General features: G+C 37.2%; 2 protein-coding genes across 2 annotated transcripts; one reads left to right on the forward strand and one right to left on the reverse strand.

The window, feature by feature from the left end:
- Positions 1 to 31,007: 31,007 nt before the first annotated feature.
- Positions 31,008 to 38,985, reverse strand: LOC140142670 (protein Star-like). The gene is made up of 3 exons (XM_072164669.1): positions 38,518 to 38,985; positions 35,798 to 35,992; positions 31,008 to 31,579 (listed from the first exon to the last, which is right to left on the reverse strand). The coding sequence occupies exons 1-3, from the start codon at positions 38,836 to 38,838 to the stop codon at positions 31,181 to 31,183; spliced, it is 915 nt and encodes a 304-aa protein (XP_072020770.1). The 5' UTR covers positions 38,839 to 38,985; the 3' UTR covers positions 31,008 to 31,180.
- A 5,032-nt stretch (positions 38,986 to 44,017) lies between these two features.
- Positions 44,018 to 55,470, forward strand: LOC140142671 (galactosylgalactosylxylosylprotein 3-beta-glucuronosyltransferase 1-like). The gene is given in 6 exon segments (XM_072164670.1): positions 44,018 to 44,107; positions 44,208 to 44,284; positions 52,744 to 53,088; positions 53,091 to 53,206; positions 54,200 to 54,493; positions 55,153 to 55,470. Coding segments are annotated over 5 exon segments (873 nt in total). The 5' UTR covers positions 44,018 to 44,107; positions 44,208 to 44,244; the 3' UTR covers positions 55,231 to 55,470.
- The last annotated feature ends 16,619 nt before the right edge of the window (positions 55,471 to 72,089 follow it).

The following is a 72,089-nucleotide window of genomic DNA, read 5'->3' on the forward strand; positions in this document are numbered from 1 at the left end:
GTGCGCAATTTTATTGACGCAGACTTTTTGTAAATGTAGGACCCCCTTCCGAACAAAATGATAGCCCTCTAAGAGGATTCAAAAGATAACCTCTGCCCCAATAATCCCTCTGGCTATATTTTGTTTGAAACTGTTCCACGGAAGATGTATCATACTAGCAGAGAGTTGATATTCTTGAGAGGGCACTCTATTCACGTGGTTTCTTTTCCAACGCTAAAAGATTACGAATTTTGGTGGTTTGCAAATGAAAAGTGTCCGCACTATCGATTGATTACGTAACTGTTATGAATAATTTATTAGGTTTTCAATGCAATCGCCTCAACCCATTAATACGTATTATCTGTATTATCAAAGTACTTGGAATAGCGATCCGGTGAGTTCACTGAACTACGCACTAATACTGATGGAGTTTTAATGGCGTTTAATGGCGTTAATCCTCTCCATACACAGATGAACAAATACAATAGATGATGGTCAACACGTATGACCTCCTATGTGACATGTTATATGCGATGTACAAAAACCTGAATATCATAAAGATCAGTATTCGTTTGTGCATATGAACTGCACATTTACGTTGCTAAATATTACTCATCATATATAATGACAAATATTGGTATTATGACAATACGGTATATACATTGTATATAAAACGACTAATAGATCCTACTATCATGGCGTCAGGTCAATGTTCATCATATCCCGTATGTTTCTTAAAATTCATTCATATTTGAGACAAATTGCTGTGCCCATTTGATAGGTGCACAGGTAGATCCGCGTTTTTTTAATTTTCATTTCCTTTTAATGAAATAATTCAGGTTTTCCACTGCACGGGGGCCACAAGGGTGATACTAATTTTAATGCTATATTTTCAAAACGAATACGTGTTCCCGATTGGCTTTATAGCGATTTCACAAAAAGGTATTTCTAGTACAATGCAGCGTCGGACTCTAGCTGAGGGCGTAGCCTAAGTCATTATAGACTCCAAAAAGGGCTCTCCATACACAAATGAACAAACACAAAGGAGGGTAGTCTCCTCCGTGACCAGCTTGATTTCGATGGAGCGAAACCAAATTGGCTGCGGAGGAGACGGGTCATTTTGCCATGCAAATTTTTCAGTGTCAGGGCTCTGATAATAGGCTCAGTCATAGATGAACTCCTGGATGGGGCAGCTTTAATTAGCATGAGGCCGCATTGATATGTAAATAGCGTATTGTTATTTAAATTTGCGCCCAGACGTATTGAGGGCGACAGTCATGTTATCCAGACGGAGAATGGCTGCATATGCCGGGCATGTCAATTTGCTGAGTGAAGGCTGATAATCACCTTTCTGTATAGGTAATAAGCTAGTATATTTCGTGTACCAGTTGGTTATAACAAAAAATTAGTATCATATTAAATATATTAAATGTATAAACTTTGAAATTTACATGAATTTGAAGAGCAGAGCTTCGAAATGTAGCTAAGTCAGGTGATGTGAAATCCTGCTGCGTGACCCCCTCTGCGTGGTAGAATTATATTCATAAAACATTGAATTTAACAGATATCATGGGTAGCCAACCACGATTTATCAGCATTTAAAATATATGTTAATTAACAAAGATAAATAATAAAGAGTACAAATGGCAATTAACTAGTAAACAAGCCTGAAATCTTAAAGTGTTGCCACGTGATTTCCCGAGCACATGATATGTTAACATGTGACCACTATTCAGATTTACCGTAAATATTTGGAGTATGCTTGCACATTATGCACATACACTGTGCATTTCTTTACTTCCGTATAAAATCAATAATTCATGCTGGGAGCAAAGTAACATTGTCTGCTCAGAGCAGAGTGGTATTTTATTTTACTTGAGAGCATAATAGAAATACATAAAGACGAATAAGGCGCCATGATGGAAGGTCAAGTCGGGTATCAAAGGTTATTATAACTTAAATACTACTTGTATTTCCCACCTTGCCTCTGTCACATATTTCCTTCATATTATTGACAGCAAGTCCTAATTTTGACTTTGCTATTGCAAAATGTCATGTCATATCAAGATAGTAGACTTTCTTTGAAAAACATATCACTGGTGCCTGATGGGAATACCCGTCCGCCCGCATTTCATTAAACTGGATCGTTTTCGCCTGTTTTGTGCCCAGATGTATTGGGGGCGCGCTATACTCTCATTGAACAGGCAAAGTTCGCAAAACTAACAACGTTGTTATTTGCCAAACTCAATTAACATGATCCAAGGGGTCGAACATGAATTATTTATAACGAGCTATAACGGATCGATAACTGGCCTCACTTTCTAGCTAGTAAACCAGCTGAATTTTTCATAGATTTTGCGTTGCTAATAGAACAACCGTGAATTTAGTGTCACCCCCTTGGCTCAGTCTTCAAATGATATAAATAAAATTTGAATGAGTGAACGAACAAAATCATACAACGACCAATAGAGGTTGTGCATATGACGCACACCGACACCGCCTGGCTAATAATTATTTGGTGCAGCAGAGACACTAAAATGAATACACGGGATCGATACACGTGAATTGCTATGCACGATTTTGATATCAGACGAAAATCTTCGGATAGCGGGTTAGAAAATGATGAATATCTCCCGTAAATGATTTTTTCTCAAGAAACCAGATGTGGTCTCATACACTTTAAAATACATGTTGAACAGATATGATAGTCGCTAGAATGTGCTTTGAAAATTGGCCGTGCGCTTTGAACTCAAAATCTAACCAAAACTCTAATTTTATATTGCGTTGGTCCAGTATGGCTACAGCGTGTAGTACAGCTGCACTCACTACTAGGCAGTATAAAAGTCGATAACCATTGACCTCAATGGGGTATACAAGCTTATTCGCGCACAACCAAGATCAATTACCCGGCTATTGTGAGTAGCCTTAGTCATGTCCCTCGACCAATTATTCGTCTTAAAGAGCTTCAAAGGTCTGAACCAAATGGCCAATCGTGGCTGTGGATTCAACCTACCATGGCGATTTCTGCCATGAAGATATAGGGTCGATGACACTGTGTGACGTATCATCCCGTAAATATGGCGGACTACTCAAATGCATTCAACAAAAGCATGATTGCATCTACCGCGACAGTTCGTCTCACACACATAACAAAATGCACTACGATCAAATAGGTTGATGACAACATTTGATTGAATGGACTGCACTGCGCCATGATTACCGGGAAGAAACCGGTTCAAATCCTTTGTTTCGAGCCAATCGATAAACGCATGCAAGGCCTCTATAGATAAATGACTGACTATCATTGAATACTGGCTTGGATTCCACAACACAATGAGAACATGTTATAAGGCGCTTTGAGCTGCTTTGGAAGGCACACAATACCTCAATGGCTTTCCATAATTATGTGTACTCAACAACTATTCACTTCAGTATCGAAGTTACGTAATGTTACTATGTCAACGGGATCACGCGTAAGTAATGAACCACGTTCGAAACAATCAGTACACAAAAAAGGCATACCAAAATAGCGTGATCGTAATGATTGCCATACAAACAGTGCTTGGTTCCGATACCACGGAGTTACGTAACTACTTCGTGGTCTGATAGTTATATGATCAATGGTCTGATCTACTTGGGTTCGATCCTTTTAAGAAAAGAAAAAAATAGCTGATCATTTATAATGCATAAATGAATAAAGTAATGTAGTTACACAATTTGAAACATTGAGGCCGGTCCATTTTTCAAAGGTCATTTAACTGTTAAATGTAGTGGAATACAGATGGAGCAAATTTTGTCCGCGGGTTTTGTTGCCGTTCTTCGCAGTGCACACCATCATCATCCCTATATGTTCGTGTTAAAAATTGCCGTGGTAGTACGATAAATCCTCACGTTTTTCAACAACTACGCATGGTGACTTTGTTTGAGATAGGCCGTGCGACTCAGGCTATGCATACAATTTGAGATTTTGAGAGCCGGCCACACTGTTTCTATTCTATGTTTTACGATTTTCGCATGATCAGTATATGGCTGGCCGTAACCGCCACAACGTGGAGCTGCTACGCGTAGCTTACTTTTCGCTTCGCGGAGCTAAATTGACCAATCATGTTAGATCTTTTCATTACGCGGAGCCAGTTGATGCATCATCGTTCCAGAGAGAAAACTCTTGCCAAAATTAATGTTTACTATGTGGATTTTAAATGAATCGAATGTAAATAAACCACCAACAAATTCTTAATGACTAAATTCGCTTCACGTAATGAGTAAGTCGTACTTGATTGGTCAGTTTTACCTCCGAGTAATGAAAAACTCTAACATGATTGGTCAATTTGGCTCAACGGAACAAAAAGTCAGCTACGCGTAGCAGCTCCACGTTGTGGCGGTTGCGGCCTACCATATCAGTATCCCATATGATATTTCTATTGTAAGAAAATTTTATTTGTTGTCACGTAAATCACAGGTTTCGTTTAAATGTACTAACTGGAAATTAAATGTACTAATTAGTGAGGACCGGTATTTTGCTGTGGATATGTTTAACTGCAATTTTGATGTAAAACATTTGAAATCCTGGGTAAAAATTTTGATAATATTTAACTCTTTGAGAAAATTATTTTATAAAGGAATGCTGGTAAAACCAGGTGCAATACAATGTACATTATTGACACACTATCACGCTCTTTATCTTCGTCAATAATAGAATAATCGATTTCAATCGAATTGAATGCATGAGTTTGTAGTTGACTACTGAGCGACCTAAGCGATCGATTGCTAGCCAATCAGATAGAACTCCTTTTCTTGCGTTCAGTGAAATACCACTCGCCTGTCGCTCACTACCACTCGCCCGTCGCTCACCAACGGAGTATTAAATTTATATTTATCGTATAGGACGTCGACGGTGTGCAGTGCCTATCTAAAAAAAATAAGAAAATTAAAATTAAATTTAAAAAAATCACAATATTCGTTCGTAAAATAGGGACAAAATCCAAAAACATTTCTTGACCCTTCTTCACATAAAAGTGGGGGCATTAATCAAGATTCGAACCAGTACCCTTCATCATTCAAGGCGCATCCTCTGCCGACTGAGCTAACAGGTCAGACAGCAGAAGGGTGTAATTTTGAACTGAAGAATAATAATAAAAATATGAAGAGATTACAATGTTATAGAAAGATTTACCAAAATGAGTTAGGTATAACGTATGAATCGATTTACAAATTAAGTCCAATGTCACCTTGAGAAAGAATACCTGAAAAAACTCAAAACATTTGCTGCTCTAGCAATTAACCTAGTGACCTAAAGTATTGGGTCATGTCACGATTTTTTTTCTGAGGCATTATGTCCAGGTTGCTCAATTTAACATACACGTCTCCTTAATGCTGTTGAGATTTTACAAGGAGGGCGCTCTCACATTTCTAAGAATCCAATAGCGCCATTAGGCGAACGTTTACGGTATATGACAACAAAATGAACATATAAAGTAATCACACAATCACAATAATGTTTTAAGTTATTGGTACTTAGCCAGCATTCTTCTTCTTGAAGATAACAGAGTTCTTGCAATGTTCTGGACGGCTGATGTATATATCCTTAATCACTTGTCCTGCGAAAATCATCGAAGTCCGTTGTACACTTGCCCATAGTAAAAAGAAAAGTTTCCCGGTGACCACCCGATGACCATTCGGTGGTCATCAGAAACCTTTCGGGTACCTTTTCCAGAGTTATCCGAAAGTGCCCGCTAGTGGATACCTTGCGGATACCTAATGAAGTTATCCAAAAGTTTTCGGGTAGACATCCGGAAGTTTCCCAAAAACTCAAATATTTCAAATGAGTTACCCAGAAGGTTCCCAGAAACTTATATTCTTTGCAGGAGTTACCCGGTCGTTATCCGCTTTTAATTTGACCTTGAAAATAGCATTAAGCATCTTAAGAATGCGTGGGTGGGTATGTGGTCAAAGGTCACTGAATGAATTCAAATAATGGAGTAGCTAGCTGTTGGCAGTTGGAATATATTTGTGCAGAATATTCAAGTTATTTGTGGTCCAAAATGTATGGATTTACATGTAGGACATTACAAGATGTTTACTAATTAATATGGAACATGCTGTAGGAATTATAAAGCATTGAATGCTTGATTTCATATAACAATGCTGGTAGGAAAATTTGTATGAAATGATTTGTATTGATGCAGTCTTTATACACTGTACCTAACATATGACACATTTGAATGTTTTAGTTTATATCTTTTCTAGTAAATCATACATGATTTTGACAGTAAATTAATGTCAATTAAATTACTAATCATCAGCTAATGTGTCAATTAACTGATCAGCTTTATGTTAATTAGCTATTTGTTGTAAATAAATTACAATATTTGATATGAAAATTATTATGCTGTGTCAGTGATGTGATCACATTTAGGTACTGTAATACATGTATAATGCTGATATCATAACAATTTGATTGTAATTAATTGAAAGGTATGCACCTTATAAAGGTGTGAACCAATTAAATTAAATCAGGAATATTTAAAATTACATTGTACACTTTCAAGATAGCACAAGCTCAACTGACTGCAGAGTTATATTTCTCCAAAATCTACAATTCAAATAATAAGCTAATATTTCCTAATAAATTTGTGCATACTCATGAATTTGTATTTCTGCATTCCCAAAAGGTCAACAGGAAGTCTCCAAAGAGGTCACCAGGTATATCACCACAAAAGTTATCCGCTAGGTCCCCGAAAAGTTATCGGGTAGTTATCCGCTAGTTCCCAAAAAAAGTCATCGGGTGGTTACCCGCTAGTTTCCCAAAACAGTCATCGGGTAGTCATCCGGTACCTATTACCTGAAAGGTATCCACTATTGTTTCCCAAAAATTATCGGGTAGTCACCCGCTACCTATCTAATTTGCATGTGAAATTTGCCGGTGTCTACCCGGTGACTATCAGGAAGTTATCCGAAAAGGTCTCATTTTTTGATATGGGTGCATTTATAAATCCTTGCATATAAAATCCACACACGAAAATGGTGCTGCTTTCTCCCAAATACTAATTCCTTGCGTCGTTCTCCAAACACGTTTATAACTCCTTGCGCAGTTCTCCAAATACTAAACTCCTTGCGCAGTTCTCCAAATCTCTTTAATCCTTGCGCCGTTCTCCAATACTAAACTTGGTGCTATTTCCCCCTTTCACACAATATCTTCAGGAAGCAGGACTGCGATGCAGTTGTCCCCACTTATTTTGACAGTTGTGTTGCTCCTTTAACCAGACTTCAGCAAATCGGCAGAAGAATATATATTCCTTTCTTGGAAGAAGTACGTTCTTTGACGTATTATAGATCTTCTCCGACAACACTGGCAGGTAGTAGTGCATTGACTACTTAATTTAATTCTGGTTCGCAATTTCCTTTCTTTGAAGGAATTGGACTGTAAGCATATTAGCTAGCTAGCTCAGATCAACACTATAAACTGTGACAATAATAAAGGCTATTGCAGCCTGTCAGATCTGTATCCAGATGATAATAATTGTAACCTTTTCCATAAAGTCCGACACAATCCGCAGTAGACCCTATGTCTTACTTTGGTCCATTTTCGTAGCTCCGAAATAATAACCATAATTTCAGTCAAGGCTGAACTTGTAGCACTGTAGGAATCCTCCATGGCCACACTTTGTAATACTCTCTGAGTACCCAGCTTAATTATTATTGCTCTCATTTTTGAGAGATAACTACACCAACCACATATTACAATCACATCGATACAGGTCTGCCTAGAATTATTACTAACATTGTGTTTTATCCCCATCTGGGATTTCCAAATGTTCTATTAATAGACATTAACATTTCACCTTACATCACTTCCTGTGGGTTGTTCCCACTATTATGTATTTATGTACATTTCACAATCTGTCTCAGGGGATTTTTCCCCTTGACATAAATAGTCTTCATAAATGATGTTATTGCATTCATCTGGGTTTTTCCCTTAGATGTCATAATAAACAAACCATTGCATGGTTAGAAAGGTAACTTCCCCTATTTCATGACATAGGATTATACAGGGTACATCACAAACGTCCCATGCAAATCAAAGTTCCCTAGCCATCTCTCAACAACGACAGGGCAGATTCAAACTTCCAGCACCTTTTATTGCCAGTTAATTAGGACAAAGGATTAGGACATATCTTCATTTTTTTGGTAAAACAGGATAAGATCGATCTAGTCGACCTAGCGAAAATGTTCAAGGTAAGCGAAAAATAATATAGCGTAGAATTTAAACTCTTTAATCATTTTATCTACCACTACACACGAATATCCACTCGTACGTAGGGTAAGGTTTCTTTAATCAAAAACAAACAAACAAATCTCAACCCCATTAGCTCAGTTGGTAAAGCGCCGGACTTTGGTACAATTTCATGTTTTCAAACGCGCTCGATGGTAAGCACATTATGCAAACTATCGAGTTTTTACGGTATAGTATACGTTTTGACTGTTTTTATTACAGCTCAGCCTTACTCAATTAATGAGAAGGAGAGACTGCCCAGGTATACACTAATAATACAAGGTGAATTTGACCCAGCGTTAATTGTACTATGTGATGCACCTGGGCAGTTATTTGACTGTTACTTCCTGCTTGAACTCTGACCTTGAGCTATAATACTCCTTTCCTATTGTATGTTGAGTGTAAACAGCCCGAAAATTAATGAATACCCTTTAATGATCATTTATCTTCCATATGGCCCGAGCACTCCCTTTTAAAGGTGTTTTATTAGTGAGATCAACCACCAATTTATAAATGCCCCTTGGACCCAATTATGTGTTTTAAAATAATTACCTCATAGATATTTTTCCCTTGTGGGGACAAAAAACTCGGTCTATATGGATATAATATAAGCAAAAATGCACCGCAGGGCATTAGATTTTACTGTAAATTGATTGCAACAATAAAATAAAGGTCTCCAGTAGCCTCCTATGGGTCTACCCTGTAGAGTTGTTGTGTTTTATTGGTGTGGTTCCATTGGGTATGCCCCTTGGAGGCAATTATGGGCTCAGGTACAACCTTATGGAGATAATTTTGCTCAATAAGGAAAAAAAAACTAAGAAAGTTTACATGAAAGTGTGACTTCCATAAGGTAAGAAGTTCGCGTAAGAAGGGGAGGGGGTTGTTTCCAGTGGTAAAAAAGGAAGAATATATCAACCCTAACACTACCGGGTACTACAAAACACTACTTGTATGCGTACTAAAATACTACTTGATATATACAATGCGCTTGCGTGCATCCCAGGGGATGTGATGAGGCAATCACCCTAAGTGATAGATAAGCTTTTCACCAAAATCATCACCAATAGGCTCACTGCTACCTTGGACTTCAGCCAGCTCCGAGAACAAGCCGGATTTAGAAGCAGATTCTCCACCACAGATCACCTACATGTAGTTAACCAGATAATAGAGAAAGCAAATGAATATCAGCAACCATTGTGTTTGGTTTTTGTAGACTATGAGAAGGCTTTCAACAGCATTGAAATTCCAGCTGTACTACAATATAGGCACTGGTTGGCCAGGGAATCGAGAGCACATATGTCAACAAAATCAAGGACATATACAACAAAGGAACAGCTACCATCCGGCTACACTCTGAGAGCAACAAAATTAACATTCACCGGGGGGTTCGACAGGTAGATAACATGAAGCCATCATTCAAAAGCTTGATTGGGAAAAGAAAGGGATCAACATCAATGGGGAGAGGATAAGCCACCGGAGATTTGCAGATGAAATTATAATCTTTGCAGAAAACCCTGATGATCTGGAGTCTATGCTGCAAGCCCTCAACAACAATGGAAGTAACCAAGTGGGGCTGGAGATCAACATGAGCAAGACCAAAAATATGTTCAACAGATTTGTCATCAAGAAACAAATCTACATTCACCAAACAGCACTAGAAGAAGTAGAAGAATGTGTGTACTTGGGTCAAGTTGTCAAAATGAGCTACAACCACTTTGACGAAGTTAGAAGAAGAGTAAGAGCAGACTGGGGTGCCTTTGGAAACTTGATTGAGGTGATGCAGAGCAATATGCCATTATGTCTTCAAAGGAAAGTCTACAACCAGTGTGTCCTCCCAGCCATGACATATGGCTCAGAAACTTGGGCCATTACTAAGAGAATGGAGCAGAAATTGAGAGTGGCTCAATGCAGTATTGAAAGGAGCATGATAGGGACCATAAAAAGAGACAAAAACAAACAAACAAACAAACAAATGAGTGGATCAGAAGCATGACACAGGTCACCGATGTCATCCAGACTGTGAAACAAAGAAGTGGTCTTGGGCTGGTCACCTAGCGTGAACATCAGATGGACGATGGACCAAACTGGTTACAGAATGGATACCTAGAAATGGTACTAGGCACCCAGGAAGACAGAAAGTTAGATGTAGAGATGAAATTACAAAATATCTTGATGTAACCTGGATGAAAAAGACGTGGAATAAATCAGAGTGGTGTCACCTTGGAGAGACCATCATCCTGCAGTGGGTCGACGATGGCTTAGGATGATGATGATGATGACTTATGTATTGCTATTAGTTTCGAAAGAGTAGGGTGTAAATCCTTTACTGTACCATGTGTCGTTCCACTGAAATGTCTTAATAATATATGGCTTCATTGTGATATTTTAACTTTTGCTGGCAAATGCCGATTTAATCGTAATCTGTTCTATTTTTGTAAAATTTCACCATGATATTAGGCCAAAAAAAAATCGTTGTGTTGCCCTCACGCGCCCGGTCGTAAAATTTGAAAATTCCCGACCGGCATTTTTATTTTTATTTTTTTTATTTTAGTATACACTTTTTCTCATATTTTTCATATTTACGTGTTTTTCCCCGTTTTTTTCACCATTGAAAATATTGCCGACTCGGTGGATCGAATTTAAAATGAACGTCGATGAATCTGACTTGTTTTGTGTACATAGCTAGTCTCTTGTCACTTGCTTGAATTCTCGATCACGAACTGTGCACGCCACGTGCAAGCCAGTCTGTGTTAAAGCCTATCGGAATATTAAGCGTAATATTTTGTTAGTCCGTATAGGCCTATTCATTAATTTATCAAATCAAAATTCAAGAAGAAAATAAATAAATGTGTAATATTTTCACTCAAAATACACTAAAATATTTTGCAAATGTTTTTTGATGAATTACAAATATTGATGAAAAGATTTATATGGTATTTTACCATTTTACGCTTTCAAATATTCATGAATATAAAGCCTATCGGAATATTAAGCGTAATATTTAGTTTCGTATATTCATTAATTTATCAAATCAAAATTCAAGAAAAATAAATAAATATGTAATATTTTCACTCCAAATACACTAAAATATTCTTGAAATGTTTATTGATGAATAAAAATATTAATAAAATGATTTATATGGTATTTACCGCTTCCAAATGTTCATAAATATATTTTCAAAATTAAAAAGTACGTGATGCATCTCGCACGGTCTGGGGTCACCGGGGGGTCAATCGTTGTGTTTTGAATTCGTGTTGTTTATGGTACATGTACCGTTACCATGGATTTCGCGGTATGTATGACTGCAACTGCTGGTTTTAAAACCATATTTAGCTTTGTCAAAGCTGTATCTTTGACGAAAATCTTGCAAAAAATATATGGAGAAAGGGTGGAAGCCGGTAGCGTAGATGCTTTAGCGAATTTTGTGTGGTTTATATTCAGCTTATAACTCTGCCTAAACTTTACAGAGTAAATATCCTAAATATGTGTTGGTGTACCATTTATCTCAAGATCTTCAATTCGTCTTTACATTAAAAAAAAATCCCGACCGTCCGACCCTCCCGTTTTTTGGCTTGTGAGGGCAACACAACCTCTTTTTTTTTTGCCTTATGTTCAAGTATGTGTTCGGAGTCCCAAATTCGGTTCAATCTCTGCAACTGTAACCATTCCTATTATATGATAATACCCAATCCATATCATGATGAAATGCATAATTTTCTGATTTATACCACATTAATGTTATCACTAATGATCAGTTACTAAATTTTAAAGTTATATGTTCATCACATTAGTTACTTCACACCTGGGCAACCTGAACAATTCCTATTCTAAATTTAAAACACGCATGTTATTAAAGTTCAATCCAATTTTCTACTCACGGTATTAGACAGCTTCGTCAACCAGGTCGGTTGACTTCTTCAGTAACGCATGTTATTGTGAACGAGCCAGTACATTCTTTCTTAACCATGAAAACATTATATTCATAATATTGAAGTATGTTTTATGTAGAATAGATGCAGAATAAACTAAAGTGATTTATGCCGACACCGTAAACAGTACATTCATGATGGAAGGAAATCTCAGAAATGGAAAGCTAACCTTACTATCAGTCTGGACAATATGCTTTCTAGAATAGGGAATTGTTAAAGCATTTGGTGTTTTCGTTCCAGTACTACAGGACCAATTTGCAACCCACACACGAACTATTGGTGTTATTGTTTCACTCATTTTCTTTGGAGGATATTTTCTGAGTAAGGTTAAATTTCTTTTCTTTTCTTTTGCATAACTATTCAACGAAGGTGTCTGTGCGGGGGTGTGTGGGGTGTATGGGTGGGGGTGTGTGGGGGTGTGTGTATGGGGTAACCATAATATGCTTTAAGTTGAAGTATGATGTGCATCAGATATTCAAAATGTATTATTTAAAGATATACGATATCATTTCGAATTTTACAGTAGTTTTTGTAATTTCTTACAGATCTTTTGATCTTCCCCATAACAAGGGTGTTTTCACCTCGTACCATCATAATAACGTGCAGTGTTTTGTCTACTATGGGATTGGTGGCATGTTCTTTAGCCACTAATATTTTCATGTTACTTCTGGGCACGTTTTTAACAGGCAAGTTGATCTTGATTCGTAAACATTGTTATAACGTCCTGGCAATGTGAAAATTCAATATTTTCATTTGAAAGTATAATGTGTAATCTGTAATCTGTAAGTAAATGGTAATGTGAGTTTTAATCACACGCCTGATTTATCATTTCTGGTGTTTTTTGTTTTTGCTTATTCTCCTTTTTCTTAGTTTATGTGTTAGTGAAGACAGGTTAAGTAGTATGTTTCATTTTTCAGACCACCCAAACCTTATTAGACTTCTATTATTAAATTGAGAAGCTTGCTATTTAAATTGAATAAATGTGTGCGTTCTTACAGGTTTCTCATGTATAGGTGTGACGCTTGCACTAGGTTTATTATCATCATATTTCAGCACTGATTACGCCGTTGCTTTGAATATAGTTTCCAGTGGATTTCCGCTCGGTATCGTAACCTTTGCGCCAATAGCTCAACAATTCATTGACACTTATGGTTGGAGAGGGGCAATGCTTCTACTTGGTGGACTAAACGTACACTACGTGGCAGCAGCAACACTACTCAAGCCTTTGAAAGCTTGCCGAAGTATCCACAAACCAGCATTCTACGGTAGCCTAATAAAATCATTAGAAGATAACACTCAGAACTTCACCTTCAACATCCATCGCTCTTTATTAATCAATAGGGCATTTCTTGTTGTTCTTATTGTTCAGGCTATTTGTGGGTATGATCAAAATGGATGGGTTGTATACATGGTATCATTTTGCCAAAGTAAAGGTTTGACGCCTAAGGCAGCCACTGTGACGGCTTCCATTAGTGGTATGGGAGCATTCTTTATCAAAATAACAATGGCAATTATACAGGGTAAGACATCTTCCAGGCTGCATTTATATATCGGATCTATTATAGTTACTGTGTGCTATGTGGCGATGTTCTTTGCAACCTCTTTTGTGGCTTTATCTTCACTTAGTTTTGTACTCGGTGCAGGACTCGGTATAGCTAGCTCACAAGTTTATGTCATTGCTAATGACTCCATCAAGGCAGATGAAAGTATAATTGCCGTTGCGTGGATCCACTTGTCCTACGGCATTGGCTACATCATTAATGGATTCATCACAGGTGAGAAAATCATATTCATTTTTATTAGAAATCTAATCTGTCAATTTCAAGGTCTGTCAATATCCCCCATTTTTAATGCCCCCCCCTTTTTTTAGGTGCGGCTACCCAATGCCCCCCTTTTTTCTAGAATTGTATCATCAAAATGCTACAAAATAATGCGGAAAATTATCATATTTCATGTTGTCTATTTGATTTCCTTGTAGGCTTGATCTATGACCTCAGCGGTCATTTCGGGATTGCATTAATCCAACTGGGTGCTGTGTCTTTTATGGCGTGTTTGGTCTTGGGAGTAGAAGACGTATGGAAGTATTTTGAACGGAAGTAAAATTTGAACAGAGAAAGATACCAGAATGACTATTCGGATCCCAATTGTTATTACAATATATTCCATAACGCTTTTCAATAGCGTTCCGTCGTCACTATATCTCACTTTTTGTAGCATCTGGATGTAGTCGGAGTGTATTTAAAGTGCAAATATCATTGTTCATTGAAGTTCACTTATATTTTTTGTATCTTTTGACAAGTATATCAGGCCTCTATAAAATTAATATTACATACACTTTTTGCGCAATTTCACACATACATATATTACATTTAAAATAGACTTGGTGATTTATTAAAGCATTATTTACAATATTGTTTCATGCAGGCCAGCCGAAGCCGACCTACACTCATCAGAATATGCTTATCACTGGAAACTTATTATGATGCCCCGGAATGCTCACGCCGCGAAGTGGCGGAGGCAACGGCGAGCGCGAAGCTCTTTAATGACCATTCTCTTCCATGCACATGAGTACGCCCTTTTAAAGGGGATTTTATTAGTGAAATCAACCAGTGGTTCTGCAAGTCATGCAAGTTCAGCATATAAATGCTCTGTGGAACCAATTATGTGTTTTGGAACAATTACCCGATGGATATTTTTTTCCTTCGGAAACAAGAAACAATGCTCCATAAGGAGAAATGCACCACATCACATGGCATTAGAAATTGTTGTGATAAATTGATTGCAACAATAAGGGATCTACCATGTGAAGTTGTTGGTTGTTTTTTGTTTTTTGTTTTTTTGATGTGCGGTCCCACTGTGTATGCTGTGTATTTGGAAATGGTTGCACAATGACGGCGACCATCTTGGTCTTACGATTGTGTTGGTTTTTTTAAACAACTTTATATTTTGACATTTTCAAAACTTGCAAATCAAAAATTAATGCCATGACATAACCTGTTATAGTCTGAGATATCCAATAAAATCAACTAAATAGTTGGATTAAAATGCAAAACATTTTAATGCACAAACATTTGTATTGCTATCAGTTTCGAAAAGAGTAGGATGTAACCCCTGACTGCACCATGACTCGTTCTGGATGAAATGTCTTAATAATATGTTCATCGTGCCTTTTGAACTCGTATGCTGACAAATTCCTAATCAAAATAAATGAATAAATACATAAATACATTTGTGTGAAATTCGTAATCTGTGCTGTTCCAAACAATTTTACCATTTCACCATGACACTCTGTTGAAGTACGTGTTTGAAGGCACAAAATCGGTTCAATCTCTATAACAAAAAGTATTGACTATTGCATAAATATTTAATATCGTGACGCTAACCATTCCTATTATATGAAAATACCACCACCATATCATGATAAAAAATGCATAATTTTCTAGTTTGTACCAGTTAATATAATCTTTTTTAAATGTAAAAAATATATCATTAATTATTTTACACCTGGACAACGTGGTTTATACTAATTAAAAAAAAAATTGAAATGGAATCAAAAACATGAAAGAGCACGCATGTGATTTTGAACAACTACAAGCATGTTTAAAATATACTGGTAGAAAGAGCCAGTACAACTTTCTTAACCATGTTAACATATTATATTAGCTTTGAAGGCTGTTTTATGTAGAATATATGCAAAATAAACTAAAGTGATTTATGTCGACACCGTAAGCAGTGCATTCATGATGAAAGGACATCTCGGAAATGGAAGGCTAGCCTTGCTATCAGTATGGATAAAAAAATTTCTAGAATCGGGAATCGTTAAAGCATTTGGTGTTTTGGTCCCAGTACTACAGGACCAATTTGCAACCTACACACGAACTATTGGTGTTGTTGTTTCATTCATTTTCTTTGGAGGATATTTTCTGAGTAAGGTTTAATATAATTCTTATTTTAAAAGTTGGTTTGTTTAGCTAAGTGCATAACTGTGTTCGAAGGGGTGTGCGTGGGGTGTGCTTGTGTTACTATTTGAAATATGTTCCAAACTGAGGTATTCTTTTGTTTTACTTACCATGCTTACTTGTTTTAATTAGGCACCGGTGCGTCAGATATTTGAAAGATATTATTTAAAAAGATACCATTTTTATTTCCAATTTACACAACGGTTTTTGTAATTTCTTACAGATCTTTTGATCTTCCCCATAACAAGGTTGTTTGCAGCTCGTACCATCATATTAACGTGCAGTGTTTTGTCTACTATGGGATTGATAGCATGTTCGTTAGCCACTAATATATTCATATTATTTCTGGGAACGTTTTTAACAGGCAAGTTGATACTTATTTTAACTGAAAAGCAACAACGTTATATTTACATTGAAAGAAAGAAACGCTGGGTTTTTTTTTAAATATAATTATGTTATACTGATCTTGAATCGTAGACATACTTATAATATCAATATCAATATTTACATCTGAATTGGTAATGTGAGTGTTGGTTACGTGCCCGATTGATCGTTTCTGGTGTTTTTTTTCTTTCTGTTTTTGCATATCCTCTTTTCTTAATCCATGTGTTACTGAAGACAGGCCAACGGTATGTTATAATAAGTGCCCTTTTATTTTGGATCACCCTAAACCTTATTAGACTTTTATAAGTGAGACGCTTACTATTTAACTTGACAAAACATTTCTACGTTCTTACAGGTTTTTCATGTATAGGTGCGACGTTTGCAGTAGGTTTATTATCATCATATTTCACAACTGATTACACAGTTGCTCTGAATATAGTTTCCAGTGGATATGCCTTCGGTATTATAACCTTTGCGCCAATAACTCAACAGTTTATTGACACTTGTGGATGGCGAGGGGCCATGCTTCTACTTGGTGGACTAAACCTGCACTACGTAGCAGCAGCAACACTACTCATGCCTTTGAAAGCTTGCCGAAGTATCCACAATCCAACATTATATGGTAGCTTAATGAGATCATTAAAAGATAACACCAAGGACTTCACCTTCAACAACTGCTTCAAAGACATCTTTAATCGCTCTTTATTAACCAATAGGGGGTTTCTAGTTGTTCTTATTGTTAACGGTAGTTGTGGGTATGGTCAAAGCGGTTGGGTTGTATACTTGGTATCATTTGGCCAAAGGTTTGACGCCTAAGGCAGCCACTGTGACGGCTTCCATAAGTGGTATAGGGTCATTCATTATCAGAATAACATTGGCAGTGTTACAGGGTAAGACATCTTCCAGGCTGCTTTTATATATCGGATCTATTGTAGTTACTGTGTGCTATGTGGCGATGTTCTTTGCAACCTCTTTTGTGTCTTTATCTTCGCTCAGTTTTGTACTCGGCGCAGGTGTCGGTATAGTTGCACCACAAATTTATGTGGTTGCTAATGACTCCATCAAAGCAGATGAAAGTATAATTGCCGTTGCGTGGATGCACTTGTCCTTCGGCATTGGCTACATCATTAATGGATATGTCACAGGTGAGAAATCATACCTATTTTTATGTTGTTGTTGCTTGATTACCAACAATACAATCTGTTGTTTAAAAGTCATATTTGACAGTAATTGCCACTAAAGCGGTCATTATTCTGAGAGTGTGTTGTGTCTAACTGCAAAAAAGCAACCCAAACAAAAATAAACAAAACAAAAACAAACAAATCAAGAAAAACCAATAATAAATAAGCCCAAGGTATGCAAAATGTATGAATGACCAAGTGAACCAAAAATCGTGTAAGATTATACGTACGTGTAACCTTACACGTGTAAGATTGCATCTTATACGTTTAAGGATCGCATCTTATACGTCTTAGAATCTAGCGGGTTGCTTAAATTGACGAATCGAATTTAAACCCCAAACAACTAATCATCTTACGCGTATTCTTCTGCGACCAATGAAATCTCGCCATAGCATTTCTTACACGCTTAAGAATTTCCCATTAGGGATGGACGTTATTTCAATTTGACTAATACATACGACGGGCGTCGAATAATCTCAGCTTCTATATCGATATATACCGCGGTATATTTCGCAAACGTGATCATTTTACTTTCACCTCTTGAAATTAATTGATATTTAGTATAAATTGACTCCAGATAACTGAGAAAAAGTAACCTGAACGTGAGATAATTCGGGCTGTGACAATGACGGTCCAACAATCGGAACAATTCCTGACAGAGTTTCGGCATACAATAGAGGACATTGTAGCACTCATATAAATTTAGAAAATGCCGTGTTTACGATGTTGGTGACGAGCTTTACTTATCATCTGTAATCCGCCAATAATATTGTGTATCGTCCACTACCACTAAATTCAAAATCTTACACGTATAAGAAGTCGTGGGTGTTACAAATCTATAAACGCCTTTTCATATTATTGGTCGAAGTTTGCTACGCGTAAGATGATTGGTTGTTTGTGATTTCTTACTCTGTGATTCGTCAACTTCTTACAAGATGCAACCTTACACGTATAAGATGCAATCTTACGCGTATAAGATTGCATCTTACACTTGGTCATTCATAAAAATGTGATAAAATACACGTTACAAACGAATTGCAATTTTGCCACTCGTTGTTTTTTTTGTCTACGTTACATTTATTTCCTTGCAGGATTGATCTATGACATCAGTGGGCATTTTGGACTTGTATTAATTCAACTAGGTGTTGTGTCTTTTATGGTGTGCTTGGCGTTGGGAGCAGAAGACGTATTGAAGTATTTTTTGAACGGAAGTAGAATTTGATGCAGGCAGAGACAGATACCAGAATGACTACTCGGATCCCAATTGCTATTGCAATTATGTCCCATAAGGCCCTTTACAATTATTGATTCTTAGTTTCCTGTTTCCCGCCTACGTCCAAAGTAGAGAATTGCAAAATATTTAATAATTTATTTATATTTTGGATTTTATCTTTTAAAGTAACTTTTAATGACTTCCATTTGCTACTTACTGACTTTGATCATATCAACTATAATGATGAATAAACAAAGAATATAACAGTACTGTCATCATATTACTTTATTAACAAACAAGGTTAAAAAGCACACACAAAACCCAGGACATGGCCAACATGCCAGTGCAAAACAATAGCATGGACCAATGCAGGGAAAACGAAGCAAAAACAAACAATTACATACAAATGCATAAAATCATTTAAAAGAGCCAACAAACATGATTAAACAATGTTCAATTTGAGGTGTTTGAGGTCATCCCACAAGGGCTCTTTCCTACAATTCCAAATGCTGTATGAGCCCAACAAAGCTAGTTTAGAAATGTCATTGGTGACCTTTTTGGTGAAAGTAGCTTTGCAAAATTTGAAAATGGAACGCACACGAGAAACGTTATCTTTACTGACAGGCCACGAGAACCAACCTCAAAACAAACAAGATTTGTTTTCACACCCCCATGTTAAGATCAGAAAGAAGACCGGCATATTTGTTTTGCTTACGATCATGAGATGTTTTTATATTTTGTTCAAAAGGAACAGTGAGTTCGGCAATCAAAGCCTTTTTGGCAGATTCATTATACAAAAATATGTCCAGGCGTTGGGATGTAGGCAAAATATTTGGAGGTATTGTACACCCGGAAGAGGTCATGCCCTTGATGTCCGCAAAAACCTTCACATCGTCGTTTTTAGAAAGGGAGATCAAACACTGAACAATGTAGTTCAGGATCGAATCGTGTCTCCAAGTATACCTCCCTTGCTTAAGGGACTCGGAACAATTTTTGAGAATGTGGTGTAAAGTCTCTTTGTTTTTGCAGAGCGGACACCGAGCATTACTCCGCTTGCCCCAGGTTTTTAGATTGGAAAGGGTAGGCAAGAAGTCGATGGAGGAGCGGACAGCAAATGACAAGACCCCTTTGGGAAGATCATAAATTATAGAACGCCAGTTAAGATCAGATTGTTCAGCACATATAACCTCAAGCATTTTCCCTTGTTGTAATAAGGGACGAACATAGTCTCTCCAATAGTCCGTGCGATTGTTTTTGAGAATGCTTTGAATGGTCTTTTTGATGGCGCACCATCTATTTGAAGATTGAATCTCAATAGCCTCAGCAACAATTGAATTGCTAGTGTGAGGTTCATGGTCGAAGTTATATGAACAAATAATAATAATAATAATAATAATAATAATAATAATAATAATAATAGTGTTAAAAATAGATATAAGATTTTTGGTTCGCAGATGCATTTATACACTACTTATGACTTCTACAGTTTGACTGTTTTTACTCCATCAGCTTCGCCTTACTCAATAAATGAGAAGGAGAGACTACCCAGGTATACACTAATAATACAAGGTGAATTTGAGGTAAGTTGTCAACGTTATGTGTACTATGTGATGCACCTGAGTAGCTATTTGACTGTTGCCTCCTGCTTGAATCGTCTGTATTTCCATTAGCTATAATACCTCTTCCTATTGTATGTTGAGAGTGATCAGCCGGAGAATGACCATTTCTCTTCCATTCTATTGGTCGGGCTGACGTCACAAAGGGGAAATAGCCTAGTAAAACTAGTGTGCGCATGTGCAGCGCATGTGCAGATCCCCTTTCTCGAGCTGGTTGCTATGCGCGCGCTTGTGCAAAGGGGATGAAGGGGACAATGTTCCCGGATGTCCGACCGAGTGAATATGGCTTATTGTGAGGTTGTCGCCAGACGGTTTGTTTAGTGACAAAGAAAACACAAACCGGCTGGGACCGAGGCTAGTGCAAACCCACAATTCCAAAACAAATTCATAATTCCCCATATAGGAGAATTCATACACCGGCCTAATTTAAATTATTTTTTATTATCGTTGTAGCATACTCTACCATTATATTTATTGTTGTTGTTGTTGTTGTTGACATTTGTGTCACACAGATCACTTTGAATGAGCTTGTAAGTTTTGCAGAGCAACGTGGAATTCAACTTAGGAAAGCGTTTCGAGGATTTGAGAGCAGAAATATAGAAAACCTGTCCGAGTACTTCGACGCCATTGTCGAAACCTTGTTACTGAACATGAAGAAAATATTTATGCGGGTAAGGCAGCCCATACACGATCAAAATATTGATCAATATTGGGGGCCCTAGATATATATACATCATGCAGTTATTGTTGCGTATACGTATGTACACAACACAGGGGCACTCACAATAGGCAATTGACCCTTACTGGTAGCGCTGTGTTATAGATATAGGAGATGAACTAGCTAGCGTCATATATCAAAAAGTATAAAAGCTATGACTTTAGTACTTGCTCTATGTTTCAATTACTTTCAAAATATCTGAATTTCCAACCCGGTACAAGCTTTAATAACGGGGGACCATACATTTGTATGAGAAAGAAATCTACCATCTATATCCAAACTCCCGTGTTATTCCAATGGCACATTTTGCTTCACCGGGCCGCCCTGGCTATGTCGCCTTTGGAAGAGGGGTGTCACAACACCGTAATAGGTACAAATGTAGTACTTTCTGTCAATCAAGTATGGTTTATTCTTTACATGTCAATGTTTAAACCATCAGCATAGTCCTTATAATAACGGGGGACCGCCTTGATGAGTAAATGACAGCAAAATACCCTAAAAATACCCTAAAGTCAGTGGAGCTCCACCCGTACATGTCAATAGCGTCATTATCGATTGGATTAGTCGACCGTAGCGGAAAATTCGATCGCTCATTGTGGTTATAAATTTGCATTGGACAATCGATTGCTATAATGATAATGGTTTAGTACTGCATATCTCGGTTTAATCTTCACTAAGCGGGTTTATGATTGGAAAGGTCACGGTGAATTTGCCGTGGACATAATTGCACTATGAGGAGTGGATACAAAATCTACTATTGTGCGTGTTCAATGGTACATTTTGTATCCACTCTTGTATTTGATATTGATCAATAACCTTGAACGTGTATGGGCCGCCATAGGGCGGTGATTTAGGAACAGGTTAATTTCAAAGGATCAAAAAGATAGATGTTGATACCAGCCCTCACTGAGGTAAAAAAAAATAGCCACGCTGCATACTTTTTAATGGACATGGTGGGCGTAGAACATTAGATGCAACATGTGGTGGTTATTACACAGCCGTTGACGTTAGTCACGGCTGTGTCTTTTTCTCACAGGTTCTTCTTTCATTCTTTCTTCTTTCTTTCTTTCTTTACACAGCCGTGACGTTAGTCACGGCTGTGTCTTTTTTCTTACAGGTTCTTAAGTTAGGCGGGCAGCCTAACTTATTTCTTTCTTGCCATTTCTTCTTTCCTCTTTCTTCTTTCTCACAATTTGCTACTACTGCCACATTCTTGATCGGATTTCGACCAAACTCAGTCACAAGCCAGTATAGGGTAGCTGGCTACAAAAGTTATGGGTTGTTTAACGTCAGAGGTCATCCAAGAGGTCACAGGGGTCAAAAAAGGTCATTTCAACCAAAAATGCTCTGATTGAGTTGAAATTTAAATGCAATGATCCTTATGACATTCTAAACATGTTTAAAACATTTTAGAATTTATTATTGAAGGTCATTAAAGGGTCATAAAGGGGGTCAAAGGTCAAGTTTTTTCAAAATGCTCCAATTGAGCTGAAATTTAAATGCAATGATCCTTAAGACATTCTAAACATTAAAAAAATTCATTTAAGGTCATTAAGGGGTCATAAAGGGGTCAAAGGTCAAGTTTTTCAAAATGCTCCAATTGAGCTGAAATTTAAATGCAATGATCCTTAAGACATTCTAAACATGTTGAAAATATTTAAATGCATTTATGGTCATTAAGGGGTCATAAAGGGGTCAAATGTCAAGTTTTCAAAATGCTTCAATTGAGCTGAAATTTAAATGCAATGATCCTTATGACATTCTTAACATGTTTTAATTATTTTAAAATTCATTTAAGGTCATTAAGGGGGTCATACAGAGGTCAAAGGTCAAGTTTTCAAAATGCAAGTTTCCACGATCAAGGTATATTAAAACCGCAATTAATGAAACAGTCTTATTAAAATTAATACTATCCAGCACAGTATTGCTGCTTGATCAGATCGTCACAGTCATCCGCCTAACTTTACCTCGTGCCCTTGCAAAGGGCACAGTTATCTAGTTACACAGCCGTGACGTTAGTCACGGCTGTGTCTTTTTTCTTACAGGTTCTTCTTTCTTTCTTTCTTCTTTCTTCTTTCTTCTTTCTGTCAACCATTACATTTGCTCTAGCACTCACATGCTTACATCGATTTTGACCTAACTTAGTCACAATGATCATTGACCGTGCCCCTACATGTCACATGAAACTTGTGGGGTCAAATGTCACGCAGGGGTCATTGGGGTCAAAAACGTGATTTCGACTCAAAATGCATCTTCTCCTACAAATTACGTAGAACAGTGACGCCACTTGCACACATGCATTGTAGTTATCCAGTGTCTATAAGGTGTACACAGATTTGGGGTCAAAGGTCATTAAGGGGTCACTTCCGGTATAAAACGGAATACCTTCAAACATTTTTATTATCTAGGGAAAACAGGACAATAACGGTATGTTCACATATGAGTTGCAGTTATCCAATGTATATGTGGTATTTTATTATTTGGGGTCAAATGTCATTAAGGGGTCACTTCCGGTATAAAACGAAATACCTTTAAAATGCATCTTCTCCCACAAATTACGTAGGACAGTGACACCACTTGCACACATGCATTGTTATTACCCAGTGTCAATGTGGTGTACACAGATTTGGGGTCAAAGGTCATTAAGGGGTCACTTCCGGTATAAATCGAAATATTTTCAAAAAATGTTATTAGCTAAGAAAAACATAGGAGAGTAATGGTATGTTCAAACATGAATTGTGTTTTACCAATGTATATATAGTATTTTTTTATTTGGGGTCATAGGTCATTAAGGGGTCATTTCCGGTTTGAGACAAAAACACTTTCAAAATGCCCCTTCTGCCACAAATACCATGGCAAAGTGATGCCACGTACACACATACATTGACATTAGCCAATGTCTATGGGGTTTTCATATATTTTGTGGTCAAATGTCATTAAGGGGTAACAACACGGCTGTGTTCGTGGTCTTAGACCACAGCTAAGTCTAGTTTCTTTCTTTCTTCTTTCTGTCAACCATTACATTTGCTCTAGCACTCACATGCTTACATCGATTTTGATCTAACTTGGTCACAATGATTATTGACCGTGCCCCTACACGTCACATGAAACTTGTGGGGTCAAATGTCACGCAGGGGTCATAGGGGTCAAAAACGTGATTTCAACTAAAAATGCATCTTCTCCTACAGATTACGTACGACAGTGACACCACTTGCACACATGCATTGTTTTTAACCAGTGTCTATATGGTGTACACAGATTTGGGGTCAAAGGTCATTAAGGGGTCACTTCCGGTATAAAACGAAAAACCTTCACAAATTTGTATTAGCTAAGTAAAACATAGCGCAGTAACGGTATGTGCACATATGAGCTGCAGTTACCCAATGTATATGTGGTATTTTTTTAATTGGGGTCAAAGCTCATTAAGGGTCACTTCCGGTATAAAAAGAAATACCTTTAAAATGCATCTTCTTCCACAAATTATGTGGGACAGAGATGCCACTTGCACACATGCATTGTTATTACCCAGTGTCTATGGGGTGTACACAGATTTGGGGTCAAAGGTCATTAAGGGGCCACTTCCGGTATAAATTGAAATATCTTCAAAAACATTTATTAGCTAAGAAAAACATAGGAGAGTAATGGTATGTTCACACATGAATTGTGTTTAACCAATGTATATATGATATTTTTTTAATTTGGGGTCAAAGGTCATTAAGGGGTCATTTCCGGTATAAAAAGAAATACCTTTAAAATGCATCTTCTCCCACAAATTACTCAGGACAGTGATGCCACTTACACACATGCATTGTTATTACCCAGTGTTTATGGGGTGTACACAGATTTGGGGTCAAAGGTCATTAAGGGGCCACTTTCGGTCTGAGACGAAAAACTTTCAAAATGCCCCTTCTGCCACAAATAACCTGGCAAAATAATGCCACGTGCACGCATACATTGACATTAGCCAATGCCTATGGGGTTTTCATATATTTTGGGGTCAAAGGTCATTAAGAGGTCACAACACAGCTGTGTTCGTGGTCTTAGACCACAGCTAAGTCTAGTCTTTCTTTCTTCTTTCTTTCTTCTTTCTTTCTTCTTTCTTTCTTCTTTCTGTCAACCATTGCATTTGCTCTAGCACTCACATGCTTACATCGATTTTGACCTAACTTGGTCACAATGATCATTGACCGTGCTCCTACATGTCACATGAAACTTGTGGGGTCAAAGGCACGCAGGGGTCATAGGGGTCAAAACGTGCCTTTCAACTCAAAACGCATCTTCTCCTACAAATTACGTACGACAGTGACGCCACTTGCACACATGTATTGTAATTACCCAGTGTCTATATGGTGTACACAGATTTGGGGTCAAAGGTCATTAAAGGGTCACTTCCGGTATAAAACGAAATACCTTTCAAATGCATCTTCTCCCACAAATGACGTGGGACAGTGACACCACTTACACACATGCATTGTCCTGGACTATGACACCTGCCATCTCGTCACGCGTGCCATTATTCTCTCCAGACTGGATTATTGCAATGGACTCCTTCTTGGATCAGCCAAAACTGACATCCAGAAGTTACAGAGGATCCAGAACTGGGCCGCGAAAGTTATTTGCCAAGCTTTGAAACGAGATCATGCCACGCCTTATTTACACCAACTACATTGGCTGCCCGTTGAGGATAGAGTTACCTTCAAGATCTTGGTGCTAGTGTTCAAATGCCTCAATGGGACGGCACCGGACTACTTATCGCAATGTCTTTCTCTTCACATTCCAACCCGTCAAGGTCTCCGTTCAGCAGCAGACACAACTCGCCTCTCTGAACATAACTCAACTAAGACACTAATATCTTTTGAAAAAGGACATTCTCTTACACAGCTCCTCGCATCTGGAACAGTCTACCTGTCATCATCAGAGAGTCTACCACATTACCTGCTTTTAAGAAATCATTGAAAACACATTTGTTTCCTGCTTAACTGACTTTGTTTGTCTTATATACATGCCTGTAGGTTCTCATTATTTGTAGTTTTATTATGGTTCTTCTTGTTCAGCGCTGCGTTCTTTATGTAGCAGCGCTATATAAGCATTCTGTATGTATGTATGTGTATGTATGTATGTATTGTTATTACCCAGTGTCAATGTGGTGTACACAGATTTGGGGTCAAAGGTCATTAAGGGGTCACTTCCGGTATAAATCGAAATACCTTCAAAAAATGTTATTAGCTTAGAAAAACATAGGAGAGTGATGGTATGTTCACAGATGAATTGTGTTTACCCAATGTATGTATCGTATTTTTTATTTGGGGTAAAAGGTCATTAAGGGGTCACTTCCGGTCTGAGACAAAACCTTCAAAATGCCCCTTCTGCCACAAATAACATGACAAAGTAATGCCACGTGCACTCATACATTGACATTAGCCAATGTCTATGAGGTTTTCATATATTTTGGGGTCAAAGGTCATTAAGGGGTCACAACACGGCTGTGTTCGTGGTCTTAGATCACAGCTAAGTCTAGTTTAATCTGTTTCCATTCTATTTCCAGTAATGTTTAAGGGATCGGTTACCCACCTTTGCACAGTATTTTTGCGGGAACTGAGAGCACACCAGACATATCGAATTACATTCTGAATACGAAGAATGTCCTTCTAATATCAAATAATTTTGATTTTTTTTTAATTCGCGGTATAATACAAATTTTATGGCAAATTGTTAAAAATTGATATTCTTGACATTTAATTAGATTTATATATTAGATTAATTTTATCATCAGATTTATAAATTTTACTGTTAAATGTCAAGAATATCAATTCTTCATAATTTGCCATAAACGTTGTGTTATATCGCTAATTTCAAAAATATCAAATTATTTGATATCAGGAAACTCATAAAAGGACATTCCTCGTACATACGTCTAATGTATTCTCAAAAATACTGTGCAAACGTTGCTATCCAAGCCCTTAACTTCTAATGAATGTTTGATGACGTACTGTAAAATCGATAATATATTTCCACAAGACATTTGACAACACATATAATTGTCTTTCCGTCAACGCACATCGTTAGAAAATAAACATAAAAAAATACACATATAGGTCAAACTATACTTATCCTGGATCCGTATGACTTGAGGACTATGTTGGTGTGGTTTTAATGCAATCTTAGTCTTGCTTCAAGCGTGTATCCACCCGAAGCCACATAATGTATGTTACTAACCGTACCCACCTCGGTTTATGCAGCGAGGTGCTGTGCACAATTTTGGTAATGTCAGGCCCTATTTGACTGATTGGAATTTTCGAAACTTTTGCCCGGATCTGCCAAGGTCAAATGAAGGGGGAATAACTACAACTACAAATTAAGAATATTCTTGATATGATTGTATTCTACATTATCCCCACGTGACAGGGCAGTGACCTCCACCGAACAATAGGAATCAACACCAGATATTTAGACACTCTTGATTTTGACATGGAACCTGGAGACATAGAATTCTTACTGCAGGTTTGTAATAGCAAATAAACAGATGGGCAGAAAATCTTTAGCATAAAATGCAATTCCTATCATTTGAATTGTGTATCGTTTTCTTTGGATAATCTCCCAAATAGGGAGAGAGGACAAGCCTGATGACCAGGGGAACATTATGGGACATGATGCAGGTGTCAGGTCAAAGGTCATCTGGGTCCAATCTTAGAATTGCATAATCTGGACATTTGTAAGGGGTAGAGGGTTCAAACCCGATGACAACAAACCTCATGACCAGGGGAACATTTTGCAGGGGTCATGTCAAAGGTCATCTGGGGTCAAATCTTAGAATTGCATTATCTGGACATCTGTACGGGTACATGGCTCAAACTCGGTGACAACAAACCTCATGAACAGAGGAGCATTTTAGAACATTTTGCAGGGGTCAGGTCAAAGGTCATCAGGGATCAAATGTTAGAATTGCATATTCTGGACATTGAGTACGAGGATCAAACTCGGTGACATTATCCAGTACCTTATGGGTTGGTCACAAATTTGCATGTCTATCTTTGGGGTCAAATGTTTAAACGACTGTCTGTGTGGTCACAGGACCACAGTACTTTTAGTTATCTTTTCTGTCAACAATTCAGTTTCGTTTTTGTATTTATACAGCAAGGCAAAGACACATGCATGGCGTTTCTCCGATACCACATAGATGTACAGGAATTAACAGACCGGAAAGAAAGCGACGACCAGTTGGAAGAAGAAGGCAATAAGTACGTTCCTAACAAGTTCTATTCATTCAAGAGACAATCCAAAAAACGCTCGTTTTTTAAAAAACGTTCGTTTTTAAGTAGCGTCCAGTTTGGCATCTTCGGTGGAACCCCATGAGAACTACCTGCCGATTGGTCAAAAAGAAGTTTTCATTATCAATTTGACCAATCAGCAACATTGTTAGAATAATTTCATCACACAAAAATAATTTGCAAAGCTCCATTCTGATTGGTGATTACAGTGAAGATATCATGTAATTGACCAAACAGAGGCAGTGTTAGATCGGCAGGTAGTGCTCAGAAACTTGAGTGAAAAGAAAGAAATAGAAAGGAAATTAGCAAATGGCACAATATCGTTGCAGAGAACAAAAAATAATATACCAGAAATAATTGTCAGTAATGCGCTAAAAGTGCAATTTTATTTCAGGTAGCACCGTCCCAGCTAATCCAGAACGTGTTTATAACGTTTTAAACAGGTTATATTTTTGGTGTTTGGTTTTGGTAAAAACGTTTTTAAAAATAACATATAATTAAATTTTAAGAATAACACAATTGCGCTATCATCCCTCTAGGTGTATTGGGAGAATTCAAAAATAGCATTGTTGCGCTAATATTAACGCGCTATAAGGCCTAAACCATTTTAAGAATAGCACAATAGCGCTAATAGCACCCATCCAAGTATACAAGGAGAATTCAAAAATAGCATAATTGTGCTAATAACATATAAAGCCAAGTCCTCAACAAAAGTAACACTGCCAATTAATTGCATAGCACACTCATGAAAATAGCGGTGCTAACATATGTATTCGCTACTTGCACGGTTCCGCCATTATGCACTATGTGCGGGGAGAGCCTCGAACTGGCAGCATACATGAAAGGAAGAATTATGTAACCTTACACAGAACGTTATGACTAGTTCAATTCCCATTCATGTATGCTGCCAGTTCGAGGCTCTCCCGCACATAGTGCATAATGGCAGAACCGTAAGTAGCGAATATAAAAGTAATGACAAAATTGCGCTAATAGCACGTGTAAGGAGAGAGAATGCTATCTGCGCCATTGTCAGTTATAGCGCCTTTTTCAAAATAACCATACACCTTAAGGGATGGGGTATGAACGTTTGGACAGTATTTATTACTACTACTACTAATTGAAATTTAATACCGCGCCAAAAACCAAAAGAATTTGCACTAAGGCGCATGAAAACATAAACAATGGATGAAAACAATAATAATATAATACATAAAACATCATAACATCAGATAAAGTCCAAAATCAAGCAAAATGAATACAGTTACTGATTGAAAGCAATATTGAACAGATGGTGTTTGAGCAGTTTCTTGAAAATGTCAATTGAAGAGGCGGTTTTAATATGTTCTGGTAATGCATTCCATAGTTTTGGTCCATAACATGAAAATGATCTGTCTGCGAAGGTTGAATTCTTGGTCTTGTGCTCAGTGAGTATGAAAGAGGCAGTCGAAGTTGAACGAAGACGACGATGAGATGTTGAAACATGAAGCAAATCTGAAAGGTACTCCGGTGCTGTTTGATGAAGGCATTTGTAGACGATGACAAGTATTTTAAAGTCAACGCGCTGTTTAATTGGCAACCAGTGCAACTCAACAAGGTCTTTGGAAATTGAGTCATATTTTCGCTTCCTAGTTACAATACGTGCTGAGGTACGTTGGATGTTAACTAGCCGTTTCAGGAGCGAAGCACTTATGCCAACCAGCAAACTATTACAATAGTCAATTCTCGATGTTACAAGAGAGTGGACAGCCATTTTGGTCGATTCAGTTGTGAGCATCTTGCGAGCACGACCAATGTTTCTGAGATGAAAATTTGCTGATTTTACAATCTTGGTCACTTGAGCAGACATGCCCACATTGCAGTCAAACATCACACCAAGATTTCTAACTGCGTTCACCTGCACTGGGACATTCACACCAGCGATGTTAACTGAGGAGAGATGGAATTTGTTCAACTGGGATTGTGAATTGTGGGACATTAGAGCACATCAGACATATCGAATTGCATTCTGAATATGAAGAAAGTCCTTCTGATATCAAATAATTTTGATTTTTTGAAATTCGCAATGTAATACATATTTTATGGCAAATGATTACAAATTGATATTTTTGATATTTAACAGTACTCGAAGTAAACTTTATAAATCTGATGATTTGTACTTAAAATGTATGTAGGTGGGATGAAAAGCCGACGATCAATTGAAAATTTTGACCTTTCGTATTGAAGATATGGATTTTTTTCCCAAAACACCCAAAAAAATTAGGTGTTTTTAGGAAAAAATCCATATCTTCAGTATGAAAGGTCAACATTTTTAATTGATCGTTGGATTTCCTCCAACTACATACATTTAAAATATATCATTAGATTTATAAAATTTACTTCGAGGACTGTTATATATCAAAAACGTGAAAAATATCAAATTTTAATAATTTGTCATAAAATTTGTATTATATCGTGAATTTCAAAAATAACAATTATTTGATATCAGAAAGACATTCTTCGTATTCAGAATGCAATTTGATATGTCTGATGTGCTCTCATGTCCCACAAACAATACTGTCGAAACGATCAAAACGTTCATTCCAGATCCCTTAACACAACATGAACGAAGACGGAGAGACACAGCATAACCCTTTCTTCTGTAGACGCAATAAACTTCCAAGGTCAATCATCACCTTCAACCAAATCACTTTTAGCAAACAACATATCGTTAGCCAGGCCAGTTTTATCATCAATAACTTCTCCTATTTTTGTATATCCTTTGTTCTCAAAAAAAGTTTGCAAATGCTGTTTCGATTCTGACCCGCCATGTATAAATTCTACAGTGATGGACTTGATGTCTAGTTTATCGAAAGGAATTGTTTTAAGTATGTCCATTTCAGAACCCTCAACATCCAGACTGAAGAAATCAATACTCGTCCTTCCCATAGCCTTCATGAGTGTATACAGCGGGAAACACTGCATCTGAATAGTGTTTATTTTGAGGTGCTTAGACTTGGCCCATTTTTCTTCTTCTTCCCCCTTAAATACGCGGCCCATATTATGTGCCTGATTAAACCGCATCTGTAAACATATAATATATAGAAACGCAATTGTGTCAATTTTCTTCTGAAAAGATTACATACCTTTGTCAGTGTCAAATACAAGTATGTGTTCTATAAACTAAGATATAGGTTCAGAGGAGATCAACCAATCTAGTCCTGGCCCTGTCCTACAGACCCGTATACAATTTTTCAGGAAGAAAGTTTGAATGTTGATTCGAGTAGGGTATGCATAGGTCTTTCAAATTCTACTAGGTGGAAAATTCCAAACCCGGGCAAACTATGTATATGGCCGTTTTTCAAAATGGCCGCCAAAATGTACTTATGAACCAGGTATAATGACAATAACTCTGAAACTATTTGACCTAGAGGGGTGATTGAGGTGTCTATCCCCACTAAATCAAGGCTGTCTGATTGAATGAAGGGGGTTTCATGGTTGTCCGAGGTCTAGGACACCTGAAATCCAAGATGGCCGCCCGTAGCAACCATAATCATCATATTCGCCAGATGAAATGACAATAATTCGGAATCTGCTTGACCTACAGGGGTCATTAAGGTGTCTATCCCCACTAAATCAAGGCTTTCTGATTGAATAAAGGGGGTTTCATGGTTGTCCGAGGTCTAGGACACCTGAAATTCAAGATGGCCGCCCATAGCAACGAGATAATCATCATATTAGCCAGATGAAATGATAATAATTCGGAATCTGCTTGACCTGCAAGGGCCATTTAGGTCTCTATCCCTATGAAATCAAGTGACTAGGGCCAGGACTAATCTAGGAGCAAGGGATTTTGAAAAGTGGTCGAGTTCAACACTCATGTCTACCAATATAGTACGTTTAAGGGACCTTGGACTAATATTTGCCTGACAAAAGGTAGAAGGTTGGATTTGAGGTGCATATATATTGGTTTAAAATTGTATTTATATAGAATATCGAATGAAAGTTCATACTAGCACCTATGGGCATCTGCCGACGTATAACGATGCTAACCTTTCGTACATGCTGCACACCAATGTACGTTGGAGTAAGTTGACATTTTGACCCCCGTAAAACCAGAAACATGTCATTTCGCCTAAAAAAGAGGTTTTTGTAAGATAACTCAATAACAATAGGTCGTAGATTGCATAAACTATACAATTTCTTAATCCTTGTCATCAGATGAGTAATTTCATATATAATTCTCAATAAGATCGAAGCATTTTCAATTTTTTACCCCTATGTGACCTTTCGTGACCTCTAGCAAAAAACGTACCCTAAAATTTGGGTCCACTAACCCCTATCAGTGATCTAGAGGGTCTATCCTAACACCTCATGGTAACAAACATTGGTAGACATGGGTGTTGAACTCAATCCTTAGTTAAGGCTCGTATAAGATTTAGCTCCGAGTAGACTAAAATATGATAACGTAATTTTATTAAATTAGTAATTTTGCTTACCAAACTGGCTTCCGGTTGTGAGTAGTCTTACTTCCAGTCTTCAAAAGTGGGTCAAATACGTGACTTAGGAAATAAGTGTCCTCTTCTCTATTCATGGTCTTTGTCCCCCCTCTTTCTGATCTCCATAGCCACTTTTGAAGATTGTAAGTAAGACTACTCACAACCGGAAGCCAGTTTCCCGGGAAAGTGGATCAGATGCTCACATCTGATGACGTCCTCCGACGAGATGGACGAAATATAAGTAAAACTTACTGGTTTTGGCAAGCAAAATTACTAATTTGATTTGATGTACAAACCTGATGAATCTATTCACTGTAATATTATTATCTTGTGCTATATTAAGATCATCTAGATGTGAATTGATCTCAATTATACACGTGTATCATTAAGGGGGTACTACACCCCTGCCCAATTTTGTGCCTATTTTTGCATTTTTTGCAAAAATTATAGCGTATTAGGGACAAGTAAGATATGTATTTTATAGGGGCAAGGACTACAACTACTGCACTGGAAATTTTATTTCAGCACAGACAACAGTTGTGGAGTTACAGTCAAAAATGAGGAAAACCAATATTTGATCAATAAATCAATAACTACTTGCTTTGAGTTGCTGAATTTCCAGTGCAGTAGTTGTAGTCCTTGCCCTATAATATACATATCTTACTTGTAGCCAAATGCGCTATAATTTTTGAGAAAAATGCAAAAATAGGCACAAAATTGGCCAGGTGTAGTAACCCCTAATGTATTAAAAAATGTTCGATGAACAATGTAGATTTACCGTGTCAGTTTAATTTTCACAATATTATTTCTTACCAATCAATTGTCCATAAACTTGATTTTTTTTACTTATTATGAATAACTAACTTATAATATCGTTTGGTGTCTGGATAAGTAACTACTGAGCCATATTTTGTAACACGAACTACGAAGCTGGGGAGAGGTTTGTTGCAACCCACTAATTTTCAATTATAAACGTCATACCGTTATATTTGGTACCAATGTATAGCTATGGGTCCCCTCTATTATAGTGATACCAAAATAAGTACAAACATTCCCCACATAATAATGCTATGACGTCATAAAGTGAAGGCGCCCAGGCAAATTTGAGAAATTCTGGCTATGTACAAAAGTATAGGTTATGGGCTAAAAATTCTACAAAAATGCGATTTTCACCGAATGTTCTCCTAAATTTGAAAGGAAATGACTATTTCAACCTAACTGACAAGTAAGAAGTCAGTAGCTCTTTGAATAATTTTACAAGAGCGAAATGAAAATCATCATTGATTTTACTCTGGAAACCAATGGTGGGCTTCCTATGGCCATCTTTTAAGGCCGGTCTTACCCCGGGTAAGGTGCTGGAGTAAAAGATTTACAGCTAAAATGAGCACATAGGATGGATCTATGATTAGCTTTGGTCGTTTGGGCGTAAAAGAACACGTCTTTTTATAACGGATAAAAAATCTTAGGGGGGATTGGTACAACCCCCGGTTGGTACAACCCTCCCCCTCCCCTTCGCAGTTCTAGGGTTAAAGGTTTTAAAGAATACCCGCTTTGATTTCAACATTTTATACTTGCAACTGCCAAAATATCCAGGGGGGGGGGCGACCAAGATCGACTGAATTTTGACGTCGTCATTGGTTTAACACGTAAACACGAAAATGTCTCAAATAATTCCAAAAGTGTATGTATGTTATGAAGCACTATTTTATCAGTCTAAATCCGTTGAGGTTCGACAGTGAACCTCATTGTAAGTACTGTTTTTAAATTTTTGTATGAATAACGCACGATATGTTATATATACTGAAAATTTCCTTTCAAAACCAATGCGATTACGTTGTGTAGTGGTAAGAATCTCGCCTGCCACGCAAGGTATCCCTTGATCGATTCCCACCCCGGCGATGATTAAATTTTCTTCTACTTTTTTCTTTGAATCTAAAATTATTTATTTTCATGTGAAAATGTGTACATTGCACTGGGAAATATATTTTGTGCATTTTTTTTCTGTAACGGGGCCAATAGAGCTAAAAACGCACCTTGGCTCGGGGAAAAATAATTGCGTCAACGTCCAGGCAGTGTTGCCGTCATATTGTCTGTTTTGTTTACGCTATTGGCTGTTGCCACATTGAATAATGTCGGCCACCGTCGTGTGAAAATATCCAACTCTTTTTTATTATAGGGGGAATCAAAGTTGAGAATGACTCAAAAGCATCTGTATACATTAGCATGATATCACATTTAGCTGTTTAAGCCTAAAATTTGGTTGTACATGATGTTTTGTTTGAAAGCAAAACAATGATATATAGAACGATGTGATGTGCTTTAGAAAGTTGGGATAAATAAATCTTTCATAAGCGAACTATATTACTTTGAAAAGCTAAAATGTTAATACCAAAAAAAAGTTCATGGGCGAAGTTAAGGCCTGTCAAAATTGAAAATCTTACCCTAGAAGACTAAATTGCATGCCTAAGTTTTACACAATGATTTTTTAAATACAGTACCATGCATTGTGGTTTTCTGCTGATATTTACTGAAAGATTGAAAATTATTTCTTTTCATTTGATCGAGAAAATATAGTTTAACGTGAAAAGGTGTAGCTCTAAATTTGGCTCATTTCAACACCGAATTCAATCGGTTCCAGTGCCTAATTAAATGAACGAGTGAGCCTTGTATAACAATAGGCATTGATGGACTAACGTTCTCACTTCTCAGTATATTCACCCTTTGAAAAAAAATCATCTGCATTCAAAAGGGCAAGGATTAAACATAATTTGTTTTGTATATTATATTCATGATGTAATAGTACCTTGGTTGGATATGACACAACGCTGAGACAGGCGTTGACGTGATGCGACTTTCGGTTTCGTTTAAGTAGTTCGTAGTAATTAGCAGGGTCAGCCTCAATTAAAAGTCCTTGCCAGCCTAGTTCACGTTCAAAGAACAACGAGTTTGACCTTCCTTCTCCGTCGAAGGCACCACACTCAACAAAGAATCCATTCCGCTGAAATTGAAATAAAGGCACCACACTCAACAAAGAATCCATTCCAAAGTTAGTCACTTGTTATATTAAGCCCCCACTATTTATAGTGGTTGAGCACTTTCGACTACTTTTGGAGTAGAGACTGTGCTGGAAGTGGCTTTTGTCATGGTTCTGACACCACAGAATATATATACATGTATATGCATTTCTGTTAAGTTGAAACCATGACAAATTATCCGTCTGATGATCGGTACACCCAATGATCGTAGGTGAGGGTATGCTGTAAAACTAGTAGTAACGGTTGCCTTACCAGAGGTCTATACTTTGAATTTGTTTATTCAAAGTATAGACCTCTGGTAAGGCAACCGATACTAATAGTTTTACGGAATACCCTGCGTTGATTGAAATATGACCTATACTAGGAATGGACTGTGCCATTGATATCAAAATCAGATTTGAGTCTATTCAACAAGATACGGTGATCCACCGTATCAAAGGCTGCTGACATGTCAAGCAGCACCAGGAAGACAACTTTACCATGGTCCACGTACTGCCTGGAGGATGTAGTTTTTTACCTTTAAAAGGGCAGTTTCAGTACTGTGAGACCTCTTATAGGAGGATTGGTTCACTTCACCCAGGTTGAAGTTGTCAACATGTGTGACTACCTGACATGACGCAGCCTTTTCAACAACCTTACACATGAATTTCATGTTGGCCACTGGCCTATAGTTCTTTAGGATATTATTATCAAGATTTTTTAATCACCGGAGTAATAATAGACTTTTGAGTGCATTTGGAAAGATACCAGACATTAACGAACTGTTAACAATTTTTGTGAAAATCGGCAACAAGATCGGAAGATTATCTTTACAAGCCAAGTTGGAAGAGTATCTAAGTTACATGTAAAAATAGTTTATAATTCTGATAATGGAAATAGTTCTGATGAAAACTTAAATTTCTAATTGAAGACCTGAGCGCAAGAAGACCGTAAGTCCACTTGGCACCCTCAACATGTATACACTAAAGTTGCGTATAGTTTCGTACAGTTTGGTAATGTTTTATACATGTTCAGGGTTCAAAACAAATCTTTCACAACCTTTCATGATGTTTTCACCCTGGAACATGCATTAAACATTATAAAACCCTAAGAAACTATACGTAACTTTAGTGTATATGTTGAGGGGCCAAGGGACTTACGGCCTTCTTGCGCTCAGGTCTTCAATTAGTCTAAGACAAATACCTTTTATAACAATTGTTTTGTCCATAATCATAACTTAAAATACTGTTAGTAAGATGTAAATTACGAACAAAGTATAGTAACGCTAATTATACGACGTAGCTTATGTAATATAAGAGTGATTGCGATGTTCTAAACGCAGCACGTGGAACGTACGTTTTCAAGTACGTTTTTACGTACGTTAATACGGTGTTAAATATTGCTAGTCTCGGTTCCAAACTGGATTGTGGTCATTCGTCACGAAGGAGAACAAGTCAGCTGGAATGAAGACTATAATATTTGATCTAATCTAATCTAGGTCGATAGAGGGCATAGTGATTGAAAAAATAACAGTAAGCTGAGTCTCTGCCTAATTCAAACAGGCCGCTTTTGATTATGACTAAAATTTTGACCTACATGCTGATTAAACTTAATTGTTTTTTTGTGCTCCCCAAATAGTATAGTTGCCCAAAACATATATTTTAGTAGATTAAAGATCACTACATCCATACATCATGACTTTACTTTCAAAATGAGACTTTTTCGTCCTGAAAATTGGGCGCGTTGCATGAACTTAGACATGAGATAAATCAGCATATTTCAACGTAGCATCTGCGTTTTATTCTACGTTGGAATCCAAAATGGGAATGTCATTTTTGTACGCAAAGTATCACACACATTTCAATGGGCAATCTCTGCGCACATCGCTGTACCTTTATTATAATGATTTGTTACAAACAAAAGGATCATAATAATAATTAGACTTTCCTTCGATGTTCATAATCTTTGACTGTCTTTAAAATATTGTGAAATGGACACATTTTGTGCATTTTCAACGATGTCAATTTCGCACGTGGAATATCTTCAAAAATAGCTAAATACGTGACCTCGCTTCGATACAGGAGAGTGGTTTTGAATAGATCAACGTACGTCCGATGTCTACCTTTGGAAATCGCAATGTCTCTATAATTATGAATAAAATGTACAAAAGGTCATGTAAAAGTGTATCATGCGCATTTGGTCACAAATTAATCACAGCATATGAAGGAAACACAAATTTAAAAAAAGAGCTTTCACTATGTACAAGTTTAATAAGAACTTGTGTTGTTTCAAACTATAATATATCCATTTGAATTTGTACACACACCATTTTGATAACTCAATTTATTATGTTTGCATATATTTTGGTAAAGATCCTGAAAATATTTGCAATTAGCAATTGTGAATATCGTATCTACTTACAATTATTAACAAATATCTAATAGATTTTTTTTTTCTCAATAACAACTTGTAACTTTTTACAATGGCGTATATGAATTTATATACCAACCTTGTTTTTGAAAAGTTTATCAATGATAGCTGACTGGCCGCGGGAGAAATCTTTCAATTCAGGATTTTTGAGTCCGTACGGTATATGTGATGCGGTAGGCGGCTGAATGAATACTCGGCGTACTATATCCACCAAGTCGGGATCATCCTGCGTTGTGAGCGCGGAATTCATGTCATGTAATGTCCTGTCATGACTTTCTTTTTCGTGCCAGATAGTTTCTCTCGTCCACGATTTGTTAAATGGTGTAAGTTTTAAAACTAAAACAATTACCAACATAAGGCCACATGATTTGACCAATGTGTATTTTCTCGCTGCCATCATTTTGATATTTAGCTCTTTTTTAGATTTAATATTGACTAGTGATTAAAGACTAATTTACACGCACACATGTTGGCATTTAGTTTTGCAGTAATGATGTGACGTTTCATGCTAATGGACTGAATTAATACCAAATGACTGATGCAGGTTCCAAAAACAATACATACGTTTGCAAATGATGGTGAATTTTTTTAATTTCGTATGAGAGAGAATTCCATATTTAATTGTACGATATTAAATGTGGAAGCAGCAATTTGGACCATAAACCTACACATGCTAGCTGTGTCTCCGAAATCCTTTCACATTGTCCTTACAAATAAGAAGTATATCATTGAAAATTGTAGGAGGTTGCCATAAACGGAGAACGTTCAAATTAATTTCAAAATTTTACGACGTATGATGAAAACAAGATACAAAGCAATCGTACCCTTCTTTTACCCAAATCTCATTATCATTACCATTTTAGTTTCTCATAGACAAGATGAGAATATTTTATCAATCAATCGTTAGTATCAGCAAAGCCAGATACAATACAATCATACCATTATTTTACTCAAATCTCATTATCATTAATATTTTATCAATTAAGAAAATTGTTTTTAGAATCGTTAGTATCAGCAAAGCCAATGCAAAATGTGATTAAGTCTAAATGAGGCATATTTGCATACAACTCTTAATGAGATTTTACTAATATTGTTTTTGTAAAATTCCAAAGCAAATTAACCATATGCTTAAATTTGATAGGTATAATTTAATCATAATCGTGCATCATACTGCAGTTACTATCCGTTTTCCTATACACAATACACAGTGCTCTCACCATTGACGCGCGACCTTTACAAATAGTGTATGTTAGAAGTATATTGCATTTGCCTAGTTAACATCACTGTGTGAAAAATAACCAGCCAATATTTAAACTATTCTCCAAACTTCTAGCAAATATATTTCTCTAACATGGCCTAAAATTACAGCTAGGTTAGATGTTCAGACATAGTCGCACTTTCGTAGAATATGAGTGAGGGCAAAGCATAGCTAGCTCATAGCTAGCCAACTCCCCGTGTTAATTGAATGGAGATTTGACCGAAAATATTGAGCTATATTGGTAACGGACCGCTCCGTTCTGAAGGATGCCACAAAAAAAACGGCACAAGCTACAATTAAACTATTCTATGAAATTCTAGAAAATATAGTTTTGTAACATGTCCTAAATTTTTAGCTAATTTAGGTGTTTGGAAATAGTCGCACTTTTGTGTTTTAGGAAGGATATGTAAACGACAGATAACACCAAAAATATGAAGAAATTATTTCCAAACCGTGTTAAGTCAACAATCATTATGTTGCTCATTTTCAAGAATGCTGGTTAACAAAAAGCAGGCCATTGTCTCATTTCGTGAACAAAGGTCCACATACCATTGTTTCCTTGCGTTTCCTTTATAATCAGTTACCCAACTGAAGCTGTATTATAGCACTTCATAGCGATACCGAACATATAAAACAGACACATGTGCACAACAGAGAAGATCCGATTTAATCAGTTGAGCTGTTTCAATGAGTGTTATCTTGGTTTAATAGCTTTTAATGGGGTTTAAGTCCTGCAAAGGTCGAGATGAATTCTACTGTAGACATGACTGCATCATGTATAGTATAACCATGTATTATTTACTTGATAATATAGCAAATCAAAGGTATCCTTCAAATATTGTCGATAGTTTATAATTACCTATGATAGTACTCGATGTGTTTGCTTTTAAGCAGAATCAAACATCACCAAAGGCAATTCTGATGAAAAGCGCACAAAATGTATACTTTTGAAGGGTGGGGTATGAACATGTCCAGAGTGAAGAAAAATGTTGCCAAATGGCAGACTTGTAGTACCCGTACCCGTACTCGTACCCGTACCCGTACTCGAGTCCCAATTTCCGTACCCGTACCCGTACTCGTACCCGTGGATTAGGACCCGTACCCGTACTCATGCCCTACTTTGAATTCGGACCCGTACCCGTACCCGTATTCATGGACTGGGACCCGTACCCGTACCCATGGCCTGGGACCCGTACCCGTACCCGTACCCGTACCCATGGCCTGGGACCCGTACCCGTACCCGTACTCATGGTCAGGGACCCGTACCCGTACTCATGGGTACGGGTACCATACAATACATGGTTACACAAATGCAGGAAAGTGAGATAAGAATATAATACTCTCACTTCCCAGATGTATGTTAACTTCACTCATGAATCCCACTGTGAGTCCTCTGATCATAAATTCATAATTAAAACAAATAGGTTACATCATGGATGGGGTTGGGTGGGGAGTAAATGAGCCAAGTGTCCTCTCAAGGTATGCTCTGTGGTTTGGGTTGAGTTGCCCGCGAGGTCGCTGCCACAGAGCATACCTTGAGAGGACACTTGGCTCATTTGCATGGCAGTCGGACTCTCCATTGTATTTGTTCACTTGTGTATGGAGAGCAATGGCGACCCTTCATTGTATTTGTTCATTTGTGTATGGAGAGCCATTCTTGGAGCCCATGGGACTCAGGCTAGGTCCTCAGGTAGAGTCAGACGCTGTATATACTAGAAACGCATATTCTTAATTCCGCGTTTATTCAATGTTAGCATTAAATTTGTATTGCCCGGCAGCGCGCGCAATGGAAAAACCTGAATTTGTTACATAAAAAGAAATGAAAATTAAAAAAAAGTCGGGTTCCACCTGAGTACATATTAAATGGGTGTAGAAATTGTTCTGAAAATATTAATTAATTTAGACAAACATACGGGATATAATGAACCTTTGACATGACGCCATGATGACATGATTTTATTAGTCGTTTTATATCACCTATACCGTGTGTCATAATACCAATATTTTGTAATTTCGTCGTCTGTATTCCATAGTGGCGTATAGTGGGGCGCCACGAATAAACAACTTTTCGAGAAAATCGGGTTTGAAGAAATGCCAATTTAAAATCGAGTTGTGTAAATCAGACATTCGTTATATTTTGTAAATGATGTGAAATTTCTGTAGTAAACTAAATAGATTTTATTGTTATATATTTTTCAAACGAAATAAATACATACTATTGCTGGCAAACTGAAAATAAAAAGCACAAAACTATACGTCACTATGGAAAACAAACAAAACGCAATACCCTAACCTAACGTTAACCTTACGCCGTGTAATCCCTATGGCGTTACTTTTCGTCGTTTGTATTCCATAGTGGCGTATAGGTCCAATACGTGTACGCCACTATGACATACGATGTTTTCATTTTTGCCGATATTTCTTAATTATAAAATGTGTATACAAAGTGGCGTATGGTCGATACGCCACTATGGAATACTAAAAATGTCACTTTGTAACTATACGCCGCATTTAATTAATTAATTACTAATTAATTAGCTAATTATGACTGATGAGACTTAGAAAAAATGAAAGAGAACATCATTAAAAACATATGTGCCAATTTTTTAAAAAATGACCAAAAATCACTTTACGCCACTATGGAATACAGCCGACGATTTTATATAAGAACTAATATTTTGCATCATAAATGCGCAGTCCATATGTACAAACGAATACTAATCTTCAAGATATTAAGCTTTAGAAGACTTCAAAATAACATGTCACTAAGCAGGTCATAGGTGCTGGCCTTGTCCTATTGTACTTGTTCATTTGTGTATGGAAGCTCACTGACCTGTATAGAGGTCAATGGGAGCTAGAGCTTCTTTACGGGGCACTATCGGTTTCAGGGCGTAGTTCATTGAACTCAACGGGCTGTTATTTGAAGTGCGGGATTCGATATAGGTTTGCGTTGTAAAATGAAAATGTGAATAAAAGTGTCATCCCCCTGGTCGCTGCCAGGGGGATGACACTCTTATTCACATTTTCATTTTACAACGCAAACCTATATCGAATCCCGGTGGTTTACGAATAATGAAATGTCCGCATCCCAGATCAATTAAACCCTGGTATGAATTATTTATTAGCTTTCGCCACGATCCGTTTTGCAATAACATAAAAAGCACTTCAAATAACAGCCCGTTGAGTTCAATGAACTACGCCCTGAAACAGATAGTGCCCGTAAAGAAGCTCTAGCTCCCATTGACCTCTATACAGGTCAGTGAGCTCCATACACAAATGAACAAGTACAATAGGACAAGGCCAGCACCTATGACCTGCTTAGTGACATGTTATTTTGAAGTCTTCTAAAGCTTAATATCTTGAAGATTAGTATTCGTTTGTACATATGGACTGCGCATTTATGATGCAAAATATTAGTTCTTATATAAAATTACAAAATATTGGTATTATGACACACGGTATAGGTGATATAAAACGACTAATAAAATCATGTCATCATGGCGTCATGTCAAAGGTTCATTATATCCCGTATGTTTGTCTAAATTAATTAATATTTTCAGAACAATTTCTACACCCATTTAATATGTACTCAGGTGGAAACCGACTTTTTTTAATTTTAATTTCTTTTTATGTAACAAATTCAGGTTTTTCCATTGCGCGCGCTGCCGGGCAATACAAATTTAATGCTAACATTGAATAAACGCGGAATTAAGAATATGCGTTTCTAGTATATACAGCGTCTGACTCTATCTGAGGACCTAGCCTGAGTCCCATGGGCTCCAAGAATGGCTCTCCATACACAAATGAACAAATACAATGAAGGGTCGCCATTGCTCTCCATACACAAATGAACAAATACAATGGAGAGTCCGACTGCCATGCAAATGAGCCAAGTGTCCTCTCAAGGTATGCTCTGTGTCGCTGCCCTGCTATTGATGCTTTTGACTAATAAATGTAACAGTATATTCATACCGCGGTGTCAAATAACAAAGAAATACACTTCTTAGCAACAGAGGCGCTATCACCCCAGAATGCAGCATACTTACACACAGGCATTGCACTGTTCTCCTATGGCTTTTTAAGCGTTTTGTTTAAAAGATGACCCGTAAATATGTTTACAAACAAAAATCTGCTTTTGAAAATTGCTTGCCAAAAAATGCTTGCACCGCCTTTATTTACCCTCCCACCAGCGCTTATAACAGCCCCTGATGCCGCGCATCCCCGTCTAAAACAACTCTTAGTTTACAATCACGGGTCAGACCGTGACTGTGGCATGTGGTTGCCTCCCCCGGATGCACATCTGTACATTTACAGATGTGGAGTAACTTTTGATGTGAATACAATTCCTGTCGTCTACACTTCCAAGTCCGTGACTATTACATGTATACAGTCATCATGGAATATCACTACGGTATTAAACTATTATTCATTATCTGCACCCTTTCTGCATCTATTCTGTATGTTGTCCTCCATACAAATAACCTCAACTTGAGCTCTTTTCATATTCGCAGTCGGCTTGAAACAGGAATAACCGGAGTCACTGGACGCATGGGTCATTTTCTATCGTCAGTGGAGAAAACGAATTATAGTAAGTTAATGTTTGAAACTGTAACTCAGAGGCGTAGCCAGCTTTCTAGATCAGTGGGATAAAGATTTCGGGGGCAAAGACGATAAAAATGCTGGTTGCATCATATAAACACGGTATTATCGGTGGGATGCATACATATACCGTTTTTAGAGAGACTGTACATAATATCTTCGAGCTTCCCCAAAAAAGCTTTATAGGAACAATGCACAGCGTCATCATCCCTATATCTTCGTGTCAAAATTTTTTCAATAGCTACGCATGGCGATTTTGTTCGAGATAGGCCGAGCGACTCAGGCTAAGCATAGTACGACTATCATATGAGATACCACCAAGTTATATTCTACATATTATTACAATTTGCGCATGCTCTAGTATCCCATATGGTGTTGGTTATAAGGAAATTCGATTTGTTTTCAGGTAAAACACAGGTTTTGTTTTTAATACACTAACTTGAAATTAAATACACTAATTAGCGGCCATTGCTGTTTGCTCTGGATACATTTTTACTGCATTTTTGGCGTAACACTTTTTAAATCGTAAGTTAAAATTGTGATATATTTAATTTTGAGACACAATTTTGAGAATTACAATTATATAAAGGAACACATAGCCCATTCACCTAAGATACAGGTGCGGCTTGCATAGAATATTCGATCACACGTGTATAATCACAATGCATATGTAAACTTTCTTTATCTATGTCAATAATAGAATATTGATTTCACCAACGGAGTATGGAGCTGTATGAAAAAATATTTATAATATAGGGTGTTGACACTGTGCAATGGCCCATGATCGAGGTGAATTTCGTGGTAAACGGGCTCCTTGCCCCTTTTCTTTTACTTTGCCTTCATCTTTAATTTTTTGTCAGATGGGCACTTTCCTTTTTTAGTTTTTGACGGGGGGGGGGGGGCACTCTGGCCCCTGCCACCCCAGCTGGCTACGCTACTGCTGTAACTGTTCATTTTATTAATGTGTATAGGAACAATATTATTGATATGATGTGGTATGTGATTTGTTGTTTTTGTTGTCTTGGTAGTAAAAGGGGATGGTTGATTTTGTTTTCCCACTTTTCTGTCTTGTTGTAGTTGTCTTTATAATTCGTCGGTCGCAACACATAGTGGCGTAGAGTGATTTTCCAAATGTTCCGTTTCACATAGTGGCGTATAGGTTTAGAGCTACCTATTATCCTATAATAGTTATTCCTTGTTGATTATTGAAGTTACAGTTTAATAGTTTGAACCTTAAACTTCAATTTTAAATGGATCGGGACATTGAGAGATAACAGTGGAGAGGTATCGACTCCGTTACGAGTAGCATATCCCGGAAGCTCCAAGGTTGTTTGATGTACATAGAATTGGCTTCATTATTAACTAAATGCAAACTATACATGGCGCTATTTATCCTAAATCATATTTCTTTATGTGCAAGGGGGAGGTGATTAATACTGTCATTAAAACAGCTGGAATAGTTGAATCAAGCAAGAAGGAAATTTTATAAACATATTTTATCAAACAATAAAAGGAATTTGTGAATATTCTCAGTCATCCAGGTAGATAAACATAATAAAATGGATATTAAATCTGTTCATCTTGTTACGAGTCGTACTTGATTCAAGGCCAAAATCACCTTTTACCCGAACTCACACGAATGCACAACACAAAATTAATACACTGTTTGATTAAGCTAACAAAATCTAAGTTTTTAATTGAAAGCACGTTATGATTGGTATAATATATGACAACAAATGCACATACACAATAATCAAATATAATCACTCTTTATCTATTTAGTACTTAGACAGCATTCTTCTTCTTGGTGATCATAAAGTTCTTGCAATGTTCTGGACGACTGATGTAATATATCCTTATTCACTTGTCCTGCGAAAATCAGCGAAGTCCAGTGTACACTTGAGTTTATTAATATCCTTGTGTATGAAATCCTCACACAAAAATGGCGTTGCTTTCTCCAAACCGTTATCTCCATGCGCTGCTTTCTCCAAACTTAACTCCTTGCGCTGCTTTGGTGCTATTTCCACCTTTCACACAATATCTTCAGGAAGCAGGACTGCGATGCAGTTCTCCCCACTTATATTGACAGTTGCGTTGAATCAAAACACCAGACTTCAGCAAGTCGACAGAAGAATATATATTCCTTTCTTGGAAGAAGTACGTTCTTTGACGTATTCTAGATCTTCTCCGACAACACGGCAAATAGTAGTACTTTGACTACATAAAATATTTCTAGTTTGCAATTTCCTTTCTTTGAAGGAATTGGACTGTAAGCATATTAGCTAGCTAGCCCAGATCAACACTATCAACTGTCTCAATGATAAAGGCTATTACAGCCTGTCAGATCTGTATCCAGATGATAATAATTGTAACCTTTTCCATAAAGTCCGACACAATCCGCAGTAGACCCTATGTTTTACTTTGGGCCATTTTTGTAGCTTTGAAATAACCATATTTCCAGCTTGTCAGTGAAAATATCCATCCATCTCCATCGCTCAGAGGCTGTTTTAAATAGCACTGTCGGAAACTCATGATCTCCCTGGCCACACTCAGTAATACTCCTTGAGTATCCTGATTTTAACTGGTTAACATTATTTACTCTCTTTATGAGAGGTATAGCTACATCCATTCACATTACAATCATATCGATACAGGTCTGCCTAGAATTATTGCAAACATGATGTTTTGAAGCAAATGTGGGATTTTCTAATAATAGACATTAACATTTCACCTTACATCACTATTATAATAATGACTATTAAAATAAAAGGAATTATTTGTATTAAAAACTTGAAATGGTAATATCCAGTTACAAAATAGCGCCACCAATTTTGTCATTAATAGATACATTTTATATCCGAAAAAGCTATAAAAAAATGCTATAAAAGTGAATAATTTTGAAAAACAGGGGAAATTAAAGGTGAGAATGACTCAAAAGCATCTGTAAACATTAGCATGATATCACATTTAGCTGTTTAAGCCTAAAATTTGGTTGTGCATGATGTTTTGTTTGAAAAACTAATAAATGATCCCATCAAACTAAAAGTGGTTTGCTCGGAAACGTCCTATTTTGTCCTTCACATACGCCATTATAATAATGACTAAACCAGCCGTCTGATGATGATGATGAGCAGCTGCGACTCAGGAGTCACGTACAAAACCCGAGAAAAATAAGATAGAGAAGCGACACTTTTTACAAACTGCCTATACCATGCTATACCGCCGTTGAAGACAGGCAATTCGCAAGCGTCATCGACGGGTCGTCGCCGGTCAAGTCTTACTACGATCGTGTTATGAGAAGAGACCATAGAATCCTACATACAAGTCTGAGGAAGAGACGGTCCGAATTCTTAATTTATTAATTTATTAAGAATCACATTTTTGTACCGCTCATAAAACAAAGAGTATAAGTCCGCCCACCGCTGTCAATCATTCTAATGAAAAATAAAACAAGCTCTGGCAATGACGTAAATCTTAACGAAGTCTGTCGGTTGATTTACTAATTTAATACCATGTTTACGTAATCTCAGAGACTCAGAGCATTTTATGACCACTCGATAACAGAAAACATATTCCAATAAAACATTCTCGGTTTGTCATGTTTGTAATGGTTTAAACCCAACCTAGTTTTAATCGTAGCAGTTCTGTAATGAAGTACACACTTTGGTCGAGTCTACGTTCTCAAAACTATAATTATATACGGAAATCACAATTGTACATGTACTACTGTCTGTTGTACTCCTGTCTTCCAACAAGCGCCGGAGTGTCGCGGTCCTGACAAAACTGACGTACAAAACTTAGATATGTATATCCACTCCTAGAGTTGGAAAATATGTGGTAGCATTGCAGCTGTGTTAGCTTTTTGGGTGTTATCCCCTCTTTTCAAAATGGCCGCCAAATTGCCTCTTTTAAAGTAGCCATCTTAGCTCCCAGAACAGTTACAATAGTAATTGTGGTGTCTATGACCAGGTTTGAGTGGTCAAAGAACTCACTTGACACGTTGAAACGTTCCTTCATATTAAAATCCACGATGGCAGCCCAAATACCACAACGTTTTTAACGATGGCTACCAAACTACTACAAAGTGTTTTAGTTCCTAAGGCAGTTAGGAAAGAGTAAATTTGCTTTCTATGACAAAGTTTAAGGGACCAGATATTTCATTTGTCTTTACCTGAAAAACCGTCGGCCGCATCACATACTGACATATTCGACATTTTTAACATTTTGAGAAAATTTGTACATAGTTTGTTATATTCTACTCTATATATTCACTAAATATCATGCCTCAAAGTGGCTTAATTAGCATTAGGAAATGAATTTGGAGAAAACCTTCTGATAATAAAATACTATGCTGAGCCACCAGCCTGGGTGGCTCAGGCTCACGCTCCAGCAATTTCCGATGATTGAGCTCAGTAATACATCAAAGAATGTCTTCCAATTCATGAAAACAAATAGATAATCAGCTTATCGGATTAAAAGCTTAGAAGAAAGGTCTTGCTGTTCAGCGAGTGTTTGTAATTATCAGAAGGTTTTTCTCCAAATTCTCCATTCTCTAATGGTAAGATATTAATTAATTTTATTATGTCGTATTTGCAAAACCTTGAAATGTCTGTATCACATAACTACGTATTTGCCGATCACCTATACAGGGTGTAACAAATGTCATATGCAATACAATCAGTAATATCTTGGCTAAAAGAAGACGTTTAGTTGGTTTCTTTACTAGCTTGGGTTCAAAAGTTATGTCCGATTAATTAAATCATCCAGAAAATGTGTTGGGCCACTTTTGCCATGTTTGCGTATATCAAGTTTGAACCGCGTAGATATTCTTATCGTAGGCCTACATTAAACATCAAAGAACTGACACAAAAGAATTATAAGTGGTGTTTCTTCATATAATTAACATGAACTTAATAATAACTAGAATACCTGCAGCTGTGAGGGCACTGTAGCTGTACGTGAGAGCACCACCAGCATCAGATAGTGATGCTGTTTGACCCCTAATGACCCCATATGACCTCTGACCCTAGATGACCTTGGCTTGATCCTTTGACCTTTGATGACCTCAGTTTTATTTGATACATCCGTTTGAAATTTAGAAATCATTTTCAGCTATGAATACTGGGAAGACATTGCAATCCTCGCAGGGAGTGGTGAAATCTTCCTGTTCCTGTCATATTGAGAATTCGTTATACCATGTTTAAGCCCTCGTATCAAGGATTCCACCCACCAAGTCTGTGCCCGATCGGACAAAGTTTGAAATTTGACCCCCTCCGTAATGACCTTTGACCTTGGTTGACCTCAATGGTATTTTGCGCATATATTCCCTTCGTAGCAAGGATTCCACCCACCAAGTTTAAGCCCGATCGGACAAAGTTTGAAATTTAACCCCTCCATAATGACCTTTGATCTCGGTTGACCTCAATTTCATTTCGGGCATATATTCCCCTTGTATCAAGGATTCCACCCACCAAGTTTGAGCCCGATCGGACAAAGTTTGAAATTTGACCCCCCTCCGTAATGACCTTTGACCTCGGTTGACCTCGATTTTATTTCGGGCATATATTCCCCTCGTATCAAGGATTCCACCCACCAAGTTTGAGCCCGATCGGACAAATTTTGAAATTTGACCCCTCCGTAATGACCTTTGACCTCGGTTGACCTCAATTTTATTTAGGGCATATACTCGCCTCGTATCAAGGATTCCACCAACCAAGTTTGGGCCCGATCGGACAAAGTTGAAATTTTGACCTTTGACCTTGACCTCCGATGACCTTTCAAACCACACCATAATCTATATCCGAAATATCAGATCGATGCGTCGAAGCGCGGCGAAACGCATTGCCGGACAGACAGACAGAGCTGATTATTTTATTAGTACTAGTGCACCTGCAGCTGTGAGAGCACTAGCATGATAGCGATACTGTTTGACCCCAGATGATCTTTGACCTCGGATGACCTCGTTGTAATTTTTTTCTTGCTCCCTCATACGAAGGATTCCACCTATCAAGTTTAAGCCCAATAGGGCAAAGTTTAAATTTAGCCCCTACATGACCTTTGACCTCGGTTGACCTCAATTTTGTTTTGCGCATTTATTCCCCTCGTATCAAGGATTCCACCCACCAAGTTTGAGCCCGATAGGACAAAGTTTGAAATCCATGACCTTTGACCTTTGACCTCGGATGACCTCCATGTTTTCATGCTCCCCTCATACGAAGGTTTCGACCCACCAAGTTTGAGCCCGATCGGACAAAGTTTGAAATTTGACCCATCCGTGATGACATTTGACCTCGGTTAACCTCGATTTTATTTCGGGCATTATATTCCACCCACCAAGTTTGGGCCCGATCGGACAAAGTTTGAAATTTTGACCTTTGACCTTGACCTCCGATGACCTTCGAAACTACCCGGTAAACAGCGCACGCCCGATACCCATCTATGTGTGAAATATCGGAACGATGCGTCGAAGCGCGGCGGAACGCATAGCCGGACAGACAGACACACAGACAGAGCTCATAATTATTATAGTACTAGAGAATGACAGCATTTGTTGTTGCTGCTGCAACTTCAACTTGAAGTTAAGTATTAAAGAGCTCTTTATAACAGCTTCCACTTCCATGCAGTTGGCACTCTTTGCGCAATTAATGAGTATGGTGCAATAAGATTAGACTGAAAAAGTCTGTCTGATTATAGGCCTACTACATTTCCCCTAGTTACAGCCCGATCTGTCGAAACAACTTTAAATTCGACCTGACCTTTGGCCTCCCAAGTGTCAGGGATCATTTTCTGTAAGTTACAACCCGATTAGAGCAACTTTAAATTTGACCTGACCTTTGAACTTGGATGACCTTTGCAGTTTCATACTCTCCAAGAGTGTCAGGGATCATTCTCCCCGAGTTATAGCCCGATCGGAGCAACTTTAAATTTGACCTGACCTTTGACCTCAGATGACCTTTCCAGTTTCATACTCTCCAAGTGCCGGAGTACACCACATGTCGAGCGGTCTAAGGCGCTGGTCATATGGTATACATGATAGCTAAAGTAAGCGGTGGGCTGTGAGTTCGAACCCCGCCTCTGCCAAACTTTAAAAGAAGTAAAATTAAAATTTAACTTTGTTAAACAAGTCATATTTGGGAAATATGACTGGGAGAATTTATGTATGGCGTGGAGTGGTGTGGTGCCGGAGATTGTTTTCCTGAGTACAGGTCTAAACCTGCCCCAGATTCTTGGCAGTGCTCCTAATATAAACTTGAATCTTGGCACAGTTTCTTGCCTTTCCTCTATTCTGAGCGATGACCTCATTGGACAGACATACACATTACACGTTACAAAGTGCTCCAAACTAGTATATGGATAGATAGATATAATATCTATACTATAATAATCATAAGCTCTGTCTGTGTGTCTGGGTGTCTGTGTGTCTGTGTGTCCGGCTATGCGTTCCACCACGCTTCGACGCATCGTTCCGATATTTCACACATGGATGGGTATCGGGCGTGCGCTGTTTACCGGGTAGTTTCGAAGGTCATCGGAGGTCAAGGTCAAAGGTCAAAATTTCAAACTTTGTCCGATCGGGCCCAAACTTGGTGGGTGGAATCCTTGATAGGAGGGGAATATAATGCGCGAAATAAAATCGAGGTCAACCGAGGTCAAAGGTCATTACGGAGGGGTCAAATTTCAAACTTTGTCCGATCAGGCTCAAACTTGGTGGGTCGAAACCTTCGTATTAGGGGAGCATGAAAAACATTATATGGAGGTCATCCGAGGTCAAAAGTCAAAGGTCATGGATTTCAAACTTTGTCCTATCGGGTTCAAACTTGGTGGGTGGAATCCTTGATACGAGGGGAATATATGCGCAAAATAAAATTGAGGTAAACCGAGGTCAAAGGTCATGTAGGGGCTAAATTTAAACTTTGCCCTATTGGGCTTAAACTTTATAGGTGGAATCGTTCGTATGAGAGGAGCATGAAAAAAATTACAACGAGGTCATCTGAAGTCAAACAGTATCGCTATCATGCCAGTGCTCTCACAGCATCAGGGCTCTCACAGCTGCAGGTGCACTAGTTTCTTTAAAATCTATGAATGAAGTCATGAAATTTCTTTCAAATTATCTTATAAATTTTATTAGTATAGATATAATATTTCTTTAAAATCTATGAATGAAGTCATGAAATTTCTTTCAAATTATCTTATAAATAAAGTAATTTCTCAAATCCCTGAGATATCATTGATAAAACTGAGAACAGTTTTTGCATCCGTAAGTACAAAACAATAACATTTTGAAATTAAGTTCAGCTGGGCTTCTAGCTGTTCTGGGGCGACCACAACTGTGGGCATTTCTGTTAACAAATTCTACATACTACTTCTCATAGTTATATGTAATTGTATGCCTTGATGGAAGACGTCAGTGAGCGTTAACATTTGCTTTAATTTTATCTTTCTATACAGGTTTACATCATTGGAATAATTTAATTTTCGATCCCAGGGCACAACCTAAAAAGGTTGCAATATCCCCAACCAATGCCAGACCGGTGCCAAAAACTGAGCCTAAAATCTTTGCAATAACCCCAACCTACGCCAGAGCGGTGCAAAAAGCTGAACTTACACGACTGTTAAACACTTTCTTACACATAACCAATTTCCACTGGATCTTAGTAGAAGACTCGGCTAACAAAACAAATTTAGTTAGCAATTTTCTGGAGGGAAGTGGACTTAACCATTCGCATTTGAATGTTGAAACGTCTTTGAAATACAAAGCTGGTAAGAATGAATCTCCACAATCGAAACCAAGAGGGTTGAACAAAGAAACATTGGCATAGATTGGTTATTAGAGAATACAAAAGCAGATGAGTACGGAGTGGTTTATTTTGCTGATGATGATAACACATATAGTCTTAGACTGTTTGAAGAGGTGAGTTGGCATAAATATGGATGAACTACTGGAATGCGAAATAAGGTGGCTTTATCGGCTACGGTGTCATGCTCATCAGACCTCCTTGAAAATTATATAGGATGTGTGTATTGATGAGAAAACCTTACTTGCCAAGTTTTAATTTTTTTTCCAAAGAAGCGTTTTTGATTTATGCAACTTTTTGTCATCTCAAAATCCCATTGAATTACTACAGGGAAGGGCTTTTGGCACTTTGCCAATTTCTCAAAATAGCCACATTTTTGAAAACAAAGATTTTATTAAAAACTGATTTTTCTTTCCTTTATAGCAGTTATATACAAAAGTTTTAAGTTTCATTTTGATGCCAATATATCACAAAATAATACAAACTAAGTTTATTTTCTAACTTAGTGTTACTAAAAGTATATATTTAAAAGGAATGTTGGTACTTTTTTTACGATTTTTTGATTTTTTTTCTAGAAACACTAAATTACCTAAATTCTAGGATTTTTTTAGCCAACAGGGAAGGGTGCTATGGTTACCAAACTTTCAGGGATGGTAAATCATATTAATATCTAAATTATCTCGTCAGCTATTTTCCAATTAAGTGTTTCTATTTTAAGCTACAGTGTTTCTAACATTCCCTAAATTGAAAAATGGTAAAAAGTAAACACTTTATCAAAAATTGTTACAATTCTTATAAGACTCTTAAAATAGGCGGGGAAAATACTTTTCTTTGTTATGTTAAAGATTTAAATGAATAGACTTGATTGATCTGACACAAGAGCTATTTTTCTGCAAGGGTGTTGTATCCGCAATTCATGTCCTATTCCACGTTGAAGTAGTGATAAGTGGGTGACAGGTCTCTATATTTCGGAATCCAAACACGGATGCTATCATTTACAGCTGCACTGACCCAGTAATAATTTTCCCTGATTTGTGGGCAAAATTAAATTATATTGCCCACCCAGTAAATTATCCCAATTTACCTCCCTAGTTTTCTTTGTTCTTCAGATGCGACATACGAAGAACGTGTCAGTGTGGCCAGTGGGATTATCCGGTGGTAGGAGATTTGAGACACCCATTGTCAACGATGAAAATCACGTAACAGGTTGGAATGCTTGGTATTCGAAAGGCAGAAAATTTGCAACCGATATGGCTGGCTTTGCGGTCAACCTGAAACTTTTTCACAAAAAGGCAGATGTACGCTTCAACATAACGGCACCGTTAGGATGTCTAGAAACAAGGTTATTAGAGAAGCTTGTGGCACTAGAAGATTTGGAACCAAAAGCAGAAAGATGTACTAAGGTATAATGAAAGACAAAGATAAAAAGACTAGTTTGCGTCTGACGTCATCTGTCAATCAAAGCGAGCACGGTTTGTTTACAAGTGTCGAGATGATATGAGTTGGTGAAGACGGCGGTAAAACCGGGCGCCTTATTGTTAATTTTGCACCTTCAACAAACATACAAACCATCTCAAAAGTTTTAACTTTTGAGATGGTTAAAAGTCTTAAAAGTCTTAAAAGTCTTTATACTAGGAAACTTTCTTTCGCGAAGGCACCATGTCAACAATGCCTAGAAAAGTTGCTTTTTGCCTGTTTGCCATTCACTGCTATTCCTTTTCTCCAATCAGCACGAGATAAATCGACCTTCCTTTTACGCGCTCATTAACCAATCAAGGATCGTAGAGAATTTGATTGACAGTGACGTCAGACGCAAACTAGTCTTTTTATCTTTGTCTATTATAGATTATATTTATCTATTTAATCCGACAGTTGATGCTGGTATTTGCTGTTGCTAATAACTACATAACTGTAGCAATAATTGTATTTTATGAGTTTATGAAAACACATCGTTCAAATCTTGCTACGATAATACTATAAATTATTGCAATATAAATAAAATATACACCTAACGTGACTAGTGTTTTGTGAGTTTTTCTCTCTTTTTTTTGCTTCGTCACAGATATATGTTTGGCACACTAAAACTCAACAACCAAAATGGCCGGAGGTAAATTCAAACGATTCGTATATGGAAGTATGAAGCGAACAGAAAAAAAGAAAGACATGTGTGAAAATGCAAAGTGTATTTATTTATTTATCTATTGGTTATTCTTCATTGGTATATTCTTCATCACAAATATTATATATACAAATCCTCCAAATGAGTGGGCTTTTTACGAATGAGACGAAGGCAGACATCCTCCACAAAAAACATTATTGGAATTGTCTTATTGTAAGACAAATTTTGTGGAGGACGCCTGCCTTTTGTCTCTTTCGTAAAAACAACTTTCTTTCATAACAAGAAGATTCCTAAAAAGAGTCCTATTATCCGTGCGTGAATTGAACGCCGTGGAGCGATGTATTGCCTCTGCTTTGATAAATACGTCACTCCTTGTTGACGTAACCAGGCTCGTCTCGTGATACTTTGTGTAGGCTTTTGGATTATGATAACGAGTTTACTGTTGTCGTAATGAACGCGTGTATCAAATTCAATTATGCTGTAATGGGACTCGGGTGAGGTTAATTATCATCAATACATGTACATACATATGTTATTTTGATCAGTTTGTCTGATGATGCAAATTCACAATAAATCTCTTAAACCTATTTCTGTTTCATCTGGACCACTTCGTGATAGTCATTCCCTTTCCCATTCATTAGTCCCCCCTTTTTGACTCTAAACCCTAAACCTTAAACTCGGTACCTTGCTCTGCTTTTTTTCCTTTAGCTACTTCCCCAATTTAGCGTCATAATACGTGGTGGAAGAATCCTTTCGGTCAATATGTTTGTGTCGCACATATTACACACACAAGGTTATTTTGAGTTGCATTGTGGCATTTATTTCTTCATCGCAAGGATGGACTACATGAGGGTCAACAAGGAGACCGTGCACTGCACGTAAAACATGTTTTGTCTAATTTATAGTTTATGGCAAACTAGAATCTATATTTATTTTGTTAATGTATTGCAAAAATATTGTTGTATTGTGCATCAAACAGACATTTAGGCCTATTCAATTTCAGTCATTGATCCTTATTTTAATGTTGGGTGCATTGCCCTATAAAGTCCTTTTGTGTTTGGTGAAGTATAAAGATTTATTCTTTGTCAGTTCTTGTCAGCTTGATCTCATTATGCATAATCTCTTTATGCAAAATCCATTGACCTCATAATGGCGTATACATGCTCACTCACACAGAGAGATGTCAATTACCAGGCTATTGTCAGTAGCCTTAGTCGGATGCCCCTCGGCTCATGCGTCTCAAAGGTCGGAACAAAATGCCCATACGTGGCTGTGAATTCAACCTAGTACCATGGCGATTTCTGCCATGAAGATATCGGGGCGATGACACCCTGTGGTATGCAACCTACCATCACTATTCAACGTTCAAACGTGTAATTCAATGCGTTTGTTGTGAGTATTATATTATAAACAATGTTATATCGTATGTGATCCGATGATTCTTCGGCCCAAGCGTGGATTGACGCAGAAGTTAGACATCTCCAAAACAAAAAGGAAACTGCGTGGAGGCGTGCTAAAAAATCTCTCTAGCCACTGGGCCAATTTTCGGAAGTTACGTAATCGTTTGAAAAATTCGCTCTCTATCAAGTTTAATGAGTATATTGATAGTCTTGGTGAAAGTGTTGTTGATAACACCAAGAGATTCTGGTCATTTTTTTTTAGATCAAAAACAAAATCCAAATCTCTTCCAAAGTTATCAGCTGGGATAACATCACAGCTACAACAGCTAGAGAAAAAACTATTTTTACTTCTAACTTCCAACACCAACACACAGTTGCCAAAGATACATGGGTTTCAACATCCTTCACTGGGTAATATTCAGATCAACGAATGTGATGTCCTCAAGATCTTGTGTTTCCATAGCTATTGGCCCTGGTGGGATATCTCCCAGGGTCTTGAAAGAATGCGCTCATGAAATTGTTTTCCCTTTGTGTCACATTTTTAACTTATCTTTGAGTTCTGGTATTATGCCTTTTGACCTGGTTAAAAGCCAATGTTGTTCATGTTTTTAAAAAAATCTGACAGGCAACGTGCTGAAAATTATAGACCTATGTCATTATTGTGTACAGGGTGTCCCAGAAAAAATTACCGAGTGAATAAAATTGAACGTAAGTCGAGAAATAGACATCAAAATCAAAAAATTAAAAATGAAGCGTATAGCCTATTTGGTTGTGCATCACATACGAAAATTTTGTTTGATTCGGTTGACTGGTTTTGAAGAAATGAACGATTGCATGATGCGTGCATCAATGCAGTTCATTCCAAGTTTGATCAACAGGCGTTTTTTTCATACTCGTTCACCGCTTCCTAAAGTTTGTGTATCTCATTAAATTTAGTCCACATTATCTATTAAAATCCGACGGTGTTACGTCATTCATGCTTTCACTGAAGATGAATAACAGTTTGTCCGAGAAAAGTTTGATTTCTGTAATTGGAAGCTCTCCAACTCAAACTCTTTAGGCTGTGCAAATATACTTTACAAAGAACATTTGAGCCAAGAATAACAATGATCAAGTGCGTACAGCTTTACGTGTGATTTTTGATACCACGCAACATTAATGTTGAAGTTTTAAAAGATTTAAACTTTGCAATACAATTTCTTGGAAATATTCCGAAAACATTAATGTGTGTGAGAAATTTTTAAGCCAGCTGGAATTTTTTATGTAGTCTTCTTCATGCAACATTTATATCAACATTAACGAAAAAGATATTTACAAATACCGAGCATCATTTCACATGCAAGCTTTCATTTTCAATATCGTGCAGGTTTTCAAATTTGAACAAAACCTAATTAAATGTTTTGCAAGAAACAGGCTGTTATAAAGAACGAAAAGGGTTTCAAATATGAAGCCCATTGACAGTTTAAGAGGCATTATCTGTTATTTTGGAGAATTTTTTTAAAATGTTTGCCACGGTCAAAAAATGGATTTCCTTTAAACTTTCATATTTGATGCACCTTGACCTGAAACAAACACACATGAAATAAATTTGGGAAAAATATCCCCGTTGCCATGGTAACAGCCAAATTTTCATTTTAGGCCTATTTTCACAATTTTTGCATTTTTCAGCAGTCAATTTGTCAAGTTTTGAAGCCAGTGTTACTAATATACGCAATATATAAATACTGTTTTCTTTATAAAAATAATCACCAGATGTCAGGGTGGGTTATACCATTTATTTGAAATAGGGGTGTTTTTCAATTTTTTCAAAGTATGAAAATATTATACCAACTTTGTATAGCTCATAAACCCTATGGTAGTGCTCCGATTTCAACATCGACCACAGCATGTTGAGATGATACATTGGTCTTATGAAAAAGTTACATTTGAGCTTGGGGAAAACACATCTGTATATACAGTGTTGCCAGACATTTTCCTATTTTTCGAAATTCAACACAAATCTCACCTTAAGTTAAATGATGTGAAAATGAAACATCATCCTTTCAAGGAACATTTATTAGAAAGAGAGTTTTTATTCATATCAAATATGATCAGTTATAGGCCTAATGGTCAGTGTTGTTCTAAACCACATGTGTGTTGCCATAATTGGGGTTTTATTGTGATTTGTGGATATTTTCAACTTTTTAAAAGTTATAAAAATACCAAAATGCATTTCTATAATAAAGAAAGAAACATCGACCTCGTCATGTTGAGATGATACATTGGCCTTATGAAAAAGTTATTTTGATCGGGGGGGGGGGGGATAAAATATCAGTTTATACAGTGTTGCCAGATATTTTCCTATTTTTTCAAAATTCAACACAAGTCTCGCCCTAAGTTAAAAGATATGAAAATGAAACTTCACCTTCATACGGAACATATCTTTTTAGAAAGAAAGTTAATTTCATATTCAATTTGTGACCGTACACCACGAATGAGCCGTAAATGTCCTCAATTGTATTCTGAGTTACAGTGTAAAATGGGCATGAAGGTCATATTCATAGGTATTTCAATTTGGTGCTACGTGTATCTCATTAAATGAGGTACACGTAGCACCAAATTGAGGTACCTATGAATATGAAAAATAGTACATGTACACACCACAATTATTGTGGAATGAACGCAATATTAAGGTTAAAAATTAACCTAAGAACACTTAGTATGTGAATTTAAATTTTAAATTTGAGTTCGGAAAATATTTCCTTCTATACAGTATTGCCAGATATTATCACATAATTCAAAATTCAACGTATGTTGAGCTTTTTTCAGCTTTTTTTCCAGCTTTTTCAGCTATTTTTCAGTCTTAAAAATGCCAAAATACAATGGCATGCATTCCTAAAATAAAGATGTGAAAATGAAACATCGACCTCATCATGTTGAGATGATACATCGGTCTTATGAAAAATTTACATTTGAGCTTGGGGAAAAGCATCTGTTTATACAGTGTTGCCAGATATTTTCCTATTTTTTCAAAATTCAGCACTAGTTTCACCTTAGGTTGAAAATTAAAGTTTATTAGAAAGAAATTTACTTTCATATTAAATTTGATCAGTTGTATAAATGGTCAGTGTTGTTCCATACCACATGGGTGTTGCCATAATTAGGGTTAAATAGCGAGATGTGGTTATTTTGAACTTTTACAAGTTTTAAAAAATACCATCAACTTCACCATGTTGAAATGATACATTATTTGGTCTTATGAAAAATTTACACTTAAGCTTGGGGAAAACATATGTTTATACAGTGTTGCCAGATATTATTCGAAATTTAACACAAGTCTCACCTTAAGTTAAATGATGCGAAAATGAAACTTCACCTTCACAAGGAAAGTTTATTAAAATGAAATTTACTTTCACAATAAATTTGATCAGTTGTATAAATGGTCAGTGTTGTTCCAAACCACATGGGTGTTGCCATAATTAGGGTTTAATAGTGAGATGTCGATATTTTTATAAGTCATAAGGGTTCAAATAGCGACGTTTTCACATATTTGTTGTGGACCTGAGAGCACATCAGACATATATTGAAATTTGCGATATAATACAAATTTTATGGCAAATGATTAAAAATTGATATTTTGAAATTTAACAGATCTCAAAAGTAAATTGTATAAATCTAGTGATATGTACTTAAAGTGTATGTAGCGGGTTTTTAAAAGCCGTCCATATGAAAATTTGACCTTTCGTATTGAAGATATAGATTTTTTCACCAAAACACCTAAGGTCTTTTGGGGAAAAATCTATAGTTTCACTATGAAAGGTCAAATTTTTCAATTAACATTAATTAATTGATTAGTGGTTGGCTTTTCATCCCAGCTACATACACTTTAAGTACACATCATTAGATTTATTAAAGTAACTGTAATATGTCAAAAAATAAAAAAAATTAAATGTGCATAATTTACCCTAAATTTTTTATTGTATTGCGAATTAAAAAAAAAAATCAAAATTATTTTATATCAGAAGGACATTCCTCGTATTCAAAATGCAATTTGGTATGTCTGATGTGCTCTCAGGTCCGACAAAAATACTGTGCAAAGGTGGGTGACCAACCCCTTAAAATACAACACAGAAAACATCAAACATGTATACTTTAAAATATATATAAAAGCCATGTTTTTACCAATATACACATACCAGCTAGGCTAAAATAAATTAAAATAACATAAGATTGTTACATTGCAAAAAGATGCATATAAGAGTAAGATAATGTTTAAATTACGCCTACCCCATATTATTAAAGCACACATCCCAACTATACTTGCAAAAAGATATGGGGAAGAAATGGGCAAAAAACTATATAGATCCAGCAAATGTCTCGAAAGATATGAGAATAGTCAAATACAATAACGCACAGAACCTTTTCACAGCCAGACAAATTAATGTCCAGTTACCTTTCCCTAGAGGAGCTCGCAGGAGAGTCGAAAGTATGAAGAAGAAATGACCATTGAAATGTTGCATGATATTGTTGCTAATTCTCTGTCATTCAAGCATCCCCTGCTCATTGATGACATGAATTTGTATGAGCTTGCAAAAGGAAGCAACTAAAATTAAGCTTTCAAGACTGAAGGAGATTTATATTAACACTTTTGCAGATACTTGCAAGGTTAAAGCAAAATAAAAAATCACCAAATGTTGATAAAAGTTGTCTGAGGAAATATCCGTTTCAAATAGAAAAAGAGGACTACTGGGCACAGTATACCTATGACATGACCCCGGAGGGGGTTCTCCCTGGTTAAAGGTATACGGGGATGTGCCACGGTTTTGGGGGTACCTTAGCAATTTTGGTATGTCGATTGGTGGGTTTGCAGTGGAGACAATACACCAAATTGGGTGCATTAAGGCAAAAGTGCCGATAAAGGCGCCAAATTAGGACAAATTTGTGTGCTTTTTGGGTGTTTTTTGTGAAAAATTGGAATACTATAGCTTTAACTTTAATAAGGTGTCATTTTAAAATTGAAAATGTATCCACATTTCGCTATTAACTACATTTATAGTGGCATCATCCATGTGGTTTATTCATGGCAGCGATTTAAACAATATAAATCCTAAAGTGAGACATACGTTGAATTTGGAATATATGTGATACTAACTGGCAATACTGTATAGAAGGAAATATTTTCCGAACTCAAATTTAAAATTTAAATTCACATACTAAGTGTTCTTAGGGTAATTTTTAACCTTAATATTGCGTTTATTCCACAATAATTTTAAGGATGTGTACTATTTTTAAGACTGTAAAAAGCTGGAAATATCTAAATTGTCATATTAAACGCCAGCTATGGCAACACCCATATGGCTTAGAAATAACACTGACCATCCCAGATGATCATATTGAATATGAAATTAACTTTCTTTCTAAAAAGATATGTTCCGTATGAAGGTGAAGTTTCATTTTCATATCTTTTAACTTAGGGCGAGACTTGTGTTGAATTTTGAAAAAATAGGAAAATATCTGGCAACACTGTATAAACTGAAAAAAGTTGAACATATCCACACCTCACAATCAAACCCCAATTATGGCAACACCCACGTGGTTTATCTGGCAACACTGTATAAACTGATGTCTTACCCCGCCCCCAGATCAAAATAACTTTTTCATAAGGCCAATATATCATCTCAACATGACGAGGTCGATGTTTCTTTCTTTATTATAGAAATGCATTTTGGTATTTTTATGACTTGTAAAAAGTTGAAAATATCCACAAATCACAATTAAACCCCAATTATGGCAACACCCATGTGGTTTAGAACAACACTGACCATTATAACTGATCAAATTTGATATGAATAAAAACTCTCTTGCTAATAAATGTTCCTTGAAAGGATGATGTTTCATTTTCACATCATATAACTTAAGGTGAGATTTGTGTTGAATTTCGAAAAATAGGAAAATGTCTGGCAACACTGTATATACAGATGTGTTTTCCCCAAGCTCAAATGTAACTTTTTCATAAGACCAATGTATCATCTCAACATGCTGTGGTCGATGTTGAAATCGGAACACTACCATATGGTTTATGAGCTATACAAAGTTGGTATATTTTCATACTTTGAAAAATTGAAAAACACCCTATTTCAAATAAATGGTATAACCCACCCTGACATCTGGTGATTATTTTTATACTTTCATTGCGGCATCTAAGGTTTGACCTATTCATACCTTATAAAGAAAAAATCATATTTATATTGTGTATATTAGTAACACTGGCTTCAAAACTTGACAATTTGACTGCTGAAAAATGCAAAAATTGTGAAAATAGGCCTAAAATTGAAATTTGCCTGTTACCATGGCAACGGGGATATTTTTCCGAAATTTATCCCATGTGTGTTCGTTTGAGGTCAAGGTCCATCAAATATGAAAGTATAAAGAAAATCTATTTTTGACCGTGGCAATTATATTCTCAAAAATAACAGATAGTTCCTCTTAACTACTCGTGCGCATTGTGTTGAATGATCTTTCTTCCAAACTTGGAGTGAAGTGAATTGACACATGCGTTATGTAATCGCTCATTTCTTCGCGATCAGTCAACCGATTCCAGAAAAATTGACGTACAAGATGCAAAATAAGATGGGCTACACGCTGATATTTAGATTTTTGGATTTTGATGTCTATTTTTAGACTTACGTCCAAATTCATTTGCCCGGTAATTTTTTCTGGGACACCATGTATATGTGGAAAAGTGATGGAGAGAGCTATTTTTGGTCAAGCAATTAAAGACCAATTATACCATCTGCAACACGGTTTTATCAAGGGTCGCTCCATTGTGACACAGCTTTTATCCGCTTATTTAACAGGGAGGAGGTTAATTCCGACTGGCTTCCTGTTGTTTCTTTTGCTTTTTCTTTTATACATTAACGACATGCCCAGTGTTGCCCACAATTCTTCTTTAGCTTTGTTTGCAGATGACTCTAAATGTTATAAAAACATCTCTGATGTCTCTGATTGTGACATGCTCCAAAGTGATATTGCATTGATGCATTATTTATTGGAGCAAAACTTGGGATCTTTATATTCATCCCTCTAAATGCCAGATCATTTCAATCACCAGACGTAGGAATGTAATTCGTCATGATTATAAAATGAATGGTGCCGTTCTAGACCGTGTTAGTTCCATCAAAGATCTTGGTCTTGATATTTCCTCATCTTTCACTTGGGATGATCACATTAATAGGGTTGTTAAAAAGTGTAACAAAAAACTTGGTATGATTAAACGCACCATTGGCTTCAATGCCCCTCGTAATGTACCCAGGACTTTGTACTCAGCCTTGGTTCGTAGTGATTTGGGATATTGCAGTCCCCTCTGGAGTGGTACCTCAATGCGCAACATCCAGAAAGTTGAGGGGGTCCAGAGAAGGGCAACTAAATTCATTTTAGATTATCCCGAGGCTGAGTACAAAGAAAGGTTAACCGAGCTAACTCTTATTTCATTTTCAAGTGCAATCTGGGATTATATGACATCAATCTAGATGATTATGCAGTTAATTATTGTAAAAGATCGTCCCACCACCAGATTTTCCTCTGATCCTTTGTTGCTGGTAAATCAGCTTTCTAAAACTGCAGTGGCGTACCGTGGCCGCCCCAACCCCGGGGGGCTGAAGAAAATTCCTTTTTGCCGCCCTAAAAGCAGCACATTTTCAAAAATGTTTATGCTTTATCAAATTTTTCCGCCCTTTTTGTATATACTAATTCTTTTTGCCGCCCCTTCGATTTTGCCGCCCCTGTTTTTGCCCCCTTCTTCTGCCCCCGGGGGGCTTGCTTTTGCGCCCCCAAAGCCCCCCCCCCCAAAAAAAATACGCGCATGAACTGAGTGCCACAAGATGGGTTTTTTCAGCGTATGGTGCCCATTTGGAACCAACTCCCTAGTATAATCAGATCTACAAATTCTGTTGCTTCATTTAACCCTAACACCCAAAAAATCTTACAAAATCTTACGATGAAAAAATCTGCGCATGCATGAATCCCAGAATCTGCGATGACGCAATCACCCTAAGTGTTATATGCGCACGGAATTGCTGGCCGGGCAGCAATAACCCGTCTAGCTACCGGTCCGTGATCGTGTGCTTGGCATGCAGGCGGCGGATGACATGATCGAGCCGGCAACTTGTGAAACCGCCCGGCCGTATGGCATTTTCCAATATACTCGGTTAGTTTTGTGAGGTTCATTATCGAATCCCAACGGTTTTAGCTTGTATTTATATTATTTAACAACATAGGCCTATTTGTTTGTGATATTTCAAGCGTTTTTAAATTTCAAAATAATCCCATTCAATTACACGGTTGACGATGAAAATTTACTGAATTTAGAGAATGCAATGCGGCCACCACCTGGGCAAGCGAGGGGTCAAAGGTTCGAATCCCGGGGGTGCCAAGTCAAAAATTCTTCTTCTCCTTGACTTTTTCGGATCTTCTTTGACTTCCGATCCCAAAAAGCAGGGTCCAGTGTTAGGGTTAAGCAACAAGTTTTGGAGTTTAACCAGTCCAAATTTGCTCGCACCTTTGATGCAACTTCTGTTTGCACTTGGACCTCTTTTTGTAATTGTCCAAATTGCAGGTAAATGTAACTTACCTGCATTTCCCCCTCTATATTTATATTTCTCTTCCCTTCTTTTTTGGTTTTGGTGGGCGGTCTTTGAGGTGCCTGGTACCTTTTCGCTCCGGCCATTCACTGGACTTTTTAAAACAAATATTGTTCCTTTCATAATATTGTGGAATTCTTGATGTAACTTATGTGCAATATTATATATTTTTCGTAATTCTGTGCCAGTGATAAAGTGTAATAAATACATTTAAAAAAAACTTATGTATTATTTTTTGTCATGATCCAATGGTCGTGTATATTTGTTTCCATGCATGGTTATGATGTAACGGACTTCAAGTACTGAAGATTAATCACACATGTCTTTCAAATATAACACGCGTGGTTTTGGTCTGAAATAATCAGTGGGTCCTAAAGATGATCTTGATACTCTCGTTCGCGAATTCCAAAATTATGCGCAGTTGAGAGATTATACCGATGCCAAAAATCTCTTGATGATTATGCCTCTGATATTATGTTGTGGGGTAGCCAGGCTACTGAGAAGACAGACGCTGAGCTTATGTCAATTTTTATTTTATTGCCAAAAGTGCGTGCTTTTGTATTTTTGAAACAGCCAGAATTGTTCACAGCTGCCCTTGAAGCCAGGGAGGTAAATAAGGATAATTTACTGGGTGGGCAATTTAATTTAATTTTTAGCATATTCATGTAGCAACCTTCAAGAAAAATAATTGTATACCATATTATATTTCACTTTGGGTACTTAGAAATCTTATACTAATTTATCACTCACCATTATTCCTACGTAGGAAAAAAGCAGTAAAATTTGACGGAAATTATTATATGGTGCCCAATTTTTAGTGGGCAAAATAATTTACTGGGTGGGCAATTTTGGGCAATGGGCTAGTTGAATTTACTGGGTGGGCAAAATAATTTACTGGGTGGGCAAATGCAGCGAGACTAGCCCGCAAATGAGTCTCTTATTTCACATCTTCAAACAGCCCCTTGTCTCCTCTGTTGATCTTACGTCTTCGGGCTTAGACAAAAGAGGATTCTCTTCGAATATTGTCGCGCTAAGCTGCATTGATTGGTCGGTAATTGAAGTCGCTTACACAAACGGTAAGAATACGCACGTGGTATATAGAATGCTCGTCTGACCCAGGATCGGTAAAAGTGAACTCCCACAAAATGTGGTTCTTGAGTTATGTTGTGAAGAGGGCTGAAACAACACTTTTGTAAACGTATATAACTCATTAACAACAATAAATCAAGCAAGTTTCAAAGTATTTGATTTGTAGAATGAACTTTTGCAAAACATCAAAGTGTTATTTTTGAATAATATATTGATATAGATAATGAAAATCGATTTATTTTTGTTGCTTCGACCAACAATACCTCGTCTACCCTTAACGCTATTAAATGGATAAACGTGTCAATCAGAAAGTATAATTTAGGAAGCAGGAGGTATGCAAAAACATAGAAAGACCCATTGTATCCGGATTATCTGTAAAACATAGAAAGGCCCATTGTATTCGGATTTCTGGATTATCTGTAAAAAAATACAAAAGGCCCATTGTATCCGGATTTCGGAATTCTGCATTATCTCTATAATACATGTACATTTTTCAAAAGAAAATTTGCGTCGCAATTATACTACCCATTTCTTTATACTGGGCTCAAAATGCAATGATACATTAAACATTCTTTATGGCTCTTGGCTGAGTGTCATTAGTATTAGGAGCCTTAGTCTTAGTAGCATTGAATGTAACATCAATGAAGCCGTAATTTTTTAAACTAACAGTGCTTTCTTTAATGTTAGAGTCTTTGATACAGTTTCGAGTCTTGCAGCAACAAATCACTATTGATAGAAGAAGCAGGACTGATGAAGCCACAAGTATCCACATGCATTCTGGTGTAATTGGCATGGCTGGTGCAGTTGCATAGGGAGCACTTGTAGAGCTTATCGTCATTGAGTCAGTCATCTGGTCCAAATCTGTGGTATTTATGAAGAAAGGTTTAAAACGAAATTATTTATAAATATTTAATTTATTAAAAAGAATTACGCATTGTGCAGCAATAACAGTTGTTACTTTTTTATATTTACATGGGTTTATTTGAAACAAGCTCATATTGACCATAAAAACGAATAAAACATCCGTCTCTCAACACGCGATATTCAAATTCCCCGGCTCCGAAATTGTCTGGTGTAATGATGTTCCAGTAATACAATGACACGACGGCTGACGACAATTGCGCACAAATAACCATGACGTCATTGCCCTAGACAGTCGGAGCCTGGTAATTTTTAATATCGCGTGTTCAGTGACGGCTGTTTTTATTCATTTTTTATTGTAAATATGAGTTTGTTTTAAATAAAACCATGCGATTCGTAATTTTCTAACATATAAGGCATAATGCTGTGATTACCGGAGATTTCCTTTAATAGATGGATCCGAATGGCTGTTAGGAGGCAATCGGACAATCCCTAATAAACCGTCCCAGGGAACTTTGATTATTATCGGGAATTGCCTCTCACACATGATCGCACACAGTGACCTAGGCAATCGGTCGGACCTCATCTGCCCAGAACATATTGACCAAGGTCAGCATACCGCCATAGTAGTAGTAGTAGTAGGTTGGACTTCCCGCCTCTTGTTTCAGGCGCACCCCTTCGATGACAGATGCTCTGTTGAAGGGTCCATATCAAAAAACAATCATTTATGTAGTTCGCAGAAAATAGTTCGCAGTAAACAAGATGCGTAACAAGTATTAGTTCGTTATCATAATAGAACATGCTTATGTAGGGAAGGACATGGCAGGGTGCACCCATTAAATATTAAAATATCATATCAAAATACAAATAAATACTGGTACTTCAGTGCAAGATACATACAATACAATTAGCAAAATTCTACACAAAAATACATAATGTAAAGCAATCAGATACAAGAGGCAATGTGTACAAGATTGCTAAGTAATCACAAGTGTGAGTTCATAATATACATGTATACAAAGTTTGAACAGGCGACATAAATGTGATGAATCTGCCATGCAAACATCAACTAGACCATCAAGGAAGAATATACACAATGCACTAGGCCACAGAGGCATGTGTACAAGTTGAGCAATCAAGTTATATATCGGCATAAGAAAGCTGTTTTAGAAGGGACGATCTTCTACTGTGTAGACCATAACACCACTGACGAGTGATCGATTCTGTAAAACTGGGCCAATCAACTGGTAAGGTGATGACACTCTGAATACATTCATGGGAGGAGTCCAGAATGAATTGTAGTAAAACATCCTCTTTTGTGAATAGGTCATCGACTTCTTGTACCTTACAGTGCTCAAGAAGTGTCCTCTTCAGGATAGATTCATGGTAACAGCGTTGCTCAGTGAGTGCAGGACATTTGATAAGAAAATACATCATATCCTCTTCAGCTATTTCACACAGCAAACAGGTTGCGTCGAAGTTGTGTTGATTGAATTTAGCCCTATTGGCTTGTAGTATGTAGGTGCCAGTCAATAATATTGCCTTTACAGCTGCCTTCTCTACTTCACGGACATCTGAAGGTAGTGAGCTCCAGACATGATGAGGTAAACCTAGTATGCATGCATCTATATTCAGGAACCTCAAGCTGGACTTGGAGACATGATCAATCTTCCATTGGTTTTGCCAATAAGAGGAGACTGCTCTTGCTATTTCAGGTTTCCAGACAGCCTTATAATATATATATCTATGAAAGATAGGACCTGACTTCTGGGCCGCAAATGTTATGGGTATGAACCTGCTCAATTAGGCCTATGGATACTTGCAAGTTAGCCTTTTCTTTTGACGGAGAAGGGTACCTGAGGGGGATGTGCTCTCTCAGAAGTTGGGGAACTGTTAAAAAAATTAATGAAAGGCACAATTAAGTCATTTTGTGTAAAAGTTTACACTTATTTATTGGTATTATTTTTGCCATAATAGATTTCAACGGACCCGAGTTGTGAGGGGGGGGTATTATCCTCAAACTAAAAGCCATTTGGTGCAACATTTTGCATTAGGCCCCTATTATTATCTTATTTTCCGACCATCATGATTAAGCATAGCCTATAGGCCATTATAATCATGTCATGATAATGCATAATATGTATTTTAGAACGGATTTCCAGTGGATGCGATTTCCGTGTCACAAATTTCAAGCATGAACATATGATGCGCAATAACTCAGAACGTACTCTTCTTCTTTTCTTCCTTGTTTTCTTTCCACTTTTCTGCCTTTCTCTTGCCTAAAAATGCCCGGACATTGAAATGAGCCTGGGTGGCTGTGGCAAAACAAAATTTTCATCCCAGTTTTGCTAATATTTTGTGCCGATTTTTGTAACATTTTCGTCCCGGTATTGGTATTATTTTATATTTGTTTTCAGTTTTGGGGCCATTTCTTTCTTTCAATAGCTTTTCAATTTTTGGGAAATTAGACCGAAAAGTAGTCCTTTTCCTTTTCCCTCCCTTTTCCGTCCCTTCGATTTTTTAGGGGGCACTGTCTATATACCTTACTGCCCCAGGCCCGTACGCAGGGGGGGGGGGTCGTGCAGTGTGGCAAAAGGGGAAAAAATAGGTTTTTTATGCTTTTTAGTCAAAAAAGTCCAAAGTTTTGGGTAGAAGGTCCACTTTTTACAAAATCGCACCACCCCCTGGAAAAAGTCCACCTTTTAAAATTAGCACCCCCCCCCCCTTCTACCTCTGCCTCCCTCTTTTTTAAGACCCCGGGGCTGCAGGCCCCAAATCCCCACCCCCTGGGCACGCGCCTGGTTTACCGTAATTTGTTGATCTATTTTGAGCCACCTGATCATAACATAACCCCACCCTTATTAATAAAATACAAGTGTCCATATTTATCCAAATTCATCCCATGCACGTGTACAAGAAGAGTCAGGCCACGAGGTTAGACCTGAACGTTTCCGTAGGGGCCTACCATTTTCCCCAAGTAATATTTTTGAAAAGGTGCCGCCAGCGTGCCGCCACAATGCGTGCCAAAAATCGCTCCCTTCCCCCTCGTTGACTGGCAAAAAATTCCTTGTCCCCTCATTTTTTGCCTTGCCAAAATATTCACCCTACCCCCATGAATTGGGATTTTTTTTTTACTTCAAAACGTTGGAATTGGGCCGTAAATGGCTCGATTTTGCAATCTAAGTATTTTCTGAGACCATTTGTCAAAATTTGCACAGATAGATATGATGTTTGCACAGATAGATATTTCCTAAACATAGGAAAGCATGTTCTGATACATTCACCTTCGTGCCGAAGTGCTGCATCTAGTGCCGAAATGTCAAAAAAGCACGACGTATGTGATATCACATACCCCCGTATGTGAAATCACTGACCCGTCTTAGCAGTGCCCCCGAACTGATATCAGTGCAGAGATAATGTAGGCCTAATCAGTGTTAACAGAAAGTCATTTGTATGATTCTAGGTTTGTTTTCTTTTTTTATTTAATATTGTCACATTTGTCGATAGGCCTAACCGTGATACGGCATTAAAAAAGCTAAAAGAACATCAATTCTACACACCGTTTATTTGGAACTGAACTTTGATTTATTAAAGTCATAATGTACGATCTTATAATATGAATTTGGTTAATTTTTTCAAACCTGATTTTATGGCATACTTGTAACATGTCACAACTTGCATTTAAATGGAATCAGCCAAATTTGATGTGTTTGTAGGTAAACAGAGCAAAGTTCGACATAAAGTCATAATTCAAGAATTATGACTTTATATCCTCCTATAGAACTGCGTGTTAAACGGCCAAAATAACAAACAAATCTTATGTTCCTAGTAACATTAGACTACATTCTTTCAGATGCAAAAGACTAGAAATTCATATCTGGTGTACACCTAAAGTTATTAGGTGTCAAAATTTGCCGATTTTAAGCGCCATTTGTGGCTGAACCACTTTAGGGGGGCCTAAAATTCTGTAGGGGGTCTAGAAATTTCTCTTTTTTTGAATTGCTCATAGACATTGGCACATGGTTAATCCATTCTGAACATAATTGGTACCTATAAGTGCACTGTGACATTATCATGGGTCCTTCAAAATCAAAGATAATTTGATTGAACAGTACGAAGTGCTGATTTTGACCCCCCTGAAATCCCAACGAAATTCCGAAATCAATCTTTTTTGGCATTAGGCATTTCAGACACAGCCAGTGAGTGACCACATTCAAAAAGAGGGTCACAACTGATTTAATTTTAGAAGAAAATGCCTCTCAAAGAGAGCGCTTTGTCATTTGGACACCTTAAATTCCCAATTTTGGTCGAGGTCGCCAAACTTAGATGGCCCGCCATTCGGAAACGAAATTGAATTTGAATTTTGAACAGGCGACATAAATGTGATGAATCTGCCATGCAAACATCAACTAGACCATCAAGGAAGAATATACACAATGCACTAGGCCACAGAGGCATGTGTACAAGTTGAGCAATCAAGTTATATATCGGCATAAGAAAGCTGTTTTAGAAGGGACGATCTTCTACTGTGTAGACCATAACACCACTGACGAGTGATCGATTCTGTAAAACTGGGCCAATCAACTGGTAAGGTGATGACACTCTGAATACATTCATGGGAGGAGTCCAGAATGAATTGTAGTAAAACATCCTCTTTTGTGAATAGGTCATCGACTTCTTGTACCTTACAGTGCTCAAGAAGTGTCCTCTTCAGGATAGATTCATGGTAACAGCGTTGCTCAGTGAGTGCAGGACATTTGATAAGAAAATACATCATATCCTCTTCAGCTATTTCACACAGCAAACAGGTTGCGTCGAAGTTGTGTTGATTGAATTTAGCCCTATTGGCTTGTAGTATGTAGGTGCCAGTCAATAATATTGCCTTTACAGCTGCCTTCTCTACTTCACGGAC

This window comes from Amphiura filiformis, chromosome 20, assembly GCF_039555335.1.
Source record: "Amphiura filiformis chromosome 20, Afil_fr2py, whole genome shotgun sequence".
NCBI classification, from domain to species: Eukaryota; Metazoa; Echinodermata; class Ophiuroidea; order Amphilepidida; family Amphiuridae; genus Amphiura; species Amphiura filiformis.

Coding starts and splice junctions, on each gene's coding strand:
- LOC140142670 (XM_072164669.1), bottom strand. CDS start 38,838: ATGATGGCAGCGAGAAAATACACATTGGTCAAATCATGTGGCCTTATG. Junction 35,993..38,517: donor ATAAACTTTTCAAAAACAAG/GTTGGTATATAA, acceptor TTTCAATTTCAG/CGGAATGGATTCTTTGTTGA. Junction 31,580..35,797: donor TTGTGTCATATCCAACCAAG/GTACTATTACAT, acceptor ATATGTTTACAG/ATGCGGTTTAATCAGGCACA.